Below are 72,089 nucleotides of genomic sequence, written 5' to 3'. Positions count from 1 at the left end.
GATCAATACTGCAATGACAATATAGAAACTCTAATCTTCAGACTCGATCTTCATTCACAGTTGAGCTGGAAGGGAGCTCTTGTTTATCGCCCTCCCGGACCTCTTACTAACTCCATCTCACTTCTTCAAGATCTGATCGCCCCCCTGTAATATCTACAAATAAGTTCCTATTACTTGGCGACTTCAATGTTCATAGCGAAAACCCCCATGATCCGGAGGCCACCACTTTCCAGAGGGAAATGTCTGTCCTCGGACTCACCAAAAGAAATAGTGTCCCAACACATACCGCTGGCCATGTGTTAGACCAAATTTCATCCAACTCATTTGATATCTCCTATAAAGCTACTACCCCGATAACATGGTCAGATCACTCGTACATTTCTTTTGATCTGACTGGTATTCGTGAACATGTTATTAAAAATGCTCTAACAACCCGCACCTATAGACAGTGGCACAAACTCTCCCCCAGCATAGTTCGTGCTGCATATAACCCAAAATATTCCCCCACTTTGGACACAGTTGACAATCACTCGTTGTACTTTCATAACACAATTAAACTCACTCTAGATGCCATAATTCCTGAGAAAAAACTTGGGTGGCCTCCACTCGCACACCGACACCCTGGTACACAGCAACTCTGCGCTTAGAGAAAAGTAAATGTAAAAGGCTGGAACGACAATGGCGCCGGGACAAAGATCCCTCAGCTAAGGAACATTATAAAGTGGCCCTAGACACTTACCGTAAAAATATAAAATCCGCACGGAAAAATCATATTGCCAGCCTGCTGGAGCAGGCAGGCAATACTCCAAAAACTCTCTTCCATATCCTTAATTCTCTCATCAATCCGAAGCGTGCAATTCAGATGAGGAAGCAACTCAATCACTATGTGACAATATAGCTCTCTATTTTTCTCAAAAAATAGAAAACAACTATAATAAGATAATAGCCTCCCTCACTAACACCAATTGCACTTTTCTACCTGGCCATGATCCGTCTCCAAAAAATCAGCTTACTTTAACTGAATTTCCCTTGCTTACTATTCAGGACACGGAATCATTACTGAATTCCACCAAATCGGGCTCTCCAAAAGGTTTACTGCCCACCAAAGAAGCAAAAAAGCTTGCAGTCGAATTAGCAGAGCCCCTCAGCGCCATACTCAATTGCTCCATCCAACAGGGTCGTTTACCCAAGGAATGGAAAGATGCGCAGATCATGCCAATTAGGAAAAATCCAAAACTTTCCCCTAGTGAGGTGTCCAACAATCTCCCAATTTCTTTACTTCCCCTGTTCAGCAAACTTCTGGAAAGCATATTGACACTCACCTTTCTGCTTTTATAAAGGCTTCCAATTGCCTCGACCAATCTCAGTCAGGTTTTCGTCCCATGCATAGCACGGAACTAGCACTGGTGAACGTAACCGATGACATTCGCATGCTGGCGGACGATGGTCAAGCAGTGATTCTTATACTGCTTGACCTATCCGCTGCATTTGATACCATCTCCCATCATATCTTGTTGGACAGATTGCGTTCTATAGGCATCCAGAACTCCGCACTGGATTGGCTCCAAGACTTTCTTAGCAATAGAACACAAACTGTGAACCTTGGGCCTTTTTTCTCCAAGACTACCCAAGTCACTAGGGGTACCACAAGGGTCCAGTCTGAGCCCTTCCCTGTTCAATGTTTATATTGCCTCTCTCTCAGTGCTGCTTAGGAAGATAGGGTTCATCCCGATCTCTTACGCGGATGACACACAGCTTATCCTATCTTACAAGAAGAACACTCCCGACATCCAAAACATGTTTAAGGAGGGGATGAGAGCCATAACTTCTTGGATGAGCTGTAATTTCCTGCAGCTAAATGCAGGTAAGACTGAAGTAATACTCTTCAAAGATGCGATTAATAGTTGGTCCCCAAGTTCGTGGCCTGATGATTTAGGGCCATCAACTCTGCCAAAGACATGGATAAAAACATAGCTGCAACAAAAAGAGCCTGCTTCTACGCACTTAGCCTCCTTGGCAAGGTTTTTCATTTTCTACCCGCACCCACACGCAAAACATTAGTTCATGCGCTGGTGCTCAGCCGCCTGGACTTCAGCAACGCTCTGCTGATCACCGCTAACGAATCAGCATTGCAAGGCGTTCAGGTGGTACAGAATACAGCCGCATGCATGGTAACTAATGCTCCCTACCGGGCCCCTTCACTTCCCCTACTGTGCAAGCTTCACTGGCTGCCTAACATTTTAAAATCTGTTGTATCATTTTTAAAGGCATAAACCAGATGGCCCCTGCATATCTGGCAGATAAACTAACGAAATAATCACCATCTCGCCCCCTTCGTTCCGAAGGGAAGGGCCTGCTTGTGGTCCCATGCATAAGGCGAGCCAGGTTGGGAGGAAAATCCTTTTCCCACCTGGCTCCCAAACTGTGGAACCAACTGCCCCTTGAGATTCGTCTCACTACTAATTACTTAGGCTTCAGAAAGAAACTCAAAACGCTACTCTTTTAATTTTGTTACCCATCCCAACAGCTGTCCTCAGCGCGGAGATACCCCATTCGGGGTGATTCAGGCGCTTTATAAATGATGTAAATAAAATAAATAAATAAATAAATCATCATCACCTGCACCAGGCCCAGCCATAATATTGTCGGAAGCGGATTGGATAACTCATCAAGGGTTTGCTCGTTCCAGTGTTGATGCAAAGGCAACAGATGGTACGCAAAGTGGAGCACCCCTGGAGGACCATGAGTGGATGGTGCAGGCCTATCTGGATGACCCAACAGAGGTCTTCTTTGATCAGAACCCATTGGTGTTTTGGTATGGAAAAAGGCCTCAATGGCCACTGATCACCAAGCTGGCTATAAATTATTTGTCTTGCCCACTCGCAAGCGTGTCTTCTGAACGTGTTTTCAGACTGCTGGTGCCATTGTAACTTCAAAAAGGATCTGCCTCTCGCCCACAAATGTGGAGAGGGTAACAATGATCAAGGTGAATCAGCACTTCATACCACCAGATTACAAAATATGTGAATCCACGCAGGAAGAAGAGGACACCGACTTAGGTGACGGAAGTTCTTCTCTGTTAGTTTACCTACTGACGGTTCAATTCATAGAGTTTGAGGACGAGCTCTACTTCCCTGACACCTAGGCTTGAAATACTTACTTTTTTTTCTGTACTTATTCCCTTTTATTTCTGTTTGTCTTTCTTTGTTTTGCAACTTTTAGCACAACAAAACTCTAATCACAACAAATCCATCAGCAGCACTGTCTTCGTCCTTTTTCCATATTGAAGGTGCCGCTGTCTGCATTCCTGAAGTTCACAAGTTCACAACTCAGTCATTCTCCTCTATCCTCCTCCTCCAGACTCCCCCTATCCATTTCCCTCAAGGCAGATGGCCGGATTACGTAGAATCAAGAAACTGTCACTTCGTACACGAGTCCCCTCAAAAGAAGTGGGACTGGAATGACTGAGTATGCTGACTGTTACTTCTGAAATTGACTCGAGAGGCTGCCCTGTGGCCCTTCACTTAAGAATAAGATGCTGACAAAAAGTGGAACAGGTAATGAATGATGAGATGGCAAGCAGTGGACAACACTGCCTGTCTGACTCTGATGAAAGCAATTGATGTTTGTGTGTTGTGCATGAAAGGAATCTTATGTGTTCTGTTATTATTTAATCTTTTACACACTAAATGTAACTCAAGTCTACTCTGTTTACCTTGTTTATTGCAAGTTGTACTTCTACAGCAGGGGCCACTACGTTGCATTTTTTAATATGGAAAATGCCCTTGGACTCACTGTGTGTAGACTGTGACTGCATGAACAACATTGAGTTTGCCAACACCATGCTGATGATGAGTCATGATGACCAAAGTTACATAATATCTTCACAGTCACTCACTGGGATGGATGGATCATCATCGTCAATTTACGGAAAAACTATGGCCATTTTGTGAGTGGCAAACATGTAAACTAGTCAACAACAACCACAGCAGAACTGCATGTCTGTCTAGTCATGGTATGGAGTGGTCGATCCAGTGTAGTGTTCTGCCAGAGTCCAGACAGCGGTTCATGTAAAATTGCGGACGTTGGTTCACTCAGTGGTGCCTGCCTTGACCGTCTGCATGGCCCTGGCCTGCCGTGTGCTAAATATTATCCTGGAAACAGAGACTCAGAGTAGGCACTTTAGAAATGATGCATGTATGTAATACTGTCGCCTCTGAAAGTGAAAGTGTTATTTTTGCACTTCACACCGTACCTTATATTTTTCCTCCGGGGTGTTTTAATATCCCTTTCTGTTTTTCCATCGACAATGACAGGCCGTCACTTACCCTGTGCAATGGGAAAAACATTAACTCAGGCTTACCATAGCAATCCGCAATTCTGCATCTGCCGGGCAGACAATGGACAGTGTGGTCACCAAGATTGATCGACGGAGCGCCCGATGGAATGGAGGAGTACCGCAAATAGGAGGAATGGCTGGATGCATGCAACTTCCCAATTTGACCAGGACAACTACAACATACAGTTACAGTAATCACTTGTCCTTATCTTTTAAATAATGTTGTTGTGAACTTCTATGAGTGCGACTCTGTGCGTTTGCTCTCTGCTTCAAAGTCATCCCTACAGCTATTTGATAAGTTTCTTTGCTATTTTTAAAACCAATGTAATGTACTACTAAGTGTTTATTCTCTCTGAGGGCAGATAGGCAAGTGAAATTGTGTAATTACTGCAGCCCAGTACTATCTAATTGTTTAGTACTAGTTAGTAAGTTGTAGTATAAGTACTACTTTTCTGTAACCTAACCATGCATTTAGTAAACAACTTCATGCACTTCCTTTATGTCCCTTAAAAGATTTATGGATATGTTTGTATCCAAAGATTTGTTTTTCTTCATTTGTTGTTTGTACGTGCTGTGTTTTTTTTTCTCTCTCCAAAAAACTTTCCCGAAACCCCCCATTCCCATCCATTTTTCAAACTCTAACCCTCTTCGCTGGGCTGTGTGGTTTTAATTGAGGTGTGACTAAATGACATCAATAATTCCACATGCTTGCTGGGGGGGATAAGGTCAAAAGCAACAGAAAGTCAATTTCAAGGCAGGTCAAGGAATCCGAGGATATATTCTTATTCTGCTTGACACACACCTCATGAGTATTTGCAAATCAATTCAGAATTTCATGTCCCCCATTGAGTGGATTCATCAACAGCATCCTCCTACACGTGACGAAAGCTTACGCTGCTGTGTCCTTCAGTACTAGTTCTTGTAGTAGCCATAATCCATGCAACTAGTAGTTAACTTCTGATTGGATACTTTAGCATTGCTTAGGCTACAATATATGGCACTGTTCTTGTGTACTGTACTATGTACTATCGTACTGTTCTAATGATCCTCAGGCCACTAAATGTCTCATTTCCTTTTTTTTCAACTGCTCCTACTGCCAGTGTGTACCACTACTACTACCACCACAACAAAGTCATTTAATCCATACCGGATTCCATAGCCAACCTTAATCGCCATTTGCCATGCAGCCAGCCCTGTGCCCAGCCCTATTCGCAAACACGAATCACAGGTAAGATAAGCATTTTGGGGGAGGAAGAATAATGGAGTAGGAGGAGAGGAGAGACTGATGGTAGTACTAGTAAAGTAGTAGGACAATTGAATTCACTAACTCTGTCAGTGGCACTTTTGTACAAATGTGGGCAATTATTTAGACAATTTGAATCAACTAGCCAGTTAAGTTTCAGGAAAACAAACGTACAGTTAACCCCCCCCTGCCTCCCCAACAAGACAGTAAAAATGCGTATGCTATGTTTAAGTGGAAAATAAATAATTATTTCAACCCTAAAAAAAATAAACTATCCCACAAGACCCGACCCACCCCCCACCCTAACCCCAAACAATGTCCATGAAATGTCCCCAAAAGTTTAAAAACCCCAACACCCAAATCCCACCCCCCCAAAAGTCTTTAAAAAAGGGGCAAGGGACAGTCTCTTTCTACTTTGGCCAGCGGTGTCCTGTTGCCAGGTGGTCACGCAGCTCTCTCCGGAGGGCCTTGAGCAGGACTTTCTGCCTCTCCACCTCCTGCTCAAGGTAGGCCCTCGCAGGGTTAGTCGGTGCACACGAGCCTTGCAGGTACTGTGGGGGGCAGCTTTTGGTTTTGCTGCTCGGTGGCGGCGGGTGGCTGCCGGATCACGTTGCCGTACCGCTGGAGGATTGTGCTGGCTGTATGACCCAGGGACAGCGGAGGAGGATGCAGCTGTTGTTGTTGACTGAGAGTTATCCTCCTCCTCCTGAACCACCAGCCACCGATATTCATCGACAATTGCCTCCAGCTTCCGTTGCCTGGCCCGGATAGCCAACTCCTTCCTTGATAGTTTAGAAGGAATATCTATATGAAGAAAGAAAAAAATACTGTAACAAATACTCTTTAAGATTAACACAAAATAATTCAACAGAAAGTTGTGTCACAGTAGCACTAGCAACTTGCAAGCACAGTACATTACATTTGTGGCATGTATCTATCTAGACAACAAAACACTTTTTAAGGGTCAAAAGGGGATTTTAAAGACCAGGCTCTGACATGCCCCATACATATACTAAACAACCAAGAATATCAGAGGGTCTAAAAACATCAAAGGAGTGAACGCCTGAAATAAACCAACCGGGGACTATAACACCATATCTTGTGTATAATCTAAATAAGGTCAATCCTATAACTAACCCACATAGTGGTCAGGTAAGGATGCCCATCAGTCACCACACGGAACGTCCCTTCATCATTTGGGTTTCCTTCTAAGACCACCATTCAGGGTGCCACTTGTCTTTCACAGGGAGGGTCCAGATAGTAAAAAAAACCTCAACTGATCGGACAGATCTTCCGTGGTCTTACTTCTCAATTAATAGGCTGTTAGAATATCAAGGGGAGGGGGACTGATGTCGCAGTGCAAAAAAATGTGTAAAGAATAAGAAAAGTGTAAGTTAAAATTGGATGAGGGGGTACTGAAAATGATTTTTATTCTGATGCTACCCACTCTACCAATGTTAAAAAGTAGTCACTGACAATCACAATGCTTTTGGATTGCCTAGATGTACTGTGAGGTCGACATGTTTCAGCAATTGATGACACATTATGTCATTGCTTTCATCAGGACCAAAAAATTAAATATTAGCTACTGCAACCAAGTGATAGTGCAACAAAAATAGTGCTCAAAACCATATCAATCAAAACTGATACAAAGATCACCTGAATCCACTAGGTGCTTGCATCGTTTTCTCAACCTTTCCAAGTCATCACAAGTGTCTAGGAATAGTGAAAACATAGGGATTAGAATAGAATACCTGTTGGTAAAGATAGCCTTCACAACCTTATAGTGGTATACCAGGTGCTATTTAACAATCCTGGTAGTCAGTGTCATCAAACACATACACTTATAGCAACATGTTATTCTGTGCTAATATCTCAACAGTGGATCGAATTTGTCAAAATTGCCAAAGGAGAGAGCATCTTACCCAACTTGGAAGATGTACAGACCTCACCCCACCTGGCCACGGCTCAGGGAAAGGGGGAGCACCGCCCTACAGAAGGAGAAAGTAAAAACAGAGCAAGCTGAAAATGCCACTCCTTCGTTGATTGCTTAAACATAAATAAATCAGCGCCACTCATTCACACAAATAGCTTAACTTAAACCAGAGGACCGGAAAAGCCGTGATCCGAGATGTGAAGTCTAACGCGCCTGAGGCGCAAAAGTGTACACACTGGTAGGAAAACATTTCATATTTTTAGATGCCATATACACCACTTCCTATTTTGTTTAGGAATGAAAAAATGTTTACTACATAAACAAATTTAATTATTTGTGACTCTCTAGTCTAAACTAAAAATTCCCCTTTCGGAAGGGGAGGGTGTTTTTATTTATGCTTAGCCATAACATGCTACACTTTTTGGCACAACTGATGTATGCTTGCTTTTTAACACACACCATTTTTCTCATAACAGACAGAAGCTTCCCTTCTATGAACAAGAGCAATATGTTACTCATCATCATCACCACCACTACTTTAAGTTCCAACCAGGTGAGGGGTCTCCCAAAATTAATGTGTAAAATCAGCCACTGTTCAGTTTTCAAGAGTTCACCTTTTCTCTTCTATGAAGTTGATTTTAATAAATGTTTTTATATAATTCACAATTGAACATTAATATACAGAGTACACACAGAGCTAGTTGTTTTACTTTTAATAAAGCTTTAAAACTTACATAGACTCTGTGATTTTTTTGGTCATGAGTGAGTGAGCGAAAGGGTTTGCAATTTGCAAGCATGGTTCCGTGACTCTGAGAGGTCGGGACTCTGACTCCGTAGTCTTATGTTCTGGGTTGTATAATCATTGGGGATCATCGCTGCATGCGGGAGCTAAATAATGACTCTGACACACTAGCTAGTCTGTAAGGAGATTGTGGGTTCAACTTCTGTTATGACTGAGGTTTGTGGAAAGTCTAATTGCTCCTATTATCACCAATGCCCTATTTCTTGTCCATGGTTCTGTATGTGCAGAATAGTCCCTGCAACAGTAGTAGTATGTCCTCCTATCCAATCAAAAAGTAAACTAGTATCTTATTCTTGTTGGCCATTGACATTTTATTGTTGAGAATTGTCAAAGCATAAACATTAAAAAGACTTCAATAGACATTATGGACAACACAGAGGACTGCACTCAGTGCCTAGAGCTGAATAGGAGTTTCGTTTAACACCTTTTGCCAATTGTGCAAGCTTAGCTAGCTACACAGACAGACTAATAATAATAAATAGTAGTAGCACAGAGAGTCATAGCAGAGGCAGGATAAGAATTTAGAAACAGTCTACAAGAAGATCAAAGACGATTTAGGAAAAATAGAATTATGATGAACGTTTGGAATAAATAGGTGCTGTAAAACTTAGGGAAGCATAATTATTAATATTAACAGGAAAACTTCCTGGGGCCAGCAGAAGAGCCCTTGGCAGACCAATCCTGGCCTTCCTGCTCCGCCGGCACCACCACCGCCACCTCTTTCCTCTTGCCCCTGGGAGGTGCTGATGTACATGAAAGAAAGACACAAACATGGATGATTGTTGTCAACTAAATCAAACATTTAAAAAAACAATAACAAATTATTTCGGGGAAATAAACAACAATCGCACTAAATTTATTGACCTATCTGATGCGGTCTACTAAGATATTAGTATTGCTGGATTCGCGGACCGTCTACTTGGAAAGTTATGTAACTCACTAAACCAACTACAAAAAGGTTCAACTAGGACTGGCAGCACTCAGCAGCACGCGAAGTGACAGACACAGTCCGTCATGATTGCAGACCACTAAAAAATGTCCTACTAAAGGACAAGTCATAATATACTCAACCTATCAATCCACCACCACTATTTCTTCTTTGTGGCAGGAGTACAAAGGAGGACTGGACTTGAGTTTCTATTCTCTAGCATTACGCAGTTCTATAAAGTACACTCATAATCACTCAGGCCAAATGAACACAAAATTGAAAACAAGTAAGCATAGTAGCACCGCCACTCAGCAGGCAAGCACCTGCAATCACAGAAGCTTTTGAAACATAATTTACCTGCAATGTAATCAGCAGCATTCTTGCTCTTCGGAAAAAATATATATTTGCAATATAACACAGAGCAGAAGAAAACAAAGTAGTTATTAAATAGCTACTAGTACTCACCAAGCCCAGGGATCTCGACGTCAAGCAGGTCTTGTTCCCGGTCCAGTATGTCGGACCACCAGTGTGTCACCTGGTTGTAGGTGCGCCGGACCTCTGACTCCTGATACATGGCCTGGCACACCTTACCCCATAGCTGGCGATGCTCCCGGAGGCCATACCCGGTACTGGGCCTGCCGCCTGCTGCGACGGTCTTGGGGAGGTGGCGCTGCACAAAGAAGACCAGTGCGGCCACCTCCACCGCACTGAAGATCTCCCCGGGACTTACAGACACCCCCCGTAAGCACCCGCAAGGGAGCCGGCTGCGGGGTGCGGCAGCGGGACTCTTCCCCTTGGACTTGCCGGCTCCCTTTGCCATGGTCCTGGGTTAAAGAAAGGAAAAAGAGGAAAGAATAGGGAAAAAAAGGAAAGAAAAGAAAAGAAAAGAGAGTTGAAAGATAACATAGTTATTGAAGTAACGAAAAGTAGAAAAAACACAAAATATAGATGTACAAAAATAAAGAGATAGATAATGAGTAAAAAAGATGAAAAAGAAGTAAAAAAAAGCAAAAGATTGCAAAGATTGAAGCTGGATAGAAAAGGCATGCCCAGAACCATAGCAATGAATGAAAAACAAGATGGTGGCGCTCATTGCAACCACGTGGGTAAGTTTGTGCGATATTTTCCTCGCGAGCATGCAAAAACGGACGTGAACACGCAACTGCGGCCCTGTACAGGAAAAGCGCCATGCGAGCATGCAACTAGCGACCGGAAACGGAAATACGCAACACGCACAGTGAAAACAAGATGGCCGCGCCCATATATGACCGCATGGGTAAGTTCGCGGTAGCCGCAGTGAAAAAAAATCCAGCGAACACGCAAAAATGAAAAAATACGCAATCTCGCAAAAATTCGCGGATTTTGCGGACCACGAGTGAGCTTTCGCACGTATTCACGTACCACAAATTCGCAAAATTCACGCATACTTAGTATTGACTCTTCTCTCCCTGCACTGACACAGGTGATCAAGGATATGCACTATGCCCTTGGATGATGACAACCCTCCGAGATCCGCACACGCCCACCCAGAGGAAATACAATGCGGCACATACGCGCACCAGGAGCATCGTGGAATGCACATTTGGTGTGTTGAAGTCATGTTTCATGTTCCTGGACGGCTCAGGTGGGACGCTCCTGTACAGCCCGGACATTGTGTGCAAGCTGATCGTTGCATGTTGTATGTTGCACAATATCTGTGTTCACACCAGGGCCCCATGGATACCAGTCCCAGAGGTAATGGGCATTGATGGTGGTGATGGGGCAGGTGGGCCACATCCCACTGCAGGAGCGGCAGGAATGACCCGTAGGAATACCAACATTGACACTTACTTCTCATGCGCACGTAACATTGTGAACGTCCATGGCAATCAAGCGACAGTAGTACATGTCCAAATGCACTGCATGTGTGAATAATACATATTTGCAGGTTTCAGCTTCTCCATATTTTAATTTTACACTTCTCTTTGCGATTTCAGATGTGATTTGCCAGGTCATGCACATTTGCGGAATCAGTTGTGTCCTGTGTTCAAATGTGGTGGGGGTGGTGTTTGTTCTGGAATGTTGTCAATGTTGAGGTGCACTCCTGCTCATGTGCGTATGCTGCACGGTGGGTGTGTCACTCATGCCGCTTGGATTTGTCTGCCACTGGTCTCTTTCATGCGGTGTGGTTCAAAAGGGGGTGGTGATGGATGGAGCATCTGAACCAATCAAACACTCACACCCAGTCAAAAGATCTGGGTTTAATCCATCACCGTTCTTTAGCCCACTCTGCCACCCCAGTTCAGACATGGCTATATGCAAATCAGTCTGACCCTGTGCCTCATGGGAACAGTCCAGCCCAAACTGCCAAGCAATGCCTTCCCTGGACCGGAAACAAGCTTCCTGGGACCGGTTTCTGGCATTACAGCCGTCTTCAGCCCGGCTTGCTTGAATCCAGTGGCAAAGTGAGCAAGGGACTCACGTCTGAGCATACCCTGCCACACTTATGGCGGCCAAAAGCGGTTCAAAAGGGGGTGGTGATGGACGGAGCATCTGAACCAATCAAACACTCACACCCAGTCAAAAGATCTGGGTTTAATCCATCACCGTTCTTTAGCCCACTCTGCCACCCCAGTTCAGACATGGCTATATGCCAATCAGTCTGACCCTGTGCCTCATGGGAAGAGTCCAGCCAGAACTTCCAAGCCATGCCTTCCCTGGACCGGAAACAAGCTTCCGAGGACCGGTTTCTGGCATTACAGCCGTCTTCAGCCCGGCTTGCTTGAATCCAGTGGCAAAGTGAGCAAGGGACTCACGTCTGAGCATACCCTGCCACACTTATGGCGGCCAAAAGCGGTTCAAAAGGGGGTGGTGATGGACGGAGCATCTGAACCAATCAAACACTCACACCCAGTCAAAAGATCTGGGTTTAATCCATCACCGTTCTTTAGCCCACTCTGCCACCCCAGTTCAGACATGGCTATATGCAAATCAGTCTGACCCTGTGCCTCATGGGAACAGTCCAGCCCGAACTGCCAAGCCATGCCTTCCCTGGACCGGAAACAAGCTTCCGAGGACCGGTTTCTGGCATTACAGCCGTCTTCAGCCCGGCTTGCTTGAATCTAGTGGCAAAGTGAGCTAGGGACTCACGTCTGAGCATACCCTGCCACACTTATGGCGGCCGAAAGCGGTTCAAAAGGGGGTGGTGATGGACGGAGCATCTGAACCAATCAAACACTCAAACCCAGTCAAAAGATCTGGGTTTAATCCATCACCGTTCTTTAGCCCACTCTGCCACCCCAGTTCAGACATGGCTATATGCAAATCAGTCTGACCCTGTGCCTCATGGGAACAGTCCAGCCCGAACTGCCAAGCCATGCCTTCCCTGGACCGGAAACAAGCTTCCGAGGACCGGTTTCTGGCATTACAGCCGTCTTCAGCCCGGCTTGCTTGAATCCAGTGGCAAAGTGAGCAAGGGACTCACGTCTGAGCATACCCTGCCACACTTATGGCGGCCAAAAGCGGTTCAAAAGGGGGTGGTGATGGACGGAGCATCTGAACCAATCAAACACTCACACCCAGTCAAAAGATCTGGGTTTAATCCATCACCGTTCTTTAGCCCACTCTGCCACCCCAGTTCAGACATGGCTATATGCAAATCAGTCGGACCCTGTGCCTCATGGGAACAGTCCAGCCCGAACTGCCAAGCCATGCCTTCCCTGGACCGGAAACAAGCTTCCGAGGACCGGTTTCTGGCATTACAGCGGTCTTCAGCCTGGCTTGCTTGAATCCAGTGGCAAAGTGAGCAAGGGACTCACGTCTGAGCATACCCTGCCACACTTATGGCGGCCAAAAGCGGTTCAAAAGGGGGTGGTGATGGATGGAGCATCTGAACCAATCAAACACTCACACCCAGTCAAAAGATCTGGGTTTAATCCATCACCGTTCTTTAGCCCACTCTGCCACCCCAGTTCAGACATGGCTATATGCAAATCAGTCGGACCCTGTGCCTCATGGGAACAGTCCAGCCCGAACTGCCAAGCCATGCCTTCCCTGGACCGGAAACAAGCTTCCGAGGACCGGTTTCTGGCATTACAGCCGTCTTCAGCCCGACTTGCTTGAATCCAGTGGCAAAGTGAGCAAGGGACTCATGTCTGACAATACCCTGCCACACTTATGGCGGCCAAAAGCGGTTCAAAAGGGGGTGGTGATGGACGGAGCATCTGAACCAATCAAACACTCAAACCCAGTCAAAAGATCTGGGTTTAATCCATCACCGTTCTTTAGCCCACTCTGCCACCCCAGTTCAGACATGGCTATATGCAAATCAGTCTGACCCTGTGCCTCATGGGAACAGTCCAGCCCGAACTGCCAAGCCATGCCTTCCCTGGACCGGAAACAAGCTTCCGAGGACCGGTTTCTGGCATTACAGCCGTCTTCAGCCCGGCTTGCTTGAATCCAGTGGCAAAGTGAGCAAGGGACTCACGTCTGAGCATACCCTGCCACACTTATGGCGGCCAAAAGCGGTTCAAAAGGGGGTGGTGATGGACGGAGCATCTGAACCAATCAAACACTCACACCCAGTCAAAAGATCTGGGTTTAATCCATCACCGTTCTTTAGCCCACTCTGCCACCCGAGTTCAGACATGGCTATATGCAAATCAGTCGGACCCTGTGCCTCATGGGAACAGTCCAGCCCGAACTGCCAAGCCATGCCTTCCCTGGACCGGAAACAAGCTTCCGAGGACCGGTTTCTGGCATTACAGCCGTCTTCAGCCCGACTTGCTTGAATCCAGTGGCAAAGTGAGCAAGGGACTCATGTCTGAGCATACCCTGCCACACTTATGGCGGCCAAAAGCGGTTCAAAAGGGGGTGGTGATGGACGGAGCATCTGAACCAATCAAACACTCACACCCAGTCAAAAGATCTGGGTTTAATCCATCACCGTTCTTTAGCCCACTCTGCCACCCCAGTTCAGACATGGCTATATACAAATCAGTCTGACCCTGTGCCTCATGGGAACAGTCCAGCCCGAACTGCCAAGCCATGCCTTCCCTGGACCGGAAACAAGCTTCCGAGGACCGGTTTCTGGCTGTACAGCCGTCTTCAGCCCGGCTTGCTTGAATCCAGTGGCAAAGTGAGCAAGGGACTCACGTCTGAGCATACCCTGCCACACTTATGGCGGCCAAAAGCGGTTCAAAAGGGGGTGGTGATGGACGGAGCATCTGAACCAATCAAACACTCACACCCAGTCAAAAGATCCGGGTTTAATCCATCACCGTTCTTTAGCCCACTCTGCCACCCCAGTTCAGACATGGCTATATGCAAATCAGTCTGACCCTGTGCCTCATGGGAACAGTCCAGCCCGAACTGCCAAGCCATGCTTTCCTTGGACCGGAAACAAGCTTCCGAGGACCGGTTTCTGGCATTACAGCCGTCTTCAGCCCGGCTTGCTTGAATCCAGTGGCAAAGTGAGCAAGGGACTCACGTCTGAGCATACCCTGCCACACTATGGCGGCCAAAAGCGGTTCAAAAGGGGGTGGTGATGGACGGAGCATCTGAACCAATCAAACACTCACACCCAGTCAAAAGATCTGGGTTTAATCCATCACCGTTCTTTAGCCCACTCTGCCTACCCAGTTCAGACATGGCTATATGCAAATCAGTCTGACCCTGTGCCTCATGGGAACAGTCCAGCCCGAACTGCCAAGCCATGCCTTCCCTGGACCGGAAACAAGCTTCCGAGGACCGGTTTCTGGCATTACAGCCGTCTTCAGTTCGGCTTGCGTGAATCCAGTGGCAAAGTGAGCAAGGGACTCACGTCTGAGCATACCCTGCCACACGGTGTGCCTGTTGGTTCTGTTCTTCCACAGTGCTAGGTAGTTGGGGTGTACATTTAGTACTCTGCAGTTGGCCAGGGTGCATCCGTGGTACTCCGCTGTAGTTGGATTTTGTACTTTGGCATTTACCGTATGCTGGTCTTGTGCTTTTCCCCGAATTGCGCATGTGTATTGCTGCCCTCGCACTGGTTGTCACTGTTTTCTCTTTGTGCTTTTGCCCATTGCAGTTTTTTTTGCATTGGGGTTTGTGGTTTTATCTCTGTTGAGATGGTGGTGTCACGGGCATTGGCCGCAATGGCGGCAGACTATTGCATGCCACGGCCGTGTTGTGAATTCCACGTTGTCACCGCAGACTATTGCATGCTACGGCCGTGTTGTGAATTCCACGTTGTCACAGTGTTGTTTTCCCGTCTGCGATGTTCAAAGTTGCGTTACCCTACTCTTGCGGTAGTTATCACAAATTCTTGTGAATATACCCCTGAGAGTATTGTTGGAATAGATGCATTGCAGGGTTTAGTTTGATGCAGGAGTTAGATTTGTTGCAGTAATTCATTGAGATAACAGTAAAATGGAAAGATATGTTATTCTGAAACCACATTTCAGAAAGGAGAGAATTCTATAAGGTAGGAGCTTCTCCGGAAAAGGGTTGTGACTTGGCTGTTTTTGTTTTAAGATTCTTGGATTCAAATCTCAGGATGCCACCGCTACATCAGTGTTTGTTACCTCCAGAGATTTTTAAAATGCAACATAGGAAAAATGTCTAGCAGACAAATGCCTGCTTTAAATTGGGCAGGACTTTTGATGAATTGACCCGGCGGTCCTGTTTTCAATAGAAAAGGTTTCTGATGGCAGAGTCATTGGCAACCATGGGACATATTATTGAGCAGGTTCCCATTCTGCCATCAAACTTTCAGTGACTCCTTAGTCATCTTACCTGAGACTCTTTTGAGTGTTAATAGGATTATATGACATTGTATGACATAACACTTCAATACAGAAAAGTGTGGCTCACCGATTAGAGCGGCAGACCCTGAGGCAGAGGTCTGGCCCGGGACCAGGGTTCAATCCCCACGGCAGGGTCTTGAGCTCAATGTCCTCGGACCCGATCATTCTCGCCTCGGTGCCTACTCTAATCATGGGTTCCACTCTGCAACTCTGGGCATTAGCTTGCTTAATCTCCACAACGGCCCTAACAATGCTAAGATGCCTGGCTTCACTTTGGGGGTGCCCAGGAGTGGACACCTCACAGGAACAGGCCAGGAAGGGTTCCACAGCGGTATTCGTACAGCGCTTCGAGACCCCTGGGTGATAGGCGCTATACAAGTGCAAATTACATTTACATTTACAGAGCATTAATCCCAATCATCAATGCCAAGTGAAAGAATACGCTTATTTCTATTCCAGTTGTTGTGTTATTAAAGTTTTGTTGTTCATAATAATATTCATATATCTCTGGTTAAGCATTCCTGCTATAATGATTCAGCACATTTCCTTATTTCCCCTCTAATATGTTTGTGATGCATTTGTCTGCACCACTCTCCTTATCTTGTGATATGTTTCATATGTTTCTTGCATCTCACCCATTTCTTGAAGTGTTAGGTTTTAAACTTGACCAGGCTCACTAAGGGTAGTCCAAGGGCATAACCACATATTTTGATATGCCCTGGCTTGTAAATAGTTAAGTTTAACAGCTGCAGAAATTAGCATGTTAGGGCTTAACAACATTTTCTTCACCTAATATGTACAATAATTTTAGGTTTCTGCAGAAAGTCAATAGAATGTGGGTTTGCATTTGGGTTTTAGGAAATTCAGTACAGTATTCTGTCTGCTGAATGGAAAATAATGTTAATACTAAATAGGTTTTATAAAATTAAAAAAACAAAAACGAAGGCTGCTCCAACATTGTTATTTCATCAAAATTCTAACATTTATTTTGGATTATGCATGTGCAACACTTGTTCAAATCGTGTCTAAGGAGTTATTGTCCTGATCAGTGGGTTTTTTACCTCTTAAAATAAGGTCCTCATTATGAGTGGCTAAATTTATCCAGAGCGTTACCTACAGGTGGAATTCTGCAACCTGCCATCATGAGAGGTCAAGTGTCTTCAGATTTGAAATAACCGGATTTACAAACTCCAGATGCAAATACGCACCTAGTAAAAGCATTGCAAGCGCAGGGGCTGAGGGCAGGAGCCCCGCCCATTCCCCAATCCATCCCTGTCGCATCACAGGGTACGAGAAGGCCTACAGCAGGGCCCGAGGTTGACGGAATTCCTTAACCCCTTCGGTGCTCATGACGGAGCGGTTCCGTCATGAGCGTCGGTTGAGCTGTGCTCATGACGGAACCGTTCCGTCGTGACCACGCCCGTTTCTATTACGGCCCAGCACCGGAGGGGGAAACGCGGTCGCATGGAAGAGGTTAATCCCCCGCTCAGTTCACAACATGGGGGAACAGACATTGCTCCCCTGAACTCTACTCTGACCTGAACCTCCAACTTGCACCACACCCCAATTAGCACTTCTGCTGACAGTTATCGCTTGCTTTCATCAGGCTTAAAATGTCAGCAAATGTGCCACCAGAATTATGGAAAAATACATGGAAAAAAATGTTATTCCCCTGGGATAAAAAGTAGAATTGCTGAAATTATGTGCCGGGATCCCTCAACACATCCTTGCCACCTCACCTCAAGGAATTAGTGCCACCTCCTGGGAGTCATGCCATTAACTAAACATTCTGGAAATAAGGATCACTGAAAAGTACCCCCAAAATCAACAGACACTTGAGATATGACGACGACAATTCCTTAACATCAGGGTCTGAAATTTAAATATTACAAATAGAAAACAACACTTCAACCACAGATGAGCACGGGGGCCTTAAACTGTAGTCGTAGCTCACCCACACCCAGAAAAAAGTTTCACTGATTAAGGAAGACTTTGCAAGATGATTAGAAGTCCCTGACACATGTTCAGTAGTGGTTACAATTAGCAGTGAATAACCATAAAAATTCTTCTTTTAGGTTTGACAAAGTTTTCAAAAGTGGCACTTCACAAAGATTAGATTTGAACACTGTATATTACTTTACTTGCAAACAAATTATAAAACAGATTTGATGCAAAATCTTTTTATGAGAGCATGTTTCCACTCGATGTGGGAATTTGCTAATATTTTATTATGTAAGAACTAGTTTTCAAAGTGAGACTCAACAACATTCTTGATGGTTGCAGAGCATGCAGGGTTCAAAAACCTTTATTAAGTCTGACTATACTGTTCACTTGATTAGGCCGTCACTCCTTCTTTTATCTCTTTTGTCTCCTCCTATCAGTTTACAAATACATGAAAAAAGACAGGCGCATAAAAAGAAAAGGTTTTAATCAAGCAATGAAAAATCAAGGTACAGTTCATCAAGCTTATATAATAAATGATTTCCAATTAACTTTACTTTCCTCGTGTTTGTAAAAGCTTCTAATTTAGTATTTAGTACAGTGACCCAGAGGTCACAGCAACACAGCATTTTTCTCTTCCTTTCAATTTACACTGCCAATAAAGTTTAAATTAAGCATTTCTTACTCTTTACAAACAATGTGATTCAGTGCCCAAGAAGATGTAATTGAAAATAATTGTTTCATTCATATCACGAGTGGAAGCTCACTGTAACAGCTTTTTAAAAGAATTAACGAGAAGACATGTTCTGAAAAATGATCAACTTCAAACCAAAAGTGATTCAATAATAATGGCATTTTTTTTAATGTAGGTGTTAAGGCATAGGGGTCGATTTCGATTTAAAATGAAAAGAAGTTATTTTTTATTATTAATCTGTATTGAATTAACGCAAGTATCACAAACACATATAATTCAATTTCGTTTTTGCAATGAAGTTATCATGAGGATTTGTAATCCATTTAAAAAAAAAAAAAAGGTTCAGTAGCCCAGTAGGCACCCAATAAACATATTTAAAATAACGCAGTATGAAACGCCCTTTTGAAACTGTTGGTCCTTTCTAATTTCTGCCATTGCAAACTCTTTTACTAGAGTAGACGAAATACGAATCTCGGAATTTTCTTTTTTGTCACGAACGTAACATTTTTTTCACAAAAAATACTCACATGTCATGAAGTTCTTTGCGATGTAGGCTTTTGAGTTACAAACGTCTACATTCAGGCGGGATGTGAAACAAAAGAAAACTATGAAAAATAAAGAAATCAAGAACCACACACACTTCCTTCAAATAATACAAACTTCGTAGCCTACTTAAGGGAATATTTCTAAGCTGATAACAACACAGTAACTTTACTTTTGTGACGTTCCGGTGGCTCAATGCCCTGCACCATATTTACAAAGTGGCGTTAAACCACGTTTTGCGGCTTAACACCAGTTTGTAAATATGGTACCCTTTCACGCAGGTATCTGCATGAACCTGGCGTGCAATGGGTGTTGCGGTGGGCATTCCACAGCAACACCCACTGCTTTTTTACGCTGTCCTAGATTTAAAAGGATGTGTAAGAATCACTGACAAAATATCGACCTAGAAAATATCGACCTACAGAAATATCGATGCTCAAATATCGAAGGCAAGAATATCGACATCCTATCTATAACATGGTAAGTACAAAAATATCGAAATAAAAATATAGATGTTAAAAATATCTATCTTAAAATTATTGTTTTTTTTCTGTAAAAATATAAATGTAAAATAATGTAAATAACACTAATAAATAAAATAAACATAGTTAAAAATATCTAATAAGGGGGGGTGGCTTAGCGCCTGACGGAGATGGCGGCTCCCGTGTAGGGCTCCTCGGCGGGACCGGACGGCTGTCTCTTCTTCGTGCTGCCTCGGCGCCGCGTTTCTCATGAAAAACGTCGGACCACATGCTGAACGGCCTCGGACTTCTCCGGCCCATTTTTGAAGGGAAATTCACTGTGTTTGCAGCAATGTGAGTCTTCTTCTTCTGTCGCTATATCGCGACCGCAATTTTGTTTTTCCTCGCGGCGTTGAGGTGCCGATTTTTCTTAGCTCAAAATGGGCTGCTGTGGCTTTTTGGACTGTTTAATGCCTTTTTTCCTGCTTCCCTGCTGCATTGTGAGATAATATGAGTTGTTGTGCACATTTATCGCACTATTGACTTTGCCTGCAGTGAATGCAATCTTGGGGCGGCCATTTTATGCTTCTTCTCCCTCCTCATCGCATTTTTTGGCCACCTCTTTGTTTTTTCTCTACATGGGCAGGTCTAAAGGCTCCTTCTCCACAGTAACTCCAACTAAGCATATTTTTATTAAAAACTCGAAAGTTTTTACCCAATTTTCTCGCCTACCAGACTCTCTTCCCCCGTCTGACGACATGGCAGCTTCTGAAACTGCGTCAGCGCCTTCGGGGACATCTCTCACCAAACGTCTTAGGCAGAATTCATCTTCTCCACCGAAATCCTCTTCGCCTGTTTCAATGGAGGTGTTGTTGTAGGAAATTAGGGCATTACGTCCCTTTATGGAGGACACCAATTCCAAATTGGAAGATACCAATGCTAAGCTGCAAGTTCTCACTGATACTTGGTCTCAACTTGATACCAGAGTCACAGCAGTTGAACAGTCCATTTCCTCCATCACGGACGCTTGCTCTAAAGTTTCTCCTCTTCAAGCTCAAGTCTCTCTGCTTCAACGCCACGTGGAGGAGTTGGAAAATCGTAACAGGCATAATAATCTCCGCATTTACGGCCTTGAGGAAGGACAGGAGGGGTCTGATCCAATCGCATTCTTTCAATCCTTCATTCCTAAAGTTCTTCGTATGCCAGAGGGCACTGTTCTTAACATCCAGAGAGCACATAGACTGGGTCGTCCGGCTTCACCTACTGCTCCCTCACCGAAACCTAGAGGGGTAGTCCTGTATTTCTTGGAATACACAGATCTATTGAAGGTCCTTTCTGCTGCCAAAGCCTCTCAACGTGTTACTTGGTCTGGATCCACTTTATTCTTCGCCCAGGACTACGCCAAGGCTACTGCGAATAGGAGGAAGGCCTTTCTCAACTTGAGACCTGCTCTTCGTGCAATGGGCGCTCAGTATGGTCTTTTCCACACCTGCCTTTTTAAGGTTACTTTTAACAACAGGACCACTACGTACGAAGACCCGCTCCGTCTCCAGAGTTTCATAAATGCTCATCATACCGAATCCATAGACGCTTCCTCCTCCAGTGTTGGCTGATTCCTTTTTATATGTTTCCCATCTTTGGTTGTTGTCGCAGTATTCCATGTCTTGATGGTTGAATATTGTATATTCTAATTCTTACTGTATCGTTATTGTTTGACTTTTATTGAATATTATATGTTCTGACTTTCCCTGTATCGTTTTGTTTGACTTCGAGTTTTCATATTGTGTTTATATTTTCTCCCACAGCTTTTTAACTTTTTTGATGTGATGCCTCCCGGTCCTCCGTCTTGTCCGTTCCCGGCTGTGCCAGCCGTCCCGTCTGGTTCTTCCCCCCTCGTATCCTTGGATTTTCTCTTTGTAGGTATGTTCTTCTCCCTTGTATTCCTCTGGTTGTTTTTCTGTAGGTTGTACTCTTTACATCTTTCCCTATCTTTTGCCTGCACTTTTTTTCTAGTATTTTTGTCCTCCTCTCACACTTTCTCTCCTTCTCATCTTCCTCTTTTTCTGCTCTTCTCTCTTTTCTTCTATTTTCCTTTTCTGATGCTTCCTCTTCCTCTCCCTTTCCCCCTCTCTGCTCTCATTTTTTCTCATTTCTGTTTCCTTTTCCTTCTTCCTTCTTTTTTCTCTCAGATTTATTTCTTTTCCAGGTTAATGCATAATTTGATTTCATGTTCGCTTATTGAATTGTATGCTTTTTTCTCCAATATGGTTGTTTTTCATGCGTTACATTCCGAGTTATTTCATGGAATGTTAAAGGATTGAATAATCCCATTAAAAGACAGCGAGTGATTTCGCATTTGGCTAGACTGCAATCTGATATTGTTCTGCTACAAGAGACCCACCTTTCCGATGTTGAAGCTGCTAAATTGCAACGACTTTGGGTGGGCCATGTTTTTTCTTCTCCTGCTTTAGGGAAAAAGAATGGAGTTGCTATTCTAGTCCATAAAAAGTTTAATGTCTCTGTCACTCAACAAGAAATAGACTCTGATGGTCGTTGGGTGATTACCACTTTGACTGTTGACAATGTTCCTATTGTTATATTTAATGTATATGCTCCTGTCTCTGTTGACAATACTTTTTGGCCTTTTATTTCAGACAAACTACTCTCTTTTACTGATAATTATATTATTTTTGGTGGTGATTGCAATCAAGTTCATGACCCAATTCTTGACAGACATTACCCTGTTAAATTTGTTCCTTCAAAAATGCATAACCAGTTTACTTCCGCCATTAAACGAAGTTCCCTAACTGATATTTGGAGACTCTGTCATCCCGATCTCCAAGAATATAGCTATTTCTCCCCTCCTCACAAAACTCAATCCCGTATTGATTATCTGCTTCTCAGTCAGTCCCTGACCCAACATGTTCTTTCCTCTGATATAGGTTCCATCCTAATATCCAACCACGCCCCTGTTATGGTTGATTTTGACCTTATTCCCTTCTCCCCTCCTTCTGGACGATGGCGATTTAATAATTCCCTTCTTACTGACCCCAAATTCCCTGGCCAATTCACTTCTTTCGCAGATGATTTCTTTCTCATTAATTCCGTTCCTGAATCTTCTCCAACTATGATCTGGGACTCGTTCAAAGCTGCTGCTAGGGGATTCATTATTAACTATGTTTCTCAGAAGAAAAGATCCTTTCAGAAGCAGTCTTCTCTTCTCCTTGCCAGGATTAAAAAATTTGAATATTCTTATTATCGTGCTCCTTCGGACTCATCTCTAAAAGATCTACTCTCTGCCAAGATTACCTTTAACAAATTGTCTACTGACGCCACGTCTTCCTATCTTCTAAAAAGCAGTGCCCGCTATTACGGAGGTCAAAACAAAATGGGAACACTTTTGGCTAACTATTTGAAGATTAGACAGGATAGAACCCGGATTTCTTCCATTACTGACTCCTCTGGTACGTCTCTTTTCAAAGATGCTGATATCTTACAGGAGTTTGTTACTTTTTATAAACAGCTCTATACTCCTGAATCTATTCCACTTCCTTCGGATCTCTCTTCCTATTTTCACTCACTTGCTCCTCCCCCTTCTCCTACTGTTGACTTTCACTCACTTGAAGCGGATATTTCTTTAGCAGAAATTTCTCACGCAGTCTCGGTCCTGAAACATGGTAAGGCCCCTGGCCCGGATGGTTTCACCATTGAGTTCTATCAACATTTTTCTAAACTTCTCCTCCCCCGTTTGCTCCTTCTCTTTAACTCTTTTATTGCCAACGGTCTATCTCAAGGTACATTTCAAGAAGCAATGATATGTCTTATCCCTAAAGAGGGTATAGACCCTGCTTTCTGCAAGAATTACCGCCCCATTTCCCTTGTAAATACTGATTATAAAATATTTGCCAAATTGCTAGCTTTGCGTATTGACCCTATTCTTCCTGAACTTATTGGCCCTGAGCAATCGGGCTTTGTCAAAGGACGTCTTTCCTCTGATAACTCCCGGGTTTTCTTCAATGTTCTCAGCAAGGCTTCTTACTTTAATTCTCCCCTCGCGGCTATCACCCTGGATGCCAAGAAGGCATTTGACAGGATTAGTTGGGATTTTATGTTTCGCGCTCTTTCCTGGATTGGCTTCCCTCCCAGGCTGATTTCCCTTATTTCTCTTTTGTACTCTGGTCCTAAAGCTTCCATTTTTGCTAATGGGAAAATTTCTGATTATTTTTCTCTTTCCAGGGGAGTCCGTCAGGGCTGTCCTCTATCTCCCCTTTTGTTTATTGTAGCCCTTGAGCCTTTTCTTACTAAGATACGTCAAGACTCCCAAATTACAGGTTACAACCCGGGCCCCAATCAGGTTAAATTATCTGTATATGTAGATGACATTCTTTTATATTGCTCTAATCCTGATTCGTCTATCCCTTCTTTTCTCCGCCAGGTTAACGCATTCTCTTTAGTTTCGGGCTATTGTCTGAATCGGGATAAATGTGAAGTTCTACCCCTTAATATTTTATGTCTCAAACATTATTTTGACCAAACTGGCTTCTCCTGGCAACCATCCAAAGTAAAATATTTAGGCTTATGGTTTTCCCCTACTATCTCCGGTACTCTGAAAGCTAACTTTGACTACATTAAGAAAAAATGATCAGACTCTATATCCAGGTGGCATCCTCTTTTCTTTTCCTGGTGGGGAAGATTAGATTCTATTAAAATGATGTTGGCCCCTATTATCTTATACTCTCTATCTATGATTCCTGTTCGGATTCCTTCATATTATTTTAAAAGCTTGGACTCCGTTCTATCCAAATTCCTTTGGAAGAACAAGCCCGCCCGCATTGCTTTATCCTCACTTAAAAAAGATAAATCTAATGGTGGTCTTAAGTTTCCTGATTTCAAATCTTATGACTATTCCTTTATTCTTAAACAAACCTCCCATTGGTTGTCTACTGATCTTCCTACTTATCCCCCAGTCTGGTTATCTTTGGAAAAAGCTCTGCTCTCACCCTTTGATTTCCCCGAATTTCTGATTCTTTCTGCTGCTACATCCCTCTCACGCTCTCCCATCATTGCTCATTCTCATCATCTTTTGGCTCCTTTATTATCTTCCTCGTATCCCTCACATGCTTCTCTTCATCAACAACCTATTTGGCACAATAAATTGCTTCAAATTAAGAACCGTTCCTTTTTCTGTAATTCTTGGAAATCTAGAGGTCTGATGTGGATCTCCCAGCTCCTTCATAATGATGTTCCCCTTCCCTTTGCTGATCTCCAGTCACAATTTCATCTTTCTAATTCTTCACGGAAACAATATGATCTTTTGCGTCCTGCCCTTCTACTTTACCTTCATTCTCTCCCTCCCTCCTGTGATTTACCTCCTCTCTGTGATACTCTCTCCCCGCTGTTGTATTCCACTCCTTCGGCTTCTTGCATCTATAATTCTTTGTTAAAATCTCCTATGCGTCTTAAAACAAAGACTGAATTGGCTTGGGAACGAGATTTATCAGTATCTTGGTCTATCTCTTTATGGGATAAATTGTGGTTAAAAATTCATAAGACTTCTAGAGCTGCTAACACCACTCAAACCTTGTATTATGTATACCAACGTCTGCTATTGTCTCCGGTTAAACTGGCCTCCTTCTCCTCTGACATTTCCCCTACCTGCTGGTCATGCCCTTGTACTCATGCTGATTTGCCTCATATGTTATTTCATTGTCCCAATATCACCACTTTTTGGCACTCAGTTTGGTCCCGTATAAATAGTATTTTTTCTATACAATTCCCCTTTTCCCCTTCTAATATCCTATTGGGTTCCTTGTCCCCAAATCTTCCTCAACACCGTTCTCACTTTAAATTACTAGCTTTATTTCTCGCAGTTGCCTTACACCTGATTACCTCCAAGTGGAAGAATTCCTCAAACGTCACTTATTCCGCCTGGTGGAATGCGATTTGCTTTAATCATAGGCTTGATACCAACTATGTCACCCCCATTTCCCTGGCTGTTAAGAGATATCTGCTGTGGATTCCTCTTACCACATACTTATCCAACTGTTCCCCTTCCAGTTCCACCGCCATCACTAATCCCATCGCTGGCTCTGATGAAGTCCGCAAACCTCCTTGAACTCCCCACTTGTTGTCTTTTTTAAGATCCTTTTCTTTTGCAACTTTGCCAGATGTATTTTATTGCTTTTATTTTACTTTCACCTGATATAGCTTTTACGAATACAATGTATACTTTGCTTTTACATCTTACTTCTGTTTTTTGATCTTATCCTTTCTCTGTTATTTAGAATAAGTGTTTATTGATCCCACTTATTCTTATTATATTTTTGCTTTCTGCCCAGTTGTTTCTGCATACATTGTTTTTTACCCTTTGGATGCACTGTTGTAATTTCCTATTTTACTTGGTTTCAATAAACTTGAACTTAAAAAAAAAAAAAATCTAATAAGGTTTAAAATTTATAAATAATACATATATAATAATAATACATTAATTAAACATATACAGAAAATGTATAATATATACATACTTAACAATAGGTTTTAATAATTATTTTAATATTTTATAAATTAATAAAAATATTATAAATTACAAATACATTTACAAACAAAACAAAAACATAAATAAAAAGTAAATAATTATGTGTAATAAATTAAAAAAATTAAATATACTTTTAATATTTTCAAAATGAATTATATACTACATTAACTAAAATTATACAAAAAATAATAAATAGCTAAATAAATAAAAATACTATTCAAAATCCATCAGTAAAAAAAAGACAGTAATAAAAATTTTGGATAGCATAGAACTTAAAATTACCATTCCCACTCCAGAGAGCGCAACAGTAGAGAAACCATTGGATAGCGTAGGGGTAAAAATTACTATTTCCACTCCAGAGAGTGCAACAGTAGGGAAAGCGTTGGATAGCGTAGGGGTAAAAATTACTATTCCCACTCCAGAGAGTGCAACAGTAGAGAAAGCGTTGGATAGCGTAGGGGTAAAAATTACTATTCCAACTCCAGAGAGTGCAACAGTAGGGAAAGCGTTGGATAGCGTAGGGGAAACAATTACTATTCCAACTTCAGAGAGAGCAAGAGTAGGGAAAACGTAGGATAGCGTTGGGGTAAAAATTATTATTCCAACTCCAGAGAGTGCAACAGTAGGGAAAGCGCTGGATAGCGTAGGGGTAAAAATTACTATTCTAACTCTAGACGGTGCAACAGTAGGGAAAGCGTTGGATAGCGTAGGGGTAAAAATTACTATTCCCACTCCAGAGAGTGCAACAGTAGGGAAAGCGTTGGATAGCGTAGGGGTTAAAAATTACTATTCCCACTTCAGAGAGTGCAACAGTAGGGAAAGCGTTGGATAGCGTAGGGGTAAAAATTACTATTCCAACTCCAGAGAGTGCAACAGTAGGGAAAGCGTTGGATAGCGTAGGGGTAAAAATTACTATTCCAACTCCAGAGAGTGCAACAGTAGGAAAAGCGTTGGATAGCGTAGAAGTTAAATATAACATACTTATAAATAATTGTTGTAAATAAAATAATTAATAATTGAATTTTTAAATAACTCTACATCATTTGCAAATACCCATTAATAATTACTAAAAACATAATTACAATTTAATAATTAATTAACAATAAATTAACAATAAATACCAATAAATGTTAATTAATAAATATTAATTACCAAATAATAAATGTTTATCACTGAAAACATTTTCAAAACAAAAAACATAATAATTAAAAAGTGATTAACAATTAAAAAAGGGTAAACAATAAATGTATCAAAAATAATTACCAATTAATAAAATATAATTTCCAATTATTAAAAAGTTATTAACAATTAAAAATATGAATTGCCAGGTAAAATAGTAATTGCCAATTAAAAAAATTAATTTCCAATTAAAAAATGTAATTACCAATTACAAACATTAATTACTATTTAGAAAAATTAATTACCAATTAAAATAATTAATTACCAATTAATAATTATTAAAAATAAAATAATTATCAATTCCAATAAAAAGAAAATCATTACTTAATTACAATGAAATTACTTCCCACCCTATTCCCCTATAAACCCACAACCCGCTCCAGTACTAAAACATAAAATTACATTAAAAATAACATTATTAATATATAAAAAATAGTACACATATAATTTAAAACAAATTAAATACTTAACAAAAAATATATAACACATACATATAAAATACATAATAAAATACATAACAACAAACAAATATCGATATTAGTAACATTGAAATTAGTAACATCGATATATTTGATATTGATATTACTAACTTCGATATTACTTACATCGATATAAAAAAAAAATCGATATTACTTACCTTAGGGTAGATATTCTGTCCAACGATATTCTTGACCTGGATATTCTTCACTTTTGATATTTCCAACTCGATATTACTGTAGGTCGATATTTAGGAATCGATATTTAGACTTAAATAATGGTGATTTGCACTCTGCACCACTCATAGAAGTAACAAATCGCTATTATATATTATTTATGTGCAGGAAGGGATGCTGTGAAGCTAAGGCACCCCCTAGTTACTTTGGGGTTCAAGAGGAGGGGAAGGAACATGAACAACTATAAGGAAAACCTCTTGTCAAACCCAACAAATTTACATTTGGCAATAGCTCTATGTTAATCCATTATGTGAACAGCACAAAAACAAGAGAGAACATAAATTATATTTTTCAAGTGATTTGAATTTATTTTGTACAAAAATATTTTTTCATCTTTTTAGTATAAAAACTTATTTTGACTTTTTTGATACATAAAAAAGAAGAGACAGTTCATTTTTCATTTTTCAAATAGACATAATTATTTTCAAATTTCTCAATAGTTTCTATCAATGTCAAAAGTTAAAGACTCCCACAAACCAAAACAAAACACAATAGAATTGTAATCGCAAATCATACTTCTTTTGTACACTGCCTTACCAATCACACTACTCACACTCACTAACTCACTAACTCACACGTGATACTTTTTCAAACCAAGAAGGAAAAAGAGAGAGGCACAACTGATCCGAACCCAATGGTCATTTTCATGTGAGGAACATTATTTCATCCTCTTGCTTGTCTGAGGTTCTCTTTTAGTTGTTTCTCTTGGAATGTGTCTCTCAGATGTGCAGAGATGGCCCACGTACGTGTCGGTGACTAGATATTTATATCACCTTCATCAGGGCCGAAGAAAATATAACAATATCCACAGAAAAGAGTGGGGAGTGTAAATATCTGAAAAAACATAGATATAAAATATTCAGTTTTTGTATCGTGCTGTACACTGGAATTCTTAATAACATATATTAATTTACTCAGAATAGATTTTTGTGCTAGCTAATTTGCAGTTAGCAACCTAAGACCTTTCATACTTTGAAAGAATTAAAAGCAAGAGATGAAAGAGATTAGCCTCTGTGAAAAGAAGTAAGAATAGTTAAGAATACCATTCGAACATTAACAAAGAAAAAAAAAAAAAAAACTCCCTGCACACAAACAATAATTCCCAGCAAAGGAGGGACCCTTGCACTATATCGGAAGGGTGCCTGCATTGATGCTCGGCAGTTATTTTTTAAGGCCATAGTTAGGGAAAACACAGTGGTGTTCCGTATTGTTGTAAATACGGTGGATCCCTGCATTTTGGAAATGGAGGAGCATGGCTCTGCAAAATTTGCAGCGGATTTACACTCCATCATGTCCTTGTAAATATGGCCCCTAGCACCTCTAAAGGTATTTAAAACAGTGTGTAGGAATATACCTCAGGAGAACCCGAAATCGTTCAAAAAGATTGCTTACAGTTGAAATGTTCATCATAATACTCCTTTCAGATACTTATACCTTTTAGGTCTCCCTCAGACAGAGGTTTGTATCACAAGAGGGGCAAACAGAATTTAAGGCCAACATAGCCTGGTAGTGGGCACTAATCTTAATTTGTAAATAATATGTAAACAAAACAAATGTTCATTGTTCATCAGCAAGGTTAATATATGCAAAATGTGCATTGTCCTTATTTAGCCTATAGCTTTATTGGTGCTAAAGTATTTTACTGCTGTAAAACAACCTCAAATGCCATTGACAAACACTGTACACGGTCCCCTTTATATTACAAATAATAATATGAGAAAGTATAGATCACCTCAAGACAGTTTTTCCTAACCTTACTGACTTCTGTGGACCCATGCTTAATCATTAATGAAAACTGAGGTTGCACACTGAATCATTACTGAAAGTCAGAAACCCCCACTGAGTCATTACTCGTAACTGAGGACCCCAGCCTAAACATTTTCGATTAGTTGAACTGCAAAACAATACACATAAAACACAGACATAAGCATTCATCTAACCAACACACACATGAATACATATTTAATTTAATTATGTTAGAAATGGGGTGTCTAGTTGGCAGTGGTTTGCACGCTTTCTAAGTAGGAACCCTTGTTCTAGATAGGGTAAGGGAGTCATATAGCTAGGATAAACCCAACTCACCACCTTGGTAGCTAGGCATGAGCAGTCATGCTTATCTCAGAGGCAATGTGTAAAGTATTTGTACACACACACACAGTAACACAGTGAACACACTACAGAAGGAGTCCACGTCAGTTTAGAAAAATAGTAAATATTTATTTGAATAAAACAAGACCAAAATGACAAAAATCAAACATACACCAGTCAAAATATCACTGTTAATAGATTAAGCAAGTTTAGTCCATAAAAATCAATGGATGCGATTGTTTAGCACAAAGTAAGTTAGATGTATCACAAATCAAAGATTTTGCAAAGCTCTGGGGAAGAGAGGTGCTCGAAAAGCAAAGGGTTGCACCAGTTCATTACCACACAGGGGAGGTGATGCATTAGTTTCTTACTGGCAGAGGAGGTTATGCATAAGTTCCTTCGTGCTAGGAAAGAGGAGGTAATGTGTCGGTTCCTTACTAGCAGTGGAGGTGATGTGTTGGTTTACCGACATGCTGCCTCGCTTCCTCACTGCTGTGTGATGATCAATCAGCACCCTGAGATGATGTTTTGAAAATCCAGTGGCGATGCAGGTGCTGCGTTCATTTCTCAGCCATAAAACAGGTACTGAGTCAGAGTCGAAGTTGGAGTGGGGACCCAGATTATCAGTGACATGGTGAGTGGGACCCACGCTGAGGTGATTACTTATGACGAGCTGTAACAATGAGCTGGGGCCTGTGATGAAAGCTGTGGTCGATGATCTGAGTGTGAACCACACTTTGGGGCAAGCAGGAGAGATGCGTAGATCTTTTACAGTGGAGCATCGAGAAAACAGCTGCTGGGAGTCAATGTGTGGATTTTCTTCTTAAGATCACCAGGTTACACTTCCAAGGGCCTAGGACCTGGATTGGCACCACTTGGCAAGTCAGGACTCTCAGTAGGAGAGCCCAAGCACTGGCAGGGGAAGTCGTTGATGGCCCTGAGACTTCTCAACAGGAATCAAGCAAACACAAGTCCTTGGAGAACCTTGGAAGCAAGATTCAGAAAGCAAACTCCAGTCCTTTCACCACTTCCAGGACAGAAGCATTAGGCAGCAGGCCAGCACAACAAAGCAACAGGCAGCAGAGTGGCAGTGCCCCCTACATTATCCAGCTCTTCTTCCTGGCAGATTGTCCTCAGTCTAGAAGTGTTCTGATTTTGTAGGGGTTCAGAGGTCCAATACTTATACCCCTTTCTGCCTTTGAAGTAGGTGAACTTCAAAGGAAAGCCAGTGTAGTGCACAAGACCCTCCCTATCCCTGACCTGGCTCCAGACACACTACAGATGTGTGGAGACAGCTTTGGGTGAGGACAGGGACAGCTTCATTTAGGTACTAGTTTCACTCCTCCCACTAAGTCAGGATGGCCCAACAGCTTTGTCATGGGCATCAGGATATGCAAGGCACACCTCCGCTCCCTTTGTGTGACTGACTGGAGTGAATGTACCAGAGCCCTACTGTCAGCCAACCCAGACGTGCATTTTAAAAACCAACCTCCCTAAAATATGTATTTTTAAATTTTGAGTTTGGACAGCCCAAACTCCAAATCTCTATCTGCTCCCAATAGGAAATTACACTTAAAATATATTTAAAGGCAATCCCCATTTTACCCCATGGGAAACATACGCCTTGCAGTAGTGAAGAACACAATTAGCAGAATTTCATTATCGGGACATGTAAAGCACACTAGTGCATGCCCTACCTTATAAATACACTGTACTTTGCCCATGGGGCTGCCTTGGGTCTCCCTTAGGGATGCCTTAAATGTACTAAAAAGGAAGGGCTGGGCCTGGCAAGTGGGTGCATTTGGCAGATCGAAATGGAACTATAAAACTGCGCTCACAAACACTACAGTGGCAGTCTTGAGACATTCCGAGCTACTCATGAGGGTGGCACTATCAGTGCTGCAGGCCCACTAGTAGCATTTGATTTACAGGCTTTGGGAACACCTGGTGCACTTAACCAGGGACTTATTAGTAAATTAAATATGCCAGACATGGATAAACCAATCACCCAAAAAATTACTTTAGCACTTTAGCACTGGTTAGCAGTGGTAAAGTGTCCAGAGTCCTAAAGCCAAAACAAACAAGTCGGAAAAATAGGAGGGAGAAGGCAAAAAGTCTTGGAATAACTGTTCAAAAAAGGCCAGGTCCAACACAACTCCCTTTCATCCCAAATCTAGGGGAGAATAATCAATACCTTGATGGGCTTCCTTGCTTAGGGCAATAGATCTTGGACCCTGGCCAGCAACAATAGGGGCACATTTCAGTTCTTCACCTTAACCCTCCAGTGGTCCAGCACACACAAAACTGTAAGCAATATATCTAAATTACTGGGAGTCCAACAGAAGTTCATCAATAGTTTGCACTGTGAGCATATCAAGCAGAGGTAATGCATGACATTTAATCACTACATCCATCAGCAGTGTTTCATTTCAAATAGTCTTTATTCTTTTTTTTTCATTTAATTTCTTTAAAATAGACGCCTTTGAGTAAACAATATCATAGCCAACACGTTTTGTCCTTTTTCAGACTTCTTCCGGGCTCCAATTTGTGTATTGAGGATATTTTACTCACAATTCATTCCGTCAGTACGAATATTGCATCATGTCAAGTCTTCCGTATAGTAACAGAGAATTGGGTTCATGTGCTAAAAACACTACAGCACCCCTCTCATCATCATGTGGCAAAAAGTCCTTTACCTTTCTGAACCCTGTTGGATCCTGTTAGAAATGGGGGTCTCTAGTTGGCAGAGGTAGGTACCTTTGTCCAAGTAGGGACCCTTCTTCCTAGTCAGGGTAAGGGGGATACACTCCTAAAATAACCACTGCTCACCCCCTTGGTAGCCTTTCATGAGTAGGCAGGCTTATCCCAGAGGCAGTGTGTAGAGCTTTTGTGAACACATAGAGTAATACAGTGAAAACACTACAAATGGACACCACACAAGTTTAGAAAAATAAGTAAACTTTATCTAAAACAACAAGATCAAGAACAACAAAAATCCAACATGCAAAACTCTTAAAAAATAGTTGCTGTGCAAAATAACCTTTAAATTGCAGGAAGAACATGAAAATACAGTTCCTCCAACTTGGTAGCTCCATCTGGGCCTATCACGATACTGAATACAACGGAGTCTAACATTTCCAGCCAACTGCTTCGATACGGGTTAGACTCGGAGACAGTACCTTTTGCTGTTGTGGCCGACACTATGGTACAAGCCTGTCCGGGGCAACCGTCGCGGTTGAGACATGAGATGGAAGCATTGCAGTGTGCGGTGTCCTCACAGCTTGATGCAGGCAGTGGCTCGTTGATGGAGTACATGCCCTCCTTGCTCTACAACGCCAGGACACACACAGATGTACCAATAGATTGTTAGTCCTCCCTGAAGGGCCTTTTTCATGTTTAAAATTTGGTTTTCAAGCTACCCACTGTAACATTATAGTTGGGAGCCCTAACAATGATAAAGTCTCTCCATAAGGCTGGAAAAGTTTTTTACTTAATGTAAGGTCCCTCCCAAAGCATCATATGCAACTTTGGGACACTATACATAGTACTATGCCTGAGATCTGTTTCATAACTGAAACATGGCTTAAACCCCATACTATTCTGACTATCACCCTGGGAATACCTATGGGGTACAAAATTCTCCGCCAAGACCGACTGGAGAAAATAGGAGGCGGGATCGATATTGTTTATAAAGATAGCCTGAATATTAGGGTCTTAGAACAGATAATGCTACCCACTATGGAAATAATTATTTTTCATCTAAAAGTTAGCCCTAAGGTACACTGGAAAGGAGCACTTGTGCATCGCCCGCCCGGACCGAATGCTGGGTTTTCCCTAGCTCTGACTGAACTTCTAGCTCCCCATATGAAAACGAATGAAAATTTAATCTTACTTGGAGATTTTAATTTTCATACTGATGTTGCAGACCACCCTGATACTTGCCCTGCTGGGCCTTCATCTTCGTAATAATGGCCCCACTCATACTGGTGGCCATACTCTGGACTTAATTTTTACCACCCTTCCTAATGTCTACTGCCATCCCCCTAAATATATCTACTGGTCAGACCACAAAATGTTAGATTTTTCTTTTCTCCACTTACCTGAACCTACCAATCATTCCATCATGCAAGCCATTAAACGTAGACCATGGCACAAAGTTACTCCTGATAGGTTCACTCAAGTCTGGAAACAGCCAGTCCTTACAAGCTCGGATGACATTGAGATAGCTCTTTCAAAATTTGACTCCTCACTGATGGAAGCCATTAACACTCTGGCTCCTCAGAAAATAGTCAAGTAATCTACCATAGCTAAAAGGGAAGCATGGTACACTGAGGCCCTAAAAACAGAAAAACAGGGGTGTAGGAAATTGGAGAAACTATGGAGACGGTCACATAAGGGGGAAGATAAAGATCGCTATTTAACAGCTATGGCCACCTACTATAAAAATATAAAAAGAGCAAGGAAAGCCAGTCTTACCTCCCGAATAACAGAGGCAGGTAATTCCACCCGAGAGCTATTTAAAATCATACAGACTTTTACCAACCCTGTAATATGTGAGAGCCCGGATGTTTTTACTCAAGATCTCTGTAATACCATCTCCCAGTTCTTCGAAGAAAAAATTGAGGGAATATATAAAAAAATTACGAAAGTCACAGGTCCTTTAGAGACTATGGCCCCTGAGACTCTCCCCACAACGACCCCTGATAAAATGCTTCATGTAATCCCAGAAGTTACCTTAAAAGACCTGACCACCCTTATTGGTAATATGAAGACTGGCTCCCCCACTGATCTGATCCCTGCAAAAATGATTTCCCGTTTGGTGTAATCATTAGGCCCCACTATTCAGAAGCTTATAAATCTTTCCTTTGCCGAGGGACAACTTCCAGAACCCTGGAAAGAAGCGGTAGTGAACCCCATACGGAAAAACACCACTCTTCCCTGGTCAGAACTCTCCAACCTCCGCCCTATTTCCCTTCTCCCTTTCATTCGCAAATTGGCTGAGAAACACGTTAATACCATACTTTCCAAATTTATCGAGGTGACAGGGGGCCTGGACCAATCACAATCTGGGTTCAGGCCCAACCACAGCACTGAATCGGCCCTCCTCTCTGTGACTGATAAGATCAAAATGTCACAGGATAGAGGAGGTTCCATGATATTAGTGCTGTTGGACCTGTCTGCGGCCTTTGATACCGTGTCCCATAACATCCTTCTCAGCCGCTTGCAGGGAGTAGGGATCGGAGGCTTAGTACTATCTTGGCTGGAGAGTTTTCTTTCCGGGAGATCGCAATCTGTCAGCCTGGGCCCCTATCGTTCCACCTCGAAGGCGCTCACAAAGGGGGTGCCACAAGGCTCATGTCCCAGCCCTACATTGTTTAATGTATATGTGGCCCCCCTTGCAGAGATTGTGCGGAAGTATGGGTTCATACCGGTTTCCTACGCTGACGACACCCAGCTCCTCTACCCCTTCAGCTCCCTTGGCTCTACAGTCAAGGAAAATTTTGCTGAGGGTATGAGGGCAGTGTCACATTGGATGGCCGCAAATTGCCTCCAATGTAACGTTGCAAAAACAGAGGTTATGCTCTTCGGCAGGGCGAGCCTTCTTTGGTCTCCTGAATGGTGGCCGCTGGATTTGGGCCCAGTTCCTACATCTAAGCCTCATGTAAAAAATCTAGGGGTTAAGATTGACCAAAAACTGACCCTTAAAGAGCATACCAATCACATTGCAGGACTTTGCTTTTACACCATTGGCCTCCTAAGACGAGTATTTCCATATGTTCCTGATACTTACAGGAAGACACTCGTGCAGGCCTTGGTCACTAGCCGCCTGGACTACTGCAACGGCCTGCTGGCGCTAGCAAATGCTGATGCAGTAGGTCGTTTGCAGATAGTCCAGAACACGGCGGCTAGGTTGGTTATGGGTGTACCGGCCAGGACTCCCTCTAAGACTTTGTTGGTAGAGCTCCACTGGCTCCCTATACGGCAGCGTATCAGCTTCAAAATATGCTGCACGGTCCACAAATGCTTATATGGGGGCAGTCCTAAATATCTCTCTCAAACTCTTGAACTGTACCAACCCAGCCGGTCACTTCGTTCGAGTAACCAAGCACTCTTAAAACCCCCTGAAACAAAAAGAGCTAGGCAGGGAGACCGAGCATTCTCATCGGTTGGTCCTGCCCTATGGAACAAACTTCCCATAGAAATAAGGATGAATACCAACCATCTATCCTTTAGAAAAACCCTGAAAACTCTCCTCTTCCAGGAAGCATTTCAGGCCCTCTGATGCATTTAAAGACTACGATAACTTTTTGGCTGGCAAAGCGCGGAGATACCCTTATGGGATTGATTCCAGCGCGATACAAGAAATTAAAATAAAATAAATAAATGGAGTCAATGAGACCAAGGCTTGCGTTGCAAGGTGAGACAATGCTCGATACAGTGCTGGCTGGTCACGATGCGATGATGGAGCCGATCGATGTTCGAGTTGGGCAGCGGCGGAGTTGATGACATCCGGGCATTGTGTAGCAAAGCGTTGCAGAGTGCCATGCCCCCAGGACGCAGTGCAAGCAGCAGCTTGTTGACGGAGTCGGTCAGACCAGGGTTGCGTTGCTAAATGAGGCAGTGCTCTCTCCATTGCTTTCAGGACATGGAATACTGCGTCGGACTCCATGACAGAGTCAGCTACCCTTTTCTTCTCGAGGCAACTGAAACAAGTGGTTCCAGAGACAATGCCCAGAAGTTTGGTGAGGTCTTTGATTGTCCTGAGACCTTGTGAACAGCGGGCAAGCTCAGTTCAAGCTCTTGGAGATGTTCCTCAAGCAGGGGACACAGCAAACAGCAAAGTCCTTTCTCCTTTCCTTGGCAGCAATTAGTCACTGCAAGTCAACCCCAGACAGTAAACTGCACAGGGGGCAGTATTCCTCCTCAGTTTCTCCTTGGCAAAGGTTCCTCTTGATTCCCAAAGGTGATATAAAGTTTTGGGGTCTGGGCCCCAATATTTATACTACAAAATCAGTGGAGGCTCGCATAGGGCATGCTGCGAGGCGGTGGGCGAGGCGGGTGTGGAACAGGGTGGTGGGTAGTAAACTCGGACATATGCCAAAACAGAGGAAAGTAATTGATGCTCAACATCCTGTGATTCTGCGTAAATCACTTAATCTCCCTGTGCCTAACAATTATTATTATTTTTTTTTTTTAAATGAATGTAACGCAACTGCTGCTATGTAAAGCGCTCTGCTACCCGATTCGGGTCAAGTTCACACTATATAAAACTCTGTCAAATAAAAATTAATAAATAAAATAATTATTACGGATCACTGACAGAATATCGAGGAGCAAAATATCGACCTGCCAAAATATCGTGGAGAAAATATAGAATGCCAGAATATCGACTTCCTATCTACGAACAGGTAAGTACAAAAATATCGACTCCAAAATATCGATTGTAAAAAATATAGACAGTCAAAATATCGGATTTTTTAAATGTCTTAAAAGTAATTAAAAATTAATATAATAATAAATATAATTAATTTAAACATACTTAAAATACTTAAATAAACTTAAAATGAATAAATAATTATTGTAACTTAAAAAGAATAATAATAATAATGTTAATACATATATATATATATATATATATATATATATATATATATATACATATTATTAACAAAACATATACAATATTTTTACCATAGGATAGCGAGAGGGTTACATTTACTATTACCACTCCAGTGAGTGCAACAGTAGGGAAAGCATTAGATAGCGTAGAGGTAAAAATTACTATTCCCACTCCAGAGAGTGCAACAGTAGGGAAAGCGTTGGATAGCGTAGGGGTAAAAATTACTATTCCTACTCCAGTGAGTGCAATAGTAGGGAAAGCGTTGGATAGCGTAGGGGTTTAAATTACTATTCCCACTCCAGTGAGTGCAACAGTAGGGAAAGCGTTGGATAGCGTAGGGGTAAAAATTACTATTCCCACTCCAGAGAGTGCAACAGTAGGGAAAGCGTTGGATAGCGTAGGGGTTTAAATTACTATTCCCACTCCAGTAAGTGCAACAGTAGGGAAAGCGTTGCATAGCGTTGGGGTAAAAATTACTATTCCCACTCCAGAGAGTGCAACAGTAGGGAAAGCGTTGGATAGTGTAGGGGTAAAAATTACTATTCCCACTCCAGAGAGTGCAACAGTAGGGAAAGCGTTGGATAGCGTAGGGGTAAAAATTATTATTTCCACTCCAGTGAGTGCAATAGTAGGGAAAAGGTTGGATAGCGTAGGGGTTTAAATTACTATTCCCACTCCAGTGAGTGCAAAAGTAGGGAAAGCATTGGATAGCGTAGGGGTACAAATTACTATTCCCACTCCAGAGAGTGCAACAGTAGGGAAAGCGTTGGATAGTGGGATGGTAAAAATTACTATTCCCACTCCAGTGAGTGCAACAGTAGGGAAAGCATTGGATAGCGTAGGGGTAAAAATTACTATTCCCACTCCAGAGAGTGCAACAGTAGGGAAAGCGTTGGATAGCGTAGGGGTAAAAATTACTATTCCCACTCCAGTGAGTGCAACAGTAGGGAAAGTGTTGGATAGCGTAGGGGTAAAAATTACGATTCCCACTCCAGAGACTGCAACAGTAGGGAAAGCGTTGGATAGTGTAGGGGTAAAAATTACTATTTCCACTCCAGTAAGTGCAATAGTAGGGAAAGCGTTGGATAGCGTAGGGGTTTCAATTACTATTCCCACTCCAGTGAGTGCAACAGTAGGGAAAGCGTTGGATAGCGTAGGGATAAAAATTACTTTTCCCACTCCAGAGAGTGCAACAGTAGGGAATGCGTTGGATCGTGGGAGGGTAAGAACTTACTATTCCCACTCCAGTGAGTGCAACAGTAGGGAAAATAAATACTACATATATAAATAAAAATAACATAAATATTATTACCAATTACAAATTAATTTAAATAATTAACATTGTTATATATTATATTAATTAATCAATTAAAAATATAAATACAAATTAATTTTTATTAATAATTACCTACTAATACAAATTATTTACCAATTAACAATAAATTAATTAACAATTTAAAAATAATTAAAAATTAGATCAAAAAATAACATTTTTTAAAATGTAATTACTTACAATTAAATTACTTCCCACCCTATTCCCCTATAAGCCCACAACCCACTACAGAAAATAAATAAACCACATTAACATAATTATCAGTTAAACGATTATTTAACATTAATTAACAATTATATTTTAATTAATTAACAATTAATAAATAATTAACAATTAATTCTAAACAACTACCAATAAATAAATTAACATATTTAATTAATTATAATTAAATTACTTCCCACCCTATTCCCCTCTAAACCCACAACCGGCTACAGAAAATAAATTACTAACATTAACATATTTATCAATTAATCAATTAAAATGAATTACTAATTATATTTTAATTAATTACCAATTAATAATTCATTAACAATGAATTCAAAATAAATACCAATAAATAAATTAACATATTTAATTAATTATCATTAAATTACTTTCCACCCTATTCCCCTATAAACCCACAACCCGCTACAGGAAATAAATTACAAAAAATAACATATTTATCAATTAATCAATTAAAATTAAGTGCCAATAATATTTGAATTAATTACCAATTAACAATTAATTCAAAATATATACCAATAAATAAATTAACATATTTAATTAATTATAATTAAATTACTTCCCACACTATTCCCCTATAAACCCACAACCCGCTACAGAAAATAAATTACTAACATTAACATATTTATCAATTAATCAATTACAAATAATTACCTATTATATTTTAATTAATTACCAATTAATAATTAATTAACAATTAATTCAAAATAAATACCAATAAATAAAATAACATATTTAATTAATTAGAATTAAATTACTTCCCACCCTATTGCCCTATAAACCCACAACCCGCTACAGAATTATATTACACAAAAATTAAAAATAATATTAACTTACTTACCTCAAGTTCGATATTTTTGTTGTCTATATTCTGTCCATTCGATGATTTGTCCATTCTATATTTTTGATTCTATATTAATGCTATTCTATTCGATATTAATACTATTCTATTCGATATTTTGGAAGTCTAAATTCTGTCTAGTCGATATTATGTCTATTCTATATTTTTTATTCGATATTATTGCTACTCGATATTAAAAACTCGATATTTTGACTGTTCACCAATTATTACATTCCTCCGTTCCTTCATTTGTCTGAGTTTACTACCCCCCACCCTGCCTCTATCCTGCCCCGCCCCACCTTCCTCTGAGAGCTGCCACTGTACAAAATACTTTGTTTTCTGGTGGCAAAGAAGCCTTGTGCTTGGTCAAAACCGGTTCTGTCCTCTTTGGTGCAGCTTCCTGGCAGGAAGTGAAGACAGCATTGTCAATGGCAGACTAGGCCCATTCAAGTGAAAGGAAATCTCGTCCCCTACTCCAAATGCAACCCGGGTATATTCCGCCCTGACCTGACTCATCAGGCTCTCTGGAGCCACTGCTCCTCCCCAGCCCCTGTCATCCAAAAGCCAGACATACGATACACAAACCTAGTAGAGGTACACTGGATGGCTAAGCAAGAAAATACCTACCTTCTAAAAGTGGTATTTTCAAACACAGAATGTAAAAATCATCCTCAATAAAAGATGCATTTTAACATTCTGATTTCAGGAATACCTTGTTCCCAATGGTAGTTATGTTTGTAAGATGCTATATACAAACTCCTCATTCTATCCTGTGGGAGCAGGTAGCTTTGCAACAGTGAAAAACTAAATTGGCAGTAATTCACTATCAGAACATGCCACACACACCAGGGCATGTCCTACCTTTCACATACACTACTCCCTGCCCACAGGGGTACCTTGGGCCTACCTTAGGGGTGAATAATATGTAAGAAAATGAAAGGTCAGGGCCTGGCAAGTTGGTACACTTGCCAAGTCGACATGGCAGTACTAGACTGCACAGGCTCTGCAATGGCAAACCAGAGTTACATTTACAGGTTGCTTATGTGGGTGGAAACAATAAGTGCTGCAGCCCACAAGCAGCATTTGATTTACATGCCCTTGGCACACACAGTGCACTGGACTAGGGACTGAATAGTAACTCAGCCAATCATGGAAACACCAATGCATAACAACAATTTACAAAAGGAGCACTTGCGTTTTGGCAATGCACAGCATTGGCAAAGTGTCCAAAGCATTTATACCAGCAAAATGGAGTCCAACACACAGCACAAATACAGGAGGCAAAGGCAAAAAAACACAGGGCAGAACCACTCCAATTGTGCCAAGTCTAACAGCTCCTTTTGTCCATACTAGCCAATTAATCTATCCCATGGGGAATCCTCCTCAACTGTGGATCGAATCGGTGCAGCAAATAACCATACTCTGCTCACATATGTATCCCAGTAGGCAGACAGTACCACCATGGCCAACATAGTGGTGTGGCCCATTCCACCCCTGGGGTGTGACTCCTGTCCCCAACGCAAGGGCAACTCTGTCCACAATGGCAGCAACCCACAGTGGCTACTGACAACTGTCAGTGGCAAGAGCGACACCTGAAGCCATCTAGGGCTTTCTAACCTCTGTGTTTTCTCAGAGTGGGGGACAGTAGCCCCGGGTGACTGGCACCCTTAGCCCACTCTCCCCCGTACCAGCTCAGGAATGGTCAACGAGCCAGGGTCTGTACATTTAAGCTGGTCAGAGACGAGTCCTTCCTCCACTGCCCTCATTCTCAGGGTTCTGTACCCTCCTGTTGGGAGTGGTCCCACTTGGAAAGAATAATAGAAGCTAAAGTCCCATATTTATTTGTCAGAGATGGGGGTTTCATCCATGAACAGAGACAGGTATTGAAGAAACCAGCATCTGTATACCGAATTAGGCGTTACTTTTGTACCATATACCGAATTAGGGGCAGATTTACAAGCCACTTGCAACACTTTTGTGCCTCCATTGCCTCACTTTTAAGACACAGCTGCAGCGTAAACTATGCAGCTAATTGCAGGAAAACCTTGTAAAAATAACACAGTGAATTCTACAAGATTTCACAGTGTCTCTTCTAGGACGCCACTGCGTCAAGACCTCATGCCTGCATGAAGCAGGCTTAACGAGTTATGCAGTACAATAAGTATAGGGCTCAAAATGCATTGCTGGAGTTGCGTCATGCTTGTAACACGACTCCAGTAATGCGTGACTTTTGGGCCAACAGATACATCAGAATTTCTGACACATCTGTCAATCATTGCGCAATGGTGCACTGTATTGTAAATACGGCGCATCCATGGTGGCACAAGTGTATTGCTGGCAGGCCGAGCGAAACTGAGGCATCTCTACAGATGCATCAGTTTCTTGTAAATCTGCCCCTCAGAATCTAGTTGTTGGGAAGAAGTAGTGTATTACACTATATGACATTTTTTATTACTGATTGTTGCACTCTTCAGAGTGCATTAACTACTGTTTATTGCCTATTTTCAATTAAGTACATTTCCTGAAGAGATTGGGGGTTGGGAGCACACTGCCTCACAGTCCCAGCACAGTTCGCCCCTTGGCATCCTGGTAAATGCAGTACACAGTTCAAACTTACTTCAAAATTAGCTGGAGCTTTTCACCAAAGTTGGTGCAGACATTGCTGTATATCTCTAGACACGTGTTACTGGGTTGAGCCCGTCTTCAGTAGAGAGCAGCAGTATTAGAGAGCAAAGAAAAATCATCTGGGGTTGCTGGAAATGCTGCCAAGTTTCTCTTAGGTCACAGTACCTCTCACAGGCGCACAGGTGCATCTCCAAAGCTTGTCAGCTTGCTGGCTCAAGGGAGCCTTTTGAACAGAATGGGGGTTGGGAACACACTGCCTCACAGTCCCAGCACAGTTCTCCCCTTTGCATCCTGGTAAATGCAGTACACAGTTCAAACTTACTTCAAAATTAGCTGGAGCTTTTCACCAAAGTTGGTGCAGACATTGCTGTATATCTCTAGACACGTGTTTCTGGGTTGAGCCCGTCTTCAGTAGAGAGCAGCAGTATTAGAGAGCAAAGAAAAAACATCTGGGGTTGCTGGAAATGCTGCCAAGTTTCTCTTAGGTCACAGTACCTCTCACAGGCACACAGGTGCATCTCCAAAGCTCGTCAGCTTGCTGACTCAAGGGAGCCTTTTGAACAGAATGGGGGTTGGGAGCACACTGCCTCACAGTCCCAGCACAGTTCGCCCCTTTGCATCCTGGTAAATGCAGAACACAGTTCAAACTTACTTCAAAATTAGCTGGAGTTTTTCACCAAAGTTGGTGCAGACATTGCTGTATATCTCTAGACATGTGTTTCTGGCTTGAGCCCGTCTTCAGTAGAGAGCAGCAGTATTAGAGAGCAAAGAAAAATCATCTGGGGTTGCTGGAAATGCTGCCAAGTTTCTCTCAGGTCACAGTACCCCTCACAGGCACACAGGTGCATCTCCAAAGCTCATCAGCTTGCTGGCTCAAGGGAGCCTTTTGAACAGAATGGGGGTTGCGAGCACACTGCCTCACAGTCCCAGCACAGTTCGCCCCTATGCATCCTGGTAAATGCAGTACACAGTTCAAACTTATTTCAAAATTAGCTGGAGTTTTTCACCAAAGTTGGTGCTGACATTGCTGTATATCTCTAGACACGTGTTTCTGCGTTGAGCCCGTCTTCAGTAGAGAGCAGCAGTATTAGAGAGCAAAGAAAAATCATCTGGGGTTGCTGGAAATGCTGCCAAGTTTCTCTCAGATCACAGTACCACTCACAGGCACACAGGTGCATCTCCAAAGCTTGTCAGCTTGCTGGCTCAAGGGAGCCTTTTGAACAGAATGGGGGTTGGGAGCACACTACCTCACAGTCCCAGCACAGTTCGCCCCTTCACATCCTGGTAAATGCAGTACACAGTTCAAACTTACTTCAAAATTAGCTGGAGTTTTTCACCAAAGTTGGTGCAGACATTGCTGTATATCTCTAGACACGTGTTTCTGGGTTGAGCCCGTCTTCAGTAGAGAGCAGCAGTATTAGAGAGCAAAGAAAAATCATCTGGGGTTGCTGGAAGTGCTGCCAAGTTTCTCTCAGGTCACAGTACCACTCACAGGCACACAGGTGCATCTCCAAAGCTTGTCAGCTTGCTGGCTCAAGGGAGCCTTTTGAACAGAATGGGGGTTGCGAGCACACTGCCTCACAGTCCCAGCACAGTTCGCCCCTTTGCATCCTGGTAAATGCAGAACACAGTTCAAACGTACTTCAAAATTAGCTGGAGTTTTTCACCAAAGTTGGTGCAGACATTGCTGTATATCTCTAGACACGTGTTTCTGGGTTGACCCTGTCTTCAGTTGAGAGCAGCAGTATTAGAGAGCAAAGAAAATTCATCTGGGGTTGCTGGAAATGCTGCAAGATTTCACAGTGTCTCTTCCAGGACGCCACTGCGTTAAGACCTTATGCCTGCATGAAGCAGGCTTAAGGAGTTATGCAGTACAATAAGTAAAGGCCTCAACATGCATTGCTGGAGTTGCCTCATGGTTGTAACATGACTCCAGTAATGTGTGACTTTTGGGCCAACAGATGCATCAGAATTTCTGACACATCTGTCAATCCTTGTGCAATGGTGCACTGTATTGTAAATACGGCGCATCCACGGTGGCACAAGTGTATTGCTGGCAGGCCGAGGGAAATTGACGCATCTCTACAGATGCATCAGTTTCTTGTAAATCTGCCCCTCAGAATCTAGTTGTTGGGAAGAAGTAGTGTATTACACTATATGACATTTTTTTATTACTGGTTGTTGCACTCTTCAGAGTGCATTAACTACTGTTTATTGCCTATTTTCAATTAAGTACATTTCCAGAAGAGAATGGGGGTTGGGAGCACACTGCCTCACAGTCCCAGCAGAGTTCGCCCCTTGGCATCCTGGTAAATGCAGTACACAGTTCAAACTTACTTCAAAATTAGCTGGAGCTTTTCACCAAAGTTGGTGCAGACATTGCTGTATATCTCTAGACACGTGTTCTGGGTTGAGCCCGTCTTCAGTAGAGAGCAGCAGTATTAGAGAGCAAAGAAAAATCATCTGGGGTTGCTGGAAATGCTGCCAAGTTTCTCTTAGGTCACAGTACCTCTCACAGGCGCACAGGTGCATCTCCAAAGCTCGTCAGCTTGCTGGCTCAAGGGAGCCTTTTGAACAGAATGGGGGTTGGGAGCACACTGCCTCACAGTCCCAGCACAGTTCGCCCCTTTGGATCCTGGTAAATGCAGAACACAGTTCAAACTTACTTCAAAATTAGCTGGAGTTTTTCACCAAAGTTGGTGCAGACATTGCTGTATATCTCTAGACACGTGTTTCTGGGTTGAGCCCGTCTTCAGTAGAGAGCAGCAGTATTAGAGAGCAAAGAAAAATCATCTGGGGTTGCTGGAAATGCTGCCAAGTTTCTCTCAGGTCACAGTACCCCTCACAGGCACACAGGTGCATCTCCAAAGCTGGTCAGCTTGCTGGCTCAAGGGAGCCTTTTGAACAGAATGGGGGTTGCGAGCACACTGCCTCACAGTCCCAGCACAGTTCGCCCCTATGCATCCTGGTAAATGCAGTACACAGTTCAAACTTATTTCAAAATTAGCTGGAGTTTTTCACCAAAGTTGGTGCTGACATTGCTGTATATCTCTAGACTCGTGTTTCTGCGTTGAGCCCGTCTTCAGTAGAGAGCAGCAGTATTAGAGAGCAAAGAAAAATCATCTGGGGTTGCTGGAAATGCTGCCAAGTTTCTCTCAGGTCACAGTACCACTCACAGGCACACAGGTGCATCTCCAAAGCTTGTCAGCTTGCTGGCTCAAGGGAGCCTTTTGAACAGAAAGGGGGTTAGGAGCACACTGCCTCACAGTCCCAGCACAGTTCGCCCCTTTACATCCCGGTAAATGCAGTACACAGTTCAAACTTACTTCAAAATTAGCTGCAGTTTTTCACCAAAGTTGGTGCAGACATTGCTGTATATCTCTAGACACGTGTTTCTGGGTTGACCCTGTCTTCAGTTGAGAGCAGCAGTATTAGAGAGCAAAGAAAAATCATCTGGGGTTGCTGGAAATGCTGCAAGATTTCACAGTGTCTCTTCCAGGACGCCACTGCGTTAAGACCTTATGCCTGCATGAAGCAGGCTTAAGGAGTTATGCAGTACAATAAGTAAAGGCCTCAACATGCATTGCTGGAGTTGCCTCATGGTTGTAACATGACTCCAGTAATGTGTGACTTTTGGGCCAACAGATGCATCAGAATTTCTGACACATCTGTCAATCCTTGCGCAATGGTGCACTGTATTGTAAATACGGCGCATCCACGGTGGCACAAGTGTATTGCTGGCAGGCCGAGGGAAATTGACGCATCTCTACAGATGCATCAGTTTCTTGTAAATCTGCCCCTCAGAATCTAGTTGTTGGGAAGAAGTAGTGTATTACACTATATGACATTTTTTATTACTGGTTGTTGCACTCTTCAGAGTGCATTAACTACTGTTAATTGCCTATTTTGCAATTCAGTACATTTCCAGAAGGAGAGGATCCATTTTCAGAAGGAAGCTGAATTACCATCTCTTTGAGAAAACCCAGAATTTTTCTTGCAAGCAACTGAAAGATTATTTCAGCTTCAAATCTTTTCCCACAAATATAGAACACGCATTTCTCAGTGAAAGGCCTTTTATTCATATATCTAATGTTTTTTACATGTTCCTTTGTCGTAAATACAGTTATTAGCCAGTGAGGTATATTTTACACAAACAAAGGAAACACCAGAAAATGCCACTTCTCTTTAAACTAAGCCTGTCCTTAAAACAATTGCGTGCACATGGTATCCGGAAGTCCATTTTAAGCGTCCTGATTATATGTGTCAGAATAAATTGTTAGTCTTAGTTTTCCGTTTTCAGTGCATTTAAGAAAGGCCTGCTGTTTCCTTTTCATCCTTGTATATCATCTCCCAACAGTTGGCAGACCAAAGGCCACGGTGTCAAATGCTGTGAAATGATTACTCTTGGAAGTTTTGAATAAAATGACTAAGCCACTGTTTTCAAGGTAACCGCGCAGCCACTGCAGGAGAAAACAAGATACAGGGAGCCAAAAAACACCACTTTCGAAATACATGGTATTCAGCAGAGCTGAAAACATATCTTAGGAAAGAATTTGTTTAACACCATTTTGTATATTTTCCATGCGGTATTACATTTATAACGACTTAAAATTAAATATTCGTTGTCGCTTGTACATAAATGAATTAAGAAAGTTTGCTTTGATTAGACATTGGACCAGTTACTGCCTCGTGTACAGTGAAACCATGCATGCCTTCACCATGCAGTCTTTGCGATGCATTTACTGTAATCACGTATGTCTTTACCATGCATGCCTTTACCATGACCATACATAGGATGAAATTAAAGTAGCTATTACAACGCATGCCTTTACCACGCATACTTTTACCAAGCAAACCTTTGCCACACTTTATATAAATGGTAAAAATGACAATTTATAGGCGAAAAAATAATTTTATGTATTTAGCCGAATTTATTTAAATATACAGAAAAATATTTTACAAACATAAAAAGTGCTGTTGTGCTTCACATATGTGTGCATCAGGAAACAACAGAATCCAAAATAAAGCAAAACATCACAACAGTATGCAAATAAAAGTAGTATGTTTTTTATTTCTACAAAGCGTGTAGTTCTGTCCCCAACCAAGGTGGTGGACAAAGTCTCTGAAGATGGTCAAATACATATTTACAAAATATTTATACTTTTGGTCATGTATTTGTTCACCAAAAAACACAGGTTACAACAATTATTTTCCTGAAAATTTTAGCGAAACCTTACTAAACATATAAAACTGGCGTCCACCATTTTGTGATCAGTGGTACATTGCCTTCTGAAGTGACCCCATTCACGGGAAAAAGCAGGACTACTACAGAAACACTATTCAAAACACTGCCATCCAGCTGTCACAGTAAGTATAAATATACTAGTACCTTTAAAGCACAAATACATATTAAAGCTAATTAATTTTTTGCCATTTTCATAATTTATTACCTATGAAGTTTATCACCTTTAAGAACATTTTCATTTGTCAATGTGTGGAAATGTTATCATAACTAAGTTAAAATAGTTTTAGAAATTACATTATAAATAGCAAAATGAAAACTTGCAATGTACTTAAAATAAAAATAAAATATTTTCTATTATTTTTCGCAACCAAAATGTACTAAAAATAGAAACCATGTAGTAACTGTGTGAACCAATTACGTGTTACCTCAGGAAAGATGCTGGACAGTGTCTGGGGCAGATATACTAATATAACGCTACCAGCTACTTACCTCTGGGAAGCTGCTGTACAGTGTCTGGGGTAAGTCACAATGGGGTATCCCAGTATCCCTCACAACCTGTGCAGTAGTAAAAAGATATGCAATGGTTCTGTCGGGTGCTTGCTATTTCTTTAAGTTTTTCTGACTTTTCAACAAATTATTCATTTCCAAGCTGTTCATTTTCAAGCAAATTAATTACAAGAAATGCAAATCCAAACCGTCTAGGGTATATCCAATCATTTTTATGAATTGCTTCATTTATAAATACACTTATTTCAATATTTACAAGGCTGTTAACAATACATGGAGGCGCATCATATGTAAAAAGGTGACATTCAGTGCTCAGTGATATGCGTGCTTGTGTAATATATATACAGTGATAATTTTGGGTAAGGGGGAAAAATAAGGGGGAATTGGCCAGTAATGCAAGGTTTTTCAGATAGTTCAGCTGGACCATATGAGTTGGTCTCAATGCAGAGTCCATAAAGCTGGTCCAAAAGGTTCTAAAGTCGACGTTTCAACCCTGCAAAAGCACTCTTAAAGTGTCAAAGCGGGTCTTCATCAGGACTGGGTAAAGGGGGGGTTTTGACAGCCTGTGGATTAAAATGAATGGAGGTCAGGTTTAGATTTAAGGGGTAAAGTGCTTGAACAGTAGTGTAGTACTCAGGTGGTTAAACTCACCTCAAGGCGGGTGCCAGGTGGGCTTTCCTTGGTCTGGCTCAAGCAAGGCCACTTGCTATTCCGTGGCAGGCTAGGGGTAAGGGCTACATTAAATAGTGATTCTAAAGGAAAAATGGGCATAAGAATTACTAACCCATTCTACACTCCCGCAACTATCAGGGATAACACGAAGTTGGGATGAAGACTCACCTTGAGTGTTGATGGTGCATTTCAATCGTCCACTAATCTTCAAGGATGAAGACAGGCAATACGTGGCCCGTCGTGTTCTAAAGGGAGGAGACTACTATTTACTAAGTCCGTCCGGCAATTTATTAAGTGAATGAGCATTAAGTTAAAGGAGTGTTAAATTCCTAGCTGCTACGCTTTGCTCACCTTTTTAATGGGGTTCCATGTTTCTGGTCAAGATCCGCTCGGGTGCTGTAATTTCTTTATGCCCCGTCCGCGATCAATATGGTTTTGCGGTGTCTCCTGGACTCGACCCGTATAAGCTGGTTAGGCAAGCGCGAGGACGCTGCGCTTGCAGTGGTGCGGCATCCGGTTGCTAGGCAACCAACCAAGCGGGATTTGGTCACGTTATCCGACGACTCAGGCCGTTCAGGGTTCGAGTCAGCAGTCTGCCTTTGAATATTATGCATGAATGCATAGGTGGATCTAAAGGAATTATTATTTATCATTGCCCATACAAGTGAGATTGTTCAATTATCATTGTTCACTGGTGATGAATGGGAATTGCAGCAATCAAATTTATTATAAGCCATTGAGGTGTGGGCTGATTTCCCCATGCTACTAATGGGCATAATAAAATAATTGTGGCTGGCGCCAAATGGCGCATGCAGTGATAGAGTTCAAGGACATTTGATAAGATACGTATTGGTTACAAATCACACATTGTAAACAAGTTATAAACCATCTATGGTCTTGATAAAGGTACGTTGAGTTTTTGAAGCATTCTATGTGTCATAAAATGAAAGTTGAAAACCATTCAGCAAATGATCATGTTAATACAGCTGGCAGTATACATCCACAGTAAACGGTCCCTGCAATGCCACCTCGCTCAAGGCAGAATATTTTGGAACATTCTAAGCATGAGGTCCTCATTTTAACATTGTTCTGTACGTAAGGTGCACATATCTGTACCATGCAACCAGACATAATACAGATTATACGGGTGACTGTGTCACTAACCAGCACACTTAGAACTACTTGGAGAATGTATCAAAAACCTAGGTATTTCATCGCCTGAGCATATGTCATATTGTTCATGGTTGGACATGAGTGTTGCATAAAGCTACAGGTGTCCCATTTGTCTGGCAGTTTCCTCCATTTCATTCAACCCATTCTGTACCGAGTTGAGAGATGCAAAACACTAGGGGCACCATTGGTTGAACACTTCACTACGCACAACCACACACCTGACGACATAAAATGGTGGGCCCTAGAAAAGATCTGTCCAAATGCCATTGGGAGATCCATTACCTCATCACTTAACTATAAAGACTGTAAATGGATACATTCTCTCAATTCGGTACAGAATGGGTTGAATGAAATGGAGGAAACTGCCAGACAAATGGGACATCTGTAGCTTTATGCAACACTGATGTCCAACCATGAAAATTATGACATATGCTCAGGCGACTAAACACCTAGGTTTTTGATACCTTCTCCAAGTAGTTCTAACTGTGCTGGTCAGTAACACAGTCACCCGCATAATCCGTATTATGTCTGGTTGCATAGTACTGATATGTGCATCTTACGTATAGAACAATGTTAAAATGTGCACCTCATGCTTAGAATGTTCCAAAATATTCTGCCTTGAGCGAGGTGGCATTGCAGGGGCCGTTTACTGTGGATGTCTACTGTCAGCTGTATTAACATGATAATTTGCTTTGCGCGATGTTCCCGAAGCCGAGAAACCCCATCAGTTACCATGAATTATTACAGAAGTTTATAAGACCATTGGCCGCAACAGTTTGGGTGTTAAGCCTTTTGCTAAAAAACAAACACAGCAGCAAACTCAGCAGGTGTCGTCTGATAAAGATGACCACCAGAAAGATTCGAATCAAAATTGGAGTAAGAACAACAACGGGGGAAACAGCGATAGAAACAGGAGTTCCGTCCTGCTTCACCTACACCTGCCTCTACTGAGTGTACCACACTACAATTAAGTCAACTGATAGATTTCAGGTCCCTGAACAATGTTCTCCTCATTCTTTGCAGGAAACATCGGTCTCTTCCACTGGTGGAGGAAGCGGCGGCAGAGGACTAGGTGCCCAACAGAGCCGTGAACAGCCTCGCAAGGCTGACGGAAAAGGCATGCAAGACGAGTCACCGCATCAAAGACCCCAGTTTCAGAAGAAGAAAGTTGCTGCAGTAACAGTGAGATATACCACAGATAGTGAGAACGCAGCTTCGGAATCTGACTTGGGCGCTGACACTGTTGGACAGCCGGTGGAGATTACCATAGTTCGAGAGGCGTTACATCCACTACTGATAGTGACAGCGACTGACACATTTGTTGTAGTTGAGACAGCTGACACTAGAGTGGCTCCCCCTGAAAGTTTTTATGAAATTGTCCTCATAATTGAAGGTGACATAGAACGTACCATAAAAGTTTTTGGGGGGGAAAATCTAATCACTACCTATGATATTTTGTTGGTGGAGGTCGACTGGCCACCACCCTTTGTCTTAGCAGCTCCGCAAGGGGAGGAGGTAATCCTCCCTAGTTTCGCATACACAGTGCCAAAGGAGCAGGCTCTGCATTTTGCAGAAGAGTGGGCTAAGGCGCTTGTGCCTGCTTTGTACCGAACTCACTGTGGATGGGACAAAATTTCCCCCCGACATGAGATTCCTTTACGGTCAATGCCACAGCCTCAACCCCAATACCCCATGTGGCAAGAAGCTAAAGCTTCTGTTGCGGAAATCCTTGAACAATTGGAATATCAAGGTGTGATTGAAACGTCTGTGTCTCCGATGAATAACCCACTTTTTACTGTGACCAAGCCGGATGGCTCGTACCGTTTAGTATTGGATTACCGCCACTTAAACTCCCATTGTCGTAAGTGTGCGGTACAGAATACACACAGTTCAGCTCTTGTGGATATTCTCATGCGTAAAAGGTTCAAAACCACACTTGACATATCCAATGTTTTTTGCCCACAATCTGTCCCCTCTTTGTAGTCAATGGACAGCTTTTACCGGTGGTGGGAAACAGCGCCAATTTCGCCGTTTGGCTATGGGCTATAAGAACAGTCCTGGCGTCTTTGCTGCCCACGTAGTATCGCTCTTGGAGGGGCTCTGCGCAGATGCATGTTCATATGTGGATGACATCTATCTCACAGACGATGAATTATGGCTGCATCTGTGCCGTGTTGACCGCATAATTTGCCATTTTGCGGATTTTAGCTATAAATTTAACTTTGCAAAATCACACATTGCAGAGTACACAACAAAGGTTGAGGTTTGGTTCCTCACTTCCTGGAGAAATGTACACTTTTGCACGCACCCACAACACTGATAAAACTATAATCTTTACTGGGCTTTTTGAATTTCGGGCGTACCTACATTTCTGAATATGCCCAGCGTATCAAGCCTCTTTACACTTTGATACAACCTACTTTCTCCAAATCATGTAGGCTGCCTGAACATTCAGCCATCTTGTAATCTTTGCAGGCTGATCTTCTAGAATCTAAATTCTTGTTGACTCGTGATAACCACACCAACCTAATGATAAGGATCGTGTCAGGGGCAGTGGGTTTCACATACCTCACTTTTAATGAAGGTGACACAGTTCTCATCACTTGTACACCTTGGCAGAGTTGCGGTTTTCCGCTGTGGAAAAAGTGTTGACAGCAGTGCAAATGGCGATTCTAAAAGAACGTGCACTGTTGCAGGGAAAGCGCATTTGGTTGTTACTCTGTATCCTACCTTGGAGGCAGTGACAAATCCAGTGTACCAAATTCAAAAGCTTTGCACCCACAGTGGATTCAATGGGCCACGTCCTTGAAGTCTCCGGATGTCAAGTTCGCTTTTGATTCCTCCCTACAGACTCAGGAGTTTTTGTAGTATGAATTTGTTCATCCTGCTCCTCTGACCATGCGCCCACTTGAGGATTTCCGTTGTATCATTTACACTGATGGAAGCGCGCAAGCAGCTACGGGTTCAAAGCACGCATATTCTTCGGCCTGGGCAATTGTGGTTGGTACTATGGTGGATGGTGAATTCAAGTCCGATGTCGTGCATACACAGACATTAGGGGACGGTACCGCCCAATTGGCAGAGCTTCGTGCTCTGAGGCTTGCATTGGAGTACACCGATCCCAGTGTGTCTACTCTTATAGTAAGTGACTCTTACTACTGTGTTCAATCATACAATGACAATCTAACTTTTTGGACTCAAAATGACTATCGTGACTCCAAGGGTCGCACAATAAAACATAAAATGATCTGGGTTCGAGTGGCTGAGCTTAAAAAAACGGCTGCCACTCGTGTTTGTAATTCATACTCGGGGTCACCAGTGTGTTGGAGTTCACGCTGTTGCAATTGTCTTGTAGATGAAGCCGCTAGGGCCGCAGTTGCAGCATACTCAGTAGCAGCAGTTACACATTCCAAAAGTAAGATTGATGATGACATCTTGGCAGCTATTGCCGCAACAGAGAAGGGAGGTAATTACCCTAAAGGTTTCCCTTCTAAATACTCTTATCATTTAAGTCCTGATAAAGTTCCTTATATGAGAATTAACAACGTTGGTGACAGGTTGATACCCAAGGCGGACCGCAGGCAGACTTTGATTACAGCAGCCCACGCTGGGATGGCCTCATCGCAAGCCTGCGTGTCAGCTACTGTATCTCTTCCACAGCAACGATATTGGTGGCGGGGTTTGTACAAACAGAAGCGTGATTAAGTCCTTCAATGTGGCATTTGTCATCAGATTAAACCTTCTACCTCTGCACAACCGCCCCAAACTCAGTTGTACATATCTAATAAACTACTTGCGTGTGTTTATTTAGATCACTGCGGTCCTTTCTCATCTGCTGCTGCATATAAGTACATCTTAGTAGCAGTTGATTCGTGCACATGCTTTGTGTGGTTTTGGCCGCAACGCAGTGCTGATTCCAGAACTGTTGTAAGGGATTTGTGTGTCTTTGTGGGAATTTTTGCGTGTGGTACCTTCTGTTCGGACCAGGGTCCAGCGTTTGCCTCTAAGGCATACAAGGATGCCATGAGTTCTTTGGGGGTCCAGGTAAAATTTTCATCTCCATACCAGCCTGAGGGCAGTAGTGTTGTGGAGCGAATGAACCGTGACTTAAAGAAATCCTTGACAGCTAAAGTATTAGGTACTGGCCGAGTCTGGCTAACCCACCTCAATAGCGGACAGCATGCACTAAATAATCTCCCTAGAAGGTCTCTGGGTGGGCAGACCCCATACGAAATGCTATTTGGTATCAAAATGTTTGTTCTGGACCTTGAGGGCCTAGACTTGGTGGCGGCTGCCACATCCTTTGACGTAGATGAACATTCTAATGTTTTACAGAACCTACAAAAGACCTGCGACTGTCTTGCAAAGGAACATTTGCCCTCCACATCTGATGCTGCGTTGCAGATTCTGGTAGTCGGCTGGCTACCCCAAGTTGGAGAACTGGTCCAAGAGAAGATCCAGAACAGGAAGGAATTCGGACCCTCCTATCGAGCTCCAGTTCCCGTGCTTAGCATGCAGGGTACAAGAACATTAATTTTACCTCCTCTTCCTGCGCAAAAGGGGAACAGGTACATCTCCATTGACAATGCCAAACTACACAGGGTGGCCGATACTTCTTAGTATGACACCTGCGGTCTCGTGTCCAGCAATGGTGCGACACTCTGTTTTGTCCAGTGGCCTGTTAGGACGTGGAATCGAATTCTTCCACGATTAGGTAAATCATAACAAGTGTGCATTTTTAACTTTCTTCTTCTTTTCAATAACTCTTGTAGTCACTGGTGTGGCGTTTTTTTTTGCTATTGTGCACCTATTGGATAAGTTTTTCCTCCCTGTTTGGTTGGTTTTTAATATATGGTGTCCTCTGGCTGAACCATCGTTTGTGGAGACCGAGTGGATATGACGTTGCAGTACATGATGATCATTCCACGTTTCGGGTTAGCTTCACCATGAATGGTGAGGTGTATTGTGCTACATACATGAGACATTTGGGTACGCATATTCTCTGTTGTCGTTGGTCACTGCATGAATTTCTTTCTGGCTATGAAGTGGGTGTTCTCATGGTTATTATTGTTTGTACCATGTGTGTGTCTTTCACTGTGATGGTCCAAGGTGATGAGAACACCTCCACGTTTGTACATATGGTGATGGACACATTTGGTTTGCTTGTAATTTGTACATATTATAAATGATATGTTGTTTTTAACAGCCCTGATGAAGCCCCCTGGGGTGAAACGCGTTGGCTGTATGTATAAAGAATAAAAGAAGATCTTTCTAAGAAGACAAGTTTTCACAATAATATGTGTGATTTGTGTGCATACTGTATGCTATTTAATTCGTGCCTCTTTGAGCAATTATATTATGTATCTTATAATGACACAGAAATGAGGAAACAGGATTTGGAAGTTAACAACAAGAATGTTCAATTTCAGTTTCTTACTCTTGTAACTAAAGTTTTCGGGATGCAAGGTTCCTGAGATACAATACTACTGCTCTCATAATACAAGGTACCTAAGATGTATGAAGTCTTTCTGCATTCTGAAATGTGTTACCGAATCAGAATTTGAGTTTGTGAACAATTTGGTATTTGGAAGAGGTGTAGTGAGGGCGTCCCTTCCAATTACCCAATCAGATTGGTATGTTACAAAAATCTGTTTGCAAAACATGAATACTTTACCGACTACTGAAAGGTAGTGGTTAGGCATTCACAAAAGGAAAGGGGTCAAAAGGGACTCCTTCAACTTTGTAAAATTGAAAAAAATATTTTTACGTGTAGGCAATTGTCCCATACCTACTCCAATAACATTCTTATTTTTCTTTTTTTAACTCAGCCCATTTCTCTTTAAGAAAAACAGGATGTATTTTTAAAAAATGCTTTAGTTAGAAACAGTCTCAGACATGGGGGTCTGCTGACCTCCGCCGGCCACCAACCCTTTGATGGCTGTGATTCCTAGAGGGTCTCAATTTGTGACCTACCTCATAAGGTAAGTGCGATTGATTATTGTTATCTTGCGAACTGACCTATTAGTACATAGGTCCAAGGGCTCTTCTATTAAAGCGGAGGAGCGTTGCCCCACTTAAGTGCCCCTCAGAGCCCCGAGATAAGAAAAATAAAATGGTGGTGGGCAGAGGGCTGTCTTTGCGCACTGTTTAAAGTGGACATGTCTCTTAGGCTGGCTTTCATGCGATGGTCAGCCAGACATGAGCTCTTTAAAAATCTGGGTTGAGAGCACGTGCAGGCCTCCAGCGCACTGGGAGAGAGGCCGCTCCCACCAGTCAGACAGCTTGTAACATGCTGGTTAACAGCATGTGAGCAGGCCCGGATTGGTCGAGGGGGTTTGCTGGGGCCTGCACTGTAGTCCAGCAGAGGAGGTCCAGAGTGAAGAGGGTATAGTCCGTCACAATGCATTTTTTTTTTTTTTTTTTTTAATTAGCCCATGCACGCACTCACCGATATAAAGCAGATGCCAGCCACCACTGCATAGGTCGGTTCTCAAAATTCCACATTGGTCTCGCAAACATATTCGTTGCTGATTGCGGCCAGTGGCTGCTACGTATAGCTGGCCCAACACGCCTTAACCATTGGAGACTCAAATCTCTGCTGTTTATAGCGAAAGTGTGTGTTTGAATGCAGTACAGAGAATATTTAAACCTTTTTACAGTAAAGAAAGCTCTTTTTGCCAGTGAATTTCGATAAAAATGAACCTGACAGCTTTTGCAGAAAACGGCAGCAAAGCTCTCACTTGAGAGACCGTTTTTAAATGTTTCTCTTCAACCTCTTGTCATTCGTCAATGCCCATTCAACCCCTTCTCACAAAATTTGTCATGCATAACAGGGATGAATGCATTTTCAATCTGATCCGAGAGCGGCGATCTGACCCTTGCTATGTAACTGCTAGCGAGCGGCTCATAATACATTGTCTTCTCTCGTTACAGAATTTCCCTCCCTCGATTTCTTTTCTGGACAGGGCATGATTCGACATTTACTTTCTCAGCCAGCGTTCCTGCCTCAGTGAATCAGACCTCGCACAGCCAGTGTTTTCTGCCCGTGATTGACAGAAAGTACTTATTTCAGCCTATTTCCATGTAACACTGCTAGGAGGTGGAAACAGCAGAAGGCGAATGAAACAGCAGCTGTGGCAGACCCTTAATAAATATCAAAGTCAAGCAACACTTGAATCCTTAATGAAAACATCATTTCGGCATTTTAAAGCATATGTTTATGAGTGAGAATAAATCGAGTTGCTGTTTTTCATCTCTCAATATTTCCAGTTTCACTTTAAGAATTTTCACACTCTAAACTGACATTCAACAGCATAGAAAAATTAGTGTAAGGTTTACAAATGCCTCGTGCATTGTAGTGTAGCATCCGAAATGTCTTTGGTGTGCTGCACAAGAGCTAAAAACAGAGCAATACCAACTAATGGCCTCATGTATGACATTTTTGTCACAGGGCAGTACTGCAAGGGGCCTTGCTGCACTGCCTTATGCTTAAGTGAATTTGAGCAATAAAGTTGATTCCTGTCCTTTCTGCCTGCACTAGCACTGATTTCGCAGCCACCCATACTCACCCATGCACAATGGTGCAAGGGGTTCTCCGTTGCCTGCATGCCTGTTTTTGTGCAGGAAGGGGCAACTTCCTGCATGAAAACAATCCTAATAGGTGTGTTCCTCTTTCTATGTATACTGCAGAATGCAGTACACAAGGAAAGAGGAAAAATCGAGGAGAAATAAACATTTTATCTTCGTTACACCTCACATCTGAAGGCGTATGGATTTGACACTTCCACAGATTTACATCACTTAGTAAGTCTGGAGCAGCGTCGAATTCCATGGGTGTTGTGTGGCAAAACACACTGCAGTGCCCATGGAACACCGGAGCGCAGAGTAAGGCGATGCAGCAATTTGTGCTGCATCGCCTTACTCATGGGTTATGAAAATACTCAAAGGCAAGCAGGGTGGCTTTGTGTGGCTTCATAAGTCTTTCTGAGAGCAATGTACCACTTTTCTTGGTGCAAAAGTGACAGGGCTCTCATAAATAAGCCCTTAATATTAGTTGCTCCAGCTGTCATTCCTTGCTTTTGCACCAACAGGGTACCTTGCATCACGTACAGCTTCACACTATGGGTCAGAGGTGCGTGTGATGCCCAGTGTAGATTTTGGAAACATTCCCTCCCCGTGCAAATTACTATGTTTGGACAACCGGAAATGTCCGATATATTAGATGTGTGCCATGCACTGCAACTCACAAGTGTTAGAATAGACCCATTTGCGCTTACGCAGTGCCCTATGTAAGTTAGCATTTGCTGCACCATTTTCTTTTCAGGCGCCATTTTAGGCTGTTCAAAACTGATCTTGTTCAATTCTGAGAAATGCCCCCTCCTGAGTTTTGTTTCTGAGATGTTAGGTTTTGTTTCAGTAATGAGTACACTGTTCATGTTAGCGCATAGCTTACTCACCAGATAGAGGCCCTCACCCACTTGTCTGGTGGCGGGCCCAGGATGGAAAGACCTTGGACTATGCTAATTTGTGTAAGATATGAGCGCTGAAACCTTTTTTTTTGTATTTCACTGTCTAGCTGCATCTGCTTGTAAAATTCCACTGTGGGCATGTTCTTGCCCGGCTATGAAACGTACATAATGTATCTTTATGCTTGTTGATTTCAGTTCCCTCTGTAGCACTCTTAGCGACTGTACTGATGGGGCTCCACTCTAAGTGTATTTGAATAAACAATTATTGGTTTGTATTCTCTATTGTCTTACCGACTTTTCATTTGGTATGAAAGGCTGAGAGGTGGTCATTAGTGACCTGGGTGGCACTAAATGGGTCACTTCCTTCAGTTGGCGCCTGAACAGGCACTCCTTCGGGTGAATGATCCATCCCCTTTCGACAGACGAAGGAAAGGTCGAGGACATAATCGGGTCGGACTGACAGCATAGAGATCCTTGCACAAAGAGTTTCTGTTACTCGCAGCTGCTCCTTCTGTCCAGTGGTCATCTCGACTGGAGTCCTGAACGGAGAAACCCTTGATCTGACTGTTTGGTCTGAAGAGTCAGTATTGGAGAACTGGTTCCTTTGTACTATTGATGTTAGGTGAGTTTGTTTTGGTTCTATGTGGATATGGTACCATTGTGGTTTGAATTTGTTACAGTCTAAGGACTGTTTCGGTAAAAAGTGTTTGCAAATACTTTGCCGGGTAAAATGATAACTTTGTTTTCTTTTGCCATGCCTGGCCTTAGTAAATTTTGGAACTTGTGTTGTCGTTGTTCCGCATATGCCCAGTTGGAAAAAACTCAGCCGGCACCTATTGAAGGCAGCCCCAATTTTGATATGTATGTGAAACATGGCTTTGGCCCTATTATGTTTAGTACATTATGGCACAAATATACGAGGGACGATACCAAGTTGCAGTGGCCTTTGACAGGCTCTTTTGACAAACTGAAAATTGCATTTTTTACAGGAACAGTTGTTTAAGAGGCGAAGTAGGCAGTCGATGTTTGAACCTATTTGAACTTGGCAGAAGGAGGCTAAACAATGGCGGTTAAAAATGGAGAAAGAGGCATGAAAAGGGAGAATGCAGACCTTGACGCAGAAAGCTGAAGCATATGATAGAGAAAAACAGGAGACAGGAATTGAACATGAGGACAGGAGATTTCGGTTGCACATTGAAAAGTTCTATCGGGCCAAAAAGGAAATGACCCTTTTGTAGAGGAGGAGTTGTTAGATATTTGGCCCTGCCTCCTTATGCCTACCAGAGGATATATCCCACTTTTCCTTTACAGTCACAGCAGCCTGTTTCATCTGCTTCGGTTGCCCCATATCTACAGCTATTATTTCAACAGCTCTGGCTACGGCACCCCCGTTCTTTCTCTTTCCTCACCATCTTTGATGACTGTGACCTCTGGTACATCTACTATTCTGACTCCTGTGTCCTCTGTTCTTTCCCCTCCAGTGCAAACATTGGCAACAATCATACCCACTACTTTTATTACCTCTCCTCCTCCTATGGTTACTCATCCTCCGATATCCTTGGATGTTGAAACATCTGTGTGAGGGTTTGAAGACAGGGATTGGGCGAGATTTAGGGAACGAGTGGGTCAGTTGGTGTGCTCTGGACTAGGTGAGGTTGAGAAGGAGGTATTAGCAAGAAAAGCTATAAAGTGGTCTAGTAACAAGGGAGAGGGACTTTGATAGCTGGTATAGCCCAGCTACGAAGGGCTATGAGGCTATTAGAACATTCTGACACGAGCGGGCAGAATGTTCTAACGAAAAATAACAAAGCCTTATGGGAGCGTGAGGGGATTGGAATCCCCTCAAGGTCCTTGAAGCCTTTGTTCACAGCCTGAGCTGTGAACAAAGAAACATTGGAATGGTGGAGCACCAGGCTTATAGCAGTCATTAGAAGCTCGGAGCACTCCATTGTTTTCTATGGAGCTCCCAGCATTCCAATGTTCTAATGTGCTTTATCGCACTGAGCATATTTGGCATAGTGGCGTGACTTCGAGCCTTTTCTACAGCGGCACGTTCTTGAACACATGTCTGCTACATTGATAGAGCTTTGGTGCACGCACATCAAAATCGAGGCCCAACAAGTGCTATTTGATATTAGAGATTGCGTTAATGTCGCTGATTTAGTGCCAGGACAGGTGCTCACCAATTTTGTCAATATAGTTCTCTTAATTGTATGATAAGAGTCCCACAAAAATTACTCAGTACCCTATGTGTGAAGTCCACCCAATTTATCATCCAGAAATACCTGAGTTGAGGGATCGGAATGGAGATGTCACTAGACCAGCCATGGCTGCTTGCTTCCAGGAGCAAAGGGTTTATACTCCATGGAAAAGAAGTGAGGTTTTAGCCCTTAAGGCTACGCTGCCCAATCCTAGGAAAAATCCTACTGCTTATTATAAGGAATTATAAGAAGCTGCCTCTTCTACTGTAATGACTCCTGCTGATATAGTAATTTTTTGGGACTTATTGTTCCGGTTGCTATTTGGTGGCAGGTGCATACTCAAGATTATGTCACAAATTTTGGGCGGTACATGGGATGTGATTAAGGGAAGGGATCAGGAAAGGAAGCCAGGACACAAACCCCATGCTGAGGTACCTGCTTTGCCCGGTCGCATTATTACTAATATGCACACACTTATTCCACCTAAAAAGGCAATTTGGGACAGATTAACAGCATGTCTATAGAAGAAGGATGAGAGTGTGTCCGATTTCTTTACTAGATTTGAAGATACATTTTTGGATTATAGTGGGCAGGATATGTCCACTGAGGGGGGAGTATGTATGTTTGTTGACAGGTTTTTCACTAATCTTCTTCCTGAAAGTACTTTGTATACGTCTTCTCCCTCTGTTATTTTGAATATGGCTCAATATTGTAAACATCGAGATCAGGAGCAAAAGGATAAAACATAAGGATCTAAAGACAAAAGTGTTGCAGCAGGCATTTCAAGGTAACACCAGAGGATGATGAGGTCCTTCTCGACAACTCCCCCACACTAGGCAGCCTTCTACGACACCTCTGAGCCAGAATCAGTGTTCGTATTGTAAGGAGGAAGGACATTGGCATAGCCAGTGCCCTGTGCTTTTACAGAAGGTTGCATCGCCTAGAGGACGGGGTTCTGGTGGTAGAGGCCGTGGGAATGATCAAAATCAGTATGCCACTGCTCCTGGGGGCTGTTCTGTTACTAATTATTTTGATGACCCGAGAGATCGACAGTATTATCATGATGATTATGAGATTGATGATGTGACAGGCATGTCTTACAGCCTAGGACAGCCAGGGACAGGTTGCGGGGCCAGTTCAAATACCTATTGATTAGCGTGGTCCTTATGTCACAGCGGATTTACAGGATTCGACTAAGTAATTTTTAGTGGACACAGGTTCAACAAAGAGTTCTGTTTCTCAACATACGGTCCCTGGGGTGGCCCTGTCTGTCCAAAATAATGTTTTGGTAGGTTTTTCTGGTGTATCGGTTGTCAGCCCCATTTTGCGCCCCTTGCACTAACTGTTGGTCCTTTCACTGAAAAACCCCTATTCTTGTTAACATCAAATTGTGGTGAAAATCTGATGGGTTTGGACTTATTTAAGAAGATACATGCTACTATTTATTGCTCCCTTGCTGGTGTTTATATTACTCTGGGTCCAGATGTGAATATTAGAGAGTGTGTGTCTCATCATGCGCCCCTCCCAGCTGAATTTGCTGTGGTACCAACCACAAATTGGGCCACAGGTGATACAGATGTGGGTTTGTTGCATATACCACCAGTTTATATACAGGTTAAAGATAACGCTATTCTGCCCCGTTTTTCCCAATATAAAATACCTCAGGCAGGAGAACGTGCCCTTTTTTAGATTATTCAGAATTTGATATGAAAGGGAGTGGTTGAAGAAACGTCTGCTAACATTTGCAATAGTCCTATTCTTCTGGTTCTTAAGATGGCACCCTCGGGTTCCTCTGAGGCCTTTGGTGATGTTTATCACTTTATGATTGATTTGCATGAAGTTAATAAAATAGTGGTTCCGCAATTTCCAGTGGTTCCTGATAATACTACACTTTTAACTATGGGTCTATCACCTGTCACAATATTTTCTGTTATTTATCCAAAAAATGCGTTCTTCAGTATTCCTATACACCCGGAGAATAGGTATTTGTTTGGGTTTACACTGACTGGCAGAAGTTTTAGATTCTGTCGCGCTCCTCAAGGTTATACAGAGAGTCCTAGTATCTATAGTCAGGCATTAAGGAGTCAGTTGGATTCACTCTCACTTTTTCCAGGTAATGTATTGTAGCAGTATGTCGATCATTTGCTATTTGCTTCTGATACAGAACGAGGTTGCAAAGACAGTACAGTCAAATTGATGTTGCATTTGGCACACCATGGACATAAGGTCTCTCTTTCAAATTTCAATATTGTCGACAAGAGGTCAGCTATTTAGAGACCCACTGTCGAAAGAGGGTAGGAGGTTGACCCCTGAGCGCACCAGTGCCATTAATAAAATGCCCATTCCACAAACTCAAAAAGATGTAAACGTTTTCATAGGTATTACAGTCTACTGTCACCTGTGGATCCCAAATTATTTGTTACTAATCAAACCTTTCCTTGCATTAACAACGAAGGAAGTGCATGAGCCTTTGCCTTGGACACCAGAATGTCAGCAGTCTTTGAGCAATTAAAAACTGCGCTTTGTTTGGTTCCGGTGCTTTGCACACCGAACTATAGAAAACCATTTGTGCTCTATGTTCATGACATGGCGGGTTGCACACTCCCTGTCTTGACACAAAAGTTTGGGGATAAACAGAGGCCTTGTGCTTATTTTTCTTCTGTGCTTGACCCTGTCGGATGGGACCTCCAGAACTGTCTGAGAGCGGTCACGGGTGTGGCCACTTCAATTAGACAGACGACTGGACTTGTTCTTGATACAGACCTCACAGGTATGGTACCCCATGCTGTGGATACACTCTTGAATAAAACAAAGACACAGCACCTCACCAGTGCACATCTTACTGGTTATTAATTGGCATTGTTTGCTAAGCATATTACGATTCAATGATGTGCCACTCCGAAACCAGCCACGTTACTACCCCTTCCTTCTGAGAACTATGCAGTTGACAAACATGACTGTATTTTGCGGATGGAAGAAGAGAGGAAAGGACGGGTAGACCTGACTTATGTTCCCATCTGACCCTAAAGGGGAACTATATGTCGATGGCTCCTGTTTTAAATTACCATTTGGCACCACCACTGCAGCTTATGCTATCACTATGTTGCATACAGTAGTAGAGACATCACAAATCCCCTTTCAATCATCTCAAGCTGCTGAGCTTGCTGCCTTATTCGAGCTTACGAATAAAGTGAAGGGTTGGTAGTCAATATTTATACAGACAGCCAGAATATAGTCTTGCCATGATGATTTTGAAAAAGACAGTTTTAGATAGCGTTTTTTTAAATTTATTTTTATTGTGGGTGATGTGTGAGAGTCTATTACAGACATTTTACAGACAAATGTTGCGTTTATGTTTTCATGCAACAGCCATATAAAAATTATTTTAGAACAAAATTGGACCTCACATATGAGAAATGGGAAGGTGTCACAGAGATTATTTGCAGTAATATTAGTAAGCTGTTGCTGTATTACAGAATTGAAAAAACACATCACTATCCCTGAATTATAGATGTAAACACATTTAAACTTTGGACCAGTGTTCCTGAGCACTGTCTGTGACCTGCCCAAAGAGGGCATGAAAGGGCAGAAACTGGATCGTACAGGTAAAGCTGTTGCAAACAGGGGCCCACAAAATACGTTTGGCTCAGGGGCCCCACAATCCTTAAGATGTCCCTGAGAAGGTACACTTGCATTAATGCCCAGTACCGAAATTATGTTAGTCTTGTTGCTGCCTAACCTGTGGCCATTTTTCATGCTTGTATCTGGGCCTATTGCACTGTTACCGAAACGCTTCACTTACCATCCAATGGGAATTAAATCTCTAATTTTAGAAAGAGACTTGTCAAGCATAAAGAGGAGAGATGGCTTGGTCCACACTTTTAAAACGTTGGATCGGAGACACAGCTGGGGAATAGTGGTGGATAGACTAGGGAAATATGGATAATGAATGCATGCAATTAATCATGTAGTGGGTGGAATTGGGAGACGCAAAGTCTCTTCATTTCTTGCTTCCCTGTGCGACAGGGCTCAGCACTCAGTCCAACTCTTTTTAATATGTATGTTACCCCTCTGGTGCAGCTCAACCACAGCTTTGGTCTGACTGTATTGTCCTATTCAGACAATACACAGATTGTGGTATCCATTTCATCTCACGTTAAAAAAGATGCAGATAATTTTTGCAGATGTATGACGGCAGAATAACTGCCTTAAGTTAAACTGAAATAAAACGGAGGTATTATTCTATGGGATAGAGACCTCCTTTTGGAATGCGTCCTGATGGCCGGCAGAACTTGGCAACCTTCCGAAGGCTGTGGAGAAGGCAAGAAACTTAGGAGTCGTTTTCAACACTAAATTGTGCTTCTCTGCTCACATCAAAGCAATTACTTCTGAGGTTTATTGTATGCTACGAGTTGTCCCAAAAATTCTCTGGTAGATTCCATTTGACGTACAGAAGATTGTGTTGATGAACCTCATCATTTCCAAAATGGATTATTGTAATGCACTTTATCTTGCCACCTCCAAATATCTGTTAAAATATGTCAGTCTCTTCAGAACGCTGCAGCCCACACACTTTTGAAAGTTCCTAAGTTTAAACCGGTGTCTCATTTACTGAATGGATTGCACTGGTTGTTGCTAGAGAGGAGCATCTCCTTTAAGGCAATGTGCCTTATGCACAAGGCTCTTCACAAGACAGGTCCGTCTTATTTTCAAGAACAGTGCTCATGGTACCGGCCAAGCAGAAGCCTTAGATCCAGTTCTACCTTCATGGTCAAGGTTCCAAGAATCAATAGAGTAAAGTGGGGAGGCAGATCACTAGCACATCAGGGGGAAAGTTATGGAACTCCCTTCCTCTGGCTCTCCATTCAGAGCCAGCACTGCAGCTATTTAGAAAGCATCTTAAGGCTTGGCTGTTTCCACCTAAGCAGCTTGGTTGCCCAGGTTCGAGCTCTCTTTAAACATTTGGTGCCTTCTCTCGGTCTGGATCTGCTTAGCACTAAGACACCCTTGGTTCATGCGCGCTTTAAAACTACCTCATTCATTCATTCATTCATTCATGTATCTCTCTTCATTGGGAGCGTAAATTTGATATTTTAGGAAATTAACATAAAATAGAAGGTTCATGATATTATTGTTAATATGAATTTAAAGGCATTCTATGTCTGTGACTATGCCTACAGGTCCTAGTTCAGTTTGCCCAAACAATTTTTTTGATTGTGAAAAATCGAAATGAATGTCTGCACTGTGTTTACAAAGAGTTGTTCATCTGTGATGGCATTGGCTGCAGTAACATTGCTGTTTCATAGTGATACAAAGAATTTTGCTATGCAACATAATGCAAGTGAGCAGTATTTTCCATAAAAGTTATGCTCAAGCCGACCCTCCAGTACACATTATGAGGAATTACAAGATGTGCATTGAAATATAATGTGATATTCTACTTGCCTATTGTTTGCACCTGTGTCATTTGCTGCTTGGAGCTGGTTGTGCTAATTTAGTAGACTTGGCTTAATAAAGAACCCTGGAAGTGGCTGCACTGTTCCTGCCCTATTCCTCCCCTTGCTATTCAATGAAAATGCATTAGTAACTATTGTTGCATAAAGTTCCATGGCAACAATTCCTTTAACTGGCGAAAATTGATTGTCCCCCGTATTTATGGCACTTCACCTTTCTCTAGCTCCTCCTCCTAATGTGGTGTCCAGAAAAGATTTACACTGAGAGGAAATTTGGCTTTCAACTTTTCACTTCGGGTATAGGGGAATTTCACTGGCCTCTTCACTTTTTTTTTCATTTGAATTTGCACTTAACCCGTCTGCTAAATAACACTAACAGCTCTATTCACTAATGTGCTGGAGTCATAATACATCCGTTTTACTCACTCTGCTGTTTCTTCTAAAGCACCACAGTCATTGCACCTAATGTAGCAGGGTTGGTACTGTTCTGTGGCAGGAAACACATATTGTTAGCTGAGCATTGACCTTGTCAAGAGGGCATCTTGAGTAAAGGTTAAACATTAACAAAGTTTCATTTTTACTTTTATTTGTGAGAGAATGAGCTTGTAAATTAATCAGTGACTTTCAGTGGTGCAGATTTTGATATGCGCGTTAATATAGAGTAAAATACGTTTTTGGAGGTTGAAGTACATCCTCCAGAATTGGTATTTGCATGCTATTTTGTTCCTTTAAAAAACTGTCTTTAGACTGCCCACTACTCCTAAGTTATTGAAGGTAATGAAATCTCCTCCACTGCTAGTTTAGTTCCAATAATTTGGAGATCCTTCCAAGTTGTTTCCCTAAATGAGTTTTAATGAGCTAATTTTGATCCCTGTTATCTACAGTTTTCTTGTGCTGTTTTTGGAGGTATTTTCCTCCAGGGAGAGGCTGGAGTTAGCAATCTTATTTTACTTCACTGAAAAGAATTGGGAAATGTAAGTAACCCTGGGCGTAGCGGGCATAGTGCCTCTACCCGTATTTCCGCAGAGTTTCAAAAAAACTTTGTGGAAATATGCTACGCTCCCTCCCCCACTCCCTCCCAAAGTGTTTAAAAATGTAAAAAAGCCACTTACCTGTTGTCTGCCGCCTCCCCAGCCTGGCCGCTCTCAGTCCTGCTCCTCGGTCCTCGCATTCCCTTCTGTTAATAAAAAAACACTATGTTGTACGTCTGACACGTGTAAAGGAAAATGGGATGTGTTTAAAAGAAAAAAATGAAAAGTTTTCTTTTAATTTTTAATGGCAGGCAGTGGTCTGGGGGAACCACTACCTTCTCTTAAAAATATTTTCGCATACATTCACAAAGAGGAAGTGGGGAACCCCTTTCCATTTGTGACTGGCTTACCATCTACTTGAGGTAGGAAAGGATTTCTTTGGAATGCCCTTTTCTAAAAACTGTAATAGGTCACCAACTCGCACAGTAGGATTTGTACATACTACAACCCTTGTTAGGGATCTCAAATGTCCCATTTCCGAAGTATTATTATGAGTTTGGTGCTCCTGTACTGCTAAACCTGTGTACACAGCGCCTGATAGATCATTACTTTTTTTTATCACTGGCGAGTGGTTCGTTAGCGGTCAAAGGCACTGCAATGGGAACACCAAAGCAAGATTCTGCAGAGCACAGACTGTCAAGTCCATGCCCTGCAGGAACTGGAAGTGCATGCATACAGGGGAGCCGATAATGTGATCCCCAGGCACAGAGGTAAGTGGGGGACCTCTAGGTCACCCTTTGTTTCCTCTCTAGCAAAGCTTTCATGGCGGGCTCAGGAGAGGAAACTCGTAATATGCTTGGCAGGGCTGCAGGGGTCCAATCAAGCAAATTGTGGCCTCAAGACTTCCGCAACACAGCCAGGGATCCTGGGTCCCTGGCAGCAGCAGCGGTCCCATGGCGGTCCAACGACCCTACTTGTTAAAGGGTGGTTGGACCACCGGTACACCGCCACTCTGAGTTTGGTGATCTATCGCTCTCCCAAACTCATTAAAAGGCCCCAAGTAAACAATCCGTTCCAAACATTGTTCTGAAAAAGTGATTTTCTTTTTTCTGCATACATTTGCACTGGCCATGTTTGCTCATGGGTTACCTTGTTAACTGATCTACTAAAGTAATCCTCTGTAAAGATATGTTTTGCTGCACCAGGTCTTTCCAGCTGGACTTCTTAGAATGAATTATTCCCAGGAAAATTTAAAGCCCTGAATATATGTCAGGCCATAAAAATGGACACAGCTTTGTTTTTACCCCCAGAAATTCCTATTCCGCTCTGAGGGGCCTATTTTGATGTCGGTTGGAAATCCTCTGACTTGCATTTGGAGGCTTTCTGGCTGACATCTATGGTTTCACTTCTGATCAACTAATTGTAATGTAGGCAGTTGAAAGTGAAACCGGCTGGTCATTCCAAACAGGCTCAAGAAGCCCGTCGGCCAGACAGAACTGGCATATAATCACTTTAGGACTGTGTTTCCGCTGTCAGGATTACGATGTTGGTTTCCCACAGGCTTTCCAACATGGAAAGCCTGTCAGAAAGTGAATTTGGGGTACCTAGGAGGGCCCCTTCTCCCTGCAGCCTCCGCTTGGGGGCCATGCCCCCCTGTTAAACCCTGCACTGTGTGGCAGGTACCTTGAGGTGCCTGCCACATGGTGCAGGGTTTAACAGAACCAGCATTTCTCTATGGGAGCTTGCGCTACAGCCAGTTTACGACCATAGCGCAAGCTCCATTGAGAAATGGGAGTATGCAACTGCACCATATGCAGTTGCAATGTACTTGTGGTGTTGGCACTGCCGACCAGAGGTCGGCCGGTCCTGAGACCGCAGCGGTTTACATCGGAGACAACTCCGACTTACATTGTAATGAGGCCCTAAGTTGGAACCTTTAAAATAGGTTAATAAATAACATTACACTTCAGATGCTAATCTGTCATTCTAGATATAATTATTTGCATTACCCATTGAACAACATGGGCAGAGGAATGGTGCCATTAACACTTTAAACTAAATCACCTTTTGACTTCAGTGATAATTTCTTCACAAATGCAATACACATTCAAGAGTGATTTATAATCAGTACTGGATTGCTGTGGTCAACTTTATTTACCTTCTTTCCCAACTCCTGCCTTACATTATCTTAACTTGTCAGCCAAGAAAAGCTATTAGAAACTCAAATCTCTTTTCACAGACACCCATATGCAACTCGACCTTATAATTCATCTTTTAAAACAGAACTGAAATAGCACTCTTCTTGCTCTGGGTTAAGCACACCTCTCTCCATATGGCTAGACCCCAGTTATAGAAGTATGTGTTGTAAATAAGAAATAATGCGAATATAGCTATTGTCACTAATAATAATCCTTATTACCTGCAAATATTATTACTACAGTAACATTTCCCCAATTGCTTCCTATTTTTCCGGAACCCAAATCATATTTTCACAATGCACCTACGGACAGATTTACTTCTTCTGGCGCACCGCGGCGCACGGATGGGCAGATGTGTGTCGCATTCCCCGGCGGAAAGGCGGCTCATTGCTGGACTTGCGTCGCAAGCGAGACGCAGCTCCAGCAAGGCTCAGGGTGCCCCTATCCCTAACATTCACCGTCAATTCTTACACCTGCTTCAAGCAGGCGCAGGGTTTTGACGCAGCATGGCCTTAAAAGTGACAGAGTGAACTCTTGTAGATTTCACTCAGCCACTTTTAGGAGGCGTTCCTGCGCCGGAACGCCACCACCTGTGCAGGAACGCCCACATGTGGCGCAGGGCTTTACAACGTGACGCATCTCCCAGATGCATCACGTTGTAAATAGCCCGAAGCATGGTGCTGGCTTTGCGCCGCCGCTGCATCACAAAAGTGATGCAACGGCGGCGCAAATCTGGTGTAAGGGGCTTGTAACTTTGCCCCCTAATGTCTGTAAGGGAGCCCACTGAACAAAAGATGGGATATTGAATAATATAACCTGTTTTCTAGTTGGTCTGGAGGATTAACTCTGAAATGTCTGGGGTCGTAGTTTGATACTCTGCTTTGGATTTGCTATGTGGTAACTGTTCCTTTGTAATGGTCTTGTGCTTCTTTGTTTGATATTAGCTCACTACAATTTGTTTTATAATCTGCTTAGCATGCCAAGAGAGGAGCTCTATTTTTTCCAAGTTTACTTGACTTGCAGTTTTATGGACTGGGATCCTCGGGTTCTAAGATTTAGCACAATGAATTGATCAAATCATCTTTAAATTATTTATCACATGCTTTTTGTTTATTTTCTGTAGTTAAAGAAATTCTGGAGACACCCAGCTTTTCCTCACCAATTTATAACATTTAAAGTCATTGTCATTTGAGGAAAAAATCATTCATATTTGCTTCAGTGTGGCAATTACAAAGTTCTAGTGTTTCAATTAGGTCCATGGTATTCTTTGTCTATCAGCCTGTCTACATTTTCCCTGATCGAGTCTGCCTCACTTTTCAGGGTTCTTTGCCTGTAAATTCAACCTTAATGTTCCCTTTTGATGTTCTGCAGCCTGCACAGGTTCAGAAAGGATGTGAACTTTGAATCTTCTCCTTTTTTCATATGATGGGCAATCACATTCCTATTTTTATCCCCAAAATGTTAAGGGTTGCTTTTAAACCATGATGACAACCCTCTCAACTCTGTTCTTGATTGGGTATTTCTTCAGAAAGTAAAAGCAATTGGTTCTCTAGATATCAGTTGTCTAGGCTCCTGCTGGCGCCCCCTTTGCAGTGAGGTTTAGTAAATTATACTTTACCTCAAAGTATTTGTTGTACCCTGCACACAGAGACACTGGAAACCATGTTGTATATTTTGAGTCTTTTTATTGGTTCCAGTTCAGGGTAGTATCAATCATAGTTCAGCCATCTCTACATCTCCTACACCAGCCCCATCAGGAGCAGCCTGCCTAGCTCCTCAGCCCATCTCCAAATGTCACCACTCATCCACACAGGCACCCAGGCATTCCACGCATCACAGTCGCACCAACATTCCATTGCCATCTCTCACTCTGACTGAGCAGCTAGGAGGACCTAGGCTGATTACATGCAAATGTAATACTTAGGATATAGCATTATCCCTTTCCTTATAAAAGTGAAAACAAAAACTGCAATTGTAAAGAAGAAAACTATACACAAGAAAGCTGTAATGTTCATTACTCAGGGATGCAACTAAAGACAAAACATCACCAGATAGTGAACAATGCAAACCAAGAAAAGATGGATAAAATATGACATATAAAATGTGCATCAATATACCCATCCTCCCTCATGAAAATTATTAAGCCATTTAATTATTAAATCAGAAACAATGTTAAAATGCGGAGAAGAAAACTAACACTGCGTACTTTAGGGAAAGATAAATACCAAGCGATAATAAATATCAAGCTAGCAATAACCCCATCCTTCACAAAAAAATATTAGGAAATAATGTAGTAAGGCGTGGACACACCCCGCGACTAACACCCACGGCCAAAAACAGACAGCAAGGGCGAACCAACACTAAAATACACGTGTACCTAAATATGGACCACA

This window comes from Lissotriton helveticus, chromosome 5_1 (genome assembly GCF_964261635.1).
Source record: "Lissotriton helveticus chromosome 5_1, aLisHel1.1, whole genome shotgun sequence".
Taxonomy (NCBI): domain Eukaryota; kingdom Metazoa; phylum Chordata; class Amphibia; order Caudata; family Salamandridae; genus Lissotriton; species Lissotriton helveticus.
Note: the sequence above shows the minus strand (reverse complement) of the source record.